We start from the raw sequence: 71023 nt of genomic DNA, 5'->3' as shown, positions 1-71023 counted from the left end.
TCCCTGGACTTGCAATACTGAGAATTTCTTGCTACTTTTCCTTTTGCCATACTGGGATTCTGTTAACTTCACAATCCTTTTGCTGCCAAAAAGGAAGCCACTCAGTCCATCCCTTAAACACAGCATAGGAATAATCGGTGTAGATACAGACAGGAGAAGTATTCTGTGCCTCACGTTGGAAAACACTCCAAACAGCTATCAGCTTGCCAACTTGGGCACTGCCTTCCCCCTCTGTGATAATTCCTTCACCTGAGGAAGTGTGGAGGGCTACAGCCTTATGTTTCCACACCTTTCCTTCTCGCTTGGCAGAAGCATCCGTAAGCCAAGAATTTGCTGACCGTTTGGGGGAAAAAGGAGGGGCTACTTTAATGACTGAGGCAGGTTTGTCCTGGCTGCTACCCAAGTCTTCAGTTTCTTGGATTGCCAGATTTTTTACAGCTCCTTCAGTTCTTGAGAAGACGCTACAATCATGTTCAATCTGAGCATACCACTTCCTTACTGAGGTCCTCTGGGCCACCCCGTCAGGTGGGGGTGGTGCCAGTAGAGACAGCCTTAATAACTTTGAAAGGGCCTCTCAAAACAATTGGTTGTTGTTGTGCAATCTTCTCCGCTTCTAGGAGAGCTAAGCTAACCACAAACAATCCTTTCTCCCAGGTAGTGTACCTTTTTTCAGCATCTTTAAAGCCACGGGAGTAAAAACCAAGAGGCTTCGTCGGACCCTCAGGACCCCGCTGCCATATGTGTACTGACAACCCTGAGGAGACCTGAAAAGCATCTGTGGGATGAATAGGGCCCAGGGCTTGGTGAGGCTGTTGCTTCAAAAACCAACAATTTCAGTGCTTCTTCTTGGGAAGCACTCCATTCCCATTTTGTCCCTTTTCTTAACAAGTTGTAAAGAGGTCTGGCAATTATGGAAAATCTGGGATGTGTTTTCTCCGGAGCACTAATACACATCCTAAAGCATGTTGGAGATCTTTTTTGGATTCAGGCATTTTAATCTGATCTGAAGAGGTTAGGGTATCAGGTGGGATACGTGTCATACCTCCTTTCCACCAAATTCCCAACAATTTCACTTCATGTGAAGGGGTTTGGGTTTTTTCTGAGGGAATTTGCAAATCAAGGCTTTCTAAGTGGGAGGTTATTTTCTGTTGGGTATCTCTCACTTCTTCTATTTCATCTCCTCCCACAAGGGTCTCATCAGTGTGTTGATGAACAGCTAGATTGTCCGCTTTGGGTACTTTTTCGAACTCTTGGGCTAAAGCGTGATGAGCCAGGGTAGGAGAATGTTTGTACCCTTGGCGAAGCCTAGTGAAAGTGTGTTGCTGTCCTTGCCATGCGAAAGCAAAACGGTCCATATCTTCTGGCTGTAAAGGTGTCGTAAAAAACATGTCTTTGACATCTATAGGTGGCATGATTGAATGAGCCTTTTCTTGAATCAATGTTATGAATTCTGCTAGATTTGGGACTGCTGCTGTAAGAGGGTCTGTGTTAGCATTTAGCCTACGAAAATCTATTGTCAGCCTCCACTTCCCATTAGGATTTTGCACTGGCCACACCGGAGAATTGAAAGGAGAATGGGTATTAAGTATTACTCCTTGTTGTGGTAGCTCCTGTATCACTGGCTTGATACCCTCTTTGGCACCCAGGGGAAGGAGGTATTGTTTCACATTAGTTACTTTGCTGAATGGTAGGGAGGCTGCAGCTTGGAGCAGTCTGATGTTAAAATGTGGTGTGCCAAAAGACCACAGAAGACCCTCTGAGTCCTCCCACTGCCTCCTAGCAAGGGCATTCAGCCCTAATACATTGGTTGGAATATCTCCAATCACCCCATGGATGGAGAGTTGGTTTTCCTCTCCAGGCAAAGGGAGCTTGACTAAGGCCCCATTCATAGATTCTGTTTAAGTGCCCAAGGCACTTAAAACACCATATCGGTTCTTTGTTGGAACAATTCCACACCTCTGGGCATCTTTCTTTGTCAGCGCAGAAATTTGTGCCCCAGTGTCAATCAGAAAAGTTACAGGTGCCCGTTTAGGACTTGTAATAGCTGTGATCGTTATATCTCCCGTTTTATTTTTAGTGAGCATTCTCAGGTAGACCTATGCTCCGTTTCTTTGCCCACTGACAAGAAACAGAGGGTCTAGTTTCCCTGGTTTTGAGGAAGAATCTGTTCTGGCTCATTGGCCGGACTTTGAGGGAGAAGTGGCTTTGACTCACTGCCCAGATTCTGAGGGAGGAGGGGTGCACTGGGTTGAAGTGACGGATTGGGTAGAAGGGGCTTTTGGCAGTGCCAGTTAGACACTACCTTACTCAACTGATCAAGGGCTAAGCCATCCATCGCATTTCTGGGGACCCCCTTTTTGATACCTAATAAGCACCACTGCTGACGGTTAGGGATCTCTGGTTACATTCTTTGGTTTTTCACTATGAGGAGCCCTAATGTACCTGACACCTTTTGTTTTTTCTGATTTTTCCTCTGGGATTTTTATCGGTCCATATTTCCTACTGTAATTAATCAGATCTTCTTCAACCTCACTCCATGTCCAAACTTTGCAATCACCGGCAGGTGAATTTGATTGTGAACCTGGCGGCTGAGAGGGGGTTGAATATGGAGTAAACCCAGGATCGGTAGATGCAGTTTGGTCGCTCGGGTTTCCAAGGAATCTGTCCAACCTCTCTACAGGACCTGCAGCAGCTATGGTGTTTTGAAGGACAGCTGCTGTAGATTGGAGTGATTCTGGAAGGCCTCGAATTAAAGGGGTCATCAGTTCAGGTTTCACAGGTAATTGCGTGGGGGATTCATATCCAGGAGTTAATTTCCTTTCATGGATCATTTGCAGACAGGCGGCTTTGTGGACGCTTTCTAGAAGTTGATCAGGGGTACCAACTGTAGCGAAAGGGTCTCCCCTTTCTAAAGGATTGAGTCCCCCGGCCCAGAAAGCTGCGCGCTGAGTCAGCGACCATGTGTTACGTTTGTCTCCTGTTGTTAAGAGAACTCCATGTCCCCAGTATCCACTGGCCTCCTGTTCAGTGAATTGAATTTGGTCTCCTCCGGTGAGAGACACTTGGAAGACATATTCCGTCTCAGCTTCGTGGGGAAGCCGCCCGTACTCCTTTTTTAACTTCGCCAACTCAGGAGCAGTGTATGGTATTTGTTTAGTGGTGATATGCGGTTCAAAATCTTCATCATTGATATAATTATATTCTGTTTTAATTAGAGGTCTCATAGGAGGGCAGCAGTTTTCCCCACAATTTTTCACTAGCACTGGTTCTTCCTGGGGGTATATTTGGTTAATGTGAGGAGTTTTCTTTTCCTCTTTCTCTTTTGGTGAGTCAGCATTCTTTGAATTCTTAAAATATTCCTCCCTCAAAGCAGCCCGCAGCAAATGATTTTCATTCCTTTCTTCATCTGATTGTTCCTGTAAAATTTCCACTAGGTTTTGAAGGGAATCTGTGATTGCTTTCTCTTCACTACATCGCTTAAAGCAGTGATCTATAGCTGCTGTAAGGCATGCTCCTGAAACAGATTTAGGAGCAGATTATGGTTTTATTTTGGCCAAATTTAAACTTTGTCTCATGTTGGAATGAACATCTTCTATCAGTCACACTCTCCAAATTAAACCAGTTATTTTGAGCCCATTCTTCCCCTCCCGGAGAGGGCCGGGCATTATGTTTTGCTAGCAGAGCATAAAATGCAGCTTTATGATTTGCACTAGGGTTTTCAGTCATTTTATAAAGGGATCAAAACCACTACAGGGAGGTAAAAACCTAATTACACATTGCCACACAAACAGCTTCTCCGTGTCGCCCTTCGCTTCCCTGGGTGGGTGAAGAGACCAAAATCTGCCTGGGAGATACTCCTTAAGTTACTTACAGTTGTCTCTTCACTACACCAAGCAGTCCAAATTCACACACGCCCACCAAAACAGTTCCCCCTTTTACACTAAGAGATCTTTTGGTGAAAAATCTGAAGACAGAGCCCTCAGTTGAGTATGGGGTGCTTTTCACCTAGGCGTGTGCAGTTTGCGGGAAATTCGAGTCGCCCCCCTTGCTTTCTAGACACCGCTCACCCTTTGCGGGGTGTCGGGCTAGGTGCGGCTGGAGTGAAACATCCTTCCCCTATTAGAGACTACACACAACCTTGCAACCCCTTCTGTCTGTCAGAAATCCTGTCCGTGATGCCAGTTTAATGTCACGATCTGCTAATAGAAGTGAGGGTCGTGATGGTTTGTTTACAGATCTCCGAGTGCAAAAGGACACAAGGGATTTCAGTTTTAATCACATTTTCACCTTTGTTAAGTACCCACAACATGGTAATGTGATAGAGGAGAGAAAGAGAGAGAGAGAGAGAAAGAAAAACAAAGTAAAAGAGTAGAGAGGAAGAAAGGGGGGGCAATGGCTACCAACAGATGAGACGAAGTCCTCGTGCTCTGCTGCCAATAGATTTGTCTTCTTTCCGTGGGGAGATCTCATCTCAGTTATTTCAGAAAGTCCCTTTATAGCCCTTTTTCGAAATGAGGGGCAACTGGCCAAGACCGTATCTATGTTTCGTAATAACAGTGCAGAACTAAAAGCTAGCCCTAACTATCCCAGGTACATACCAAGCATGCCTTTCTCCTATGTTAACTATGATTTACCAAAATATGAATATCGATCTAATATCGATATCCAACTGAGATGGACAAAAACTCTTAACAGTTTAGAGTTAGAAAGTGTATGTTTTATTTTTGCGTGGGATAGCTCCCTAAGTTGCAGGCCCTGATACAAGCAAACATGATACCTTTTATTTCCACGTATTATGAATATCCAAAATACAAAATGCGTATTCATGGTGTTGACACCTCCCATTCTCCGCTTTGTATGGAAATGAGCTTACATGTCATTAAGCATGCGTAGCGTGTGATCTGAATGGAGTCGGTGGTCTTGAATTGGGTCAGTGGTCCTAAGGAAGATGAAGTAACTCATCTTCCTCACTCTGACCTTTATGCCTTTCTGAGTTTTAACAATTCTAATTACTTTAGTGACCTCTAAGTTTCTTCTTGCGTGACTTTTGGATGGGCTCCCACAAAGGGAGGAAATTGGTAATTGTCTTTATTCTATACACCAACTTATCAATGTTTCTGCTCATTATTCTAAGCACAGCTAAACAAACATGCAAATGACAGATCATCAGTTCAGACTAAGGAAAATCCAAAACGTGGACAGCATCTCCCTACTGCTGGAAGCCTTCAAGTTCACCACTGCAGTCTGCAGCCTACACAGATCATCTGAGGATTGTAAAAGTTCTCCAAGGAAGAACAAGAACAAGGCTAATGCATGCACACAAACGCTGATCAAAAGCACTTGATGCTCTTGGACAAAAAGATGTAACCTTCACTTTTGGAAAGACAAGGTGTCTATGGTTGTCTCCACAGTACTCGTAGGAAAAAATCCCTGAAGTTTTGTAAAACCTCTTTTCAGGGCTTTGTGAACTTCATTTTTGTTAAGAATTGGGGAACACAGAGAGACCTGTCACTTTTTTTGCAGAATGCCATAGAAACTGCTACACTCACCTCAACAACAGTCCAAATAACCTTCTCTGCAAATACTGACCATATGCAGTTCTGGTTGATACAAACCCCCATTACCTAAGAAAAGGAACAACTCGGCAAGCAGTTTGCAAAGATGAACAACTTAGCACGACTGCGGCTGATGACATGCCCTGACTTTTTTTACCTTCAGCTGTGGGTGCCGTACCTTCCTACCCTCACACATGCCACTCAAAGCTGCTTGCGTGGAGCTCTCGCACCACCTATGCCAGCAACTGTGCCCAGCCGCCACTCTTCTTCAGCACCATCGCACCTACCACAAGGTAGCTGAATCAGAGGGAAAAGGAGGTCGCCAGTGGAGGGAAGTTGTTCCCCCTGACAGCTAAGCTCCAACTTTGGTGTCCCTTGTGTCCTCCCCAGGACTTGCGGGAAAACGCCTCGGCGGAGCGCAGCGCTGGGCGGGAGCGGCCGGCAGAGCACCGAGCGCGCTCCCCACTCCCTCCCGCCCGCGCCGCTGCGGAGACCCCGGCTTCGCCGGGATCGGCCACGTGCTGCACGGAGGGCAGCGCGGCAAAGGCGGTCGCCCCTCGTTACCCTAGGAAGGCCGGCCTCGGATCCCCGCTCTCTCCACCGGCACGGGCAGTGCCGGCAGACTGTCGCTGCGGCCGCCGCTGGCCGAAAGCCTCGCCGCGCACCGCCCGGCCGGCCCCGCCGCTCCGCGGGGTCACACGGCACCTGCCGTGGGCGGCAGCCGAGCGACAGCAAGCAGAAGCGCTCACCGCCGCGCCACTCGCCGCCCCGCCCGGGCGCTCCTCTCCTCGCGCTACCACCATGGCGCCGGCCCGCCCCGCCTTCCCCGTCGCCTGCGGCGCAACGCGGGTGCTCCGAGCCACGCAGCACGCGTGCGGCCGGGCCCTGCCGAGCCGCAGGCGGAGCCGGGGCACTGCCCGGGCGGGAGCGCTTCCGGCGAGGCTGGGCGGGCGGCGAGCGCGGCCGAGCGTGAACGCGCCAGGCGGGGTCGGCCGGCGGCGCGATGGGGAGCTAGATGGAGGCGGCAGCACCGCGCGGCATAAAAGAGCTGATCGTCCCGCAGCCGCCCGCTCCGCAGCCCCTCGGCTGCTGTCGAGAAGGGCCCCGGCCCTGGCCGCGCCGGTGGCGAGGTGGCTCCGCAGACCTCAGGCAGCCCTGGCGGGGCAGGGGAGCACTGCGAGCAGCCCCGGCGCCGCGCAGCCGTCTGTAACGCGCGGTGGGAGCCGCCGGCAACTATTTGACACCTCCCGGGGGGCTGGGGAGGAGCACGGAGACCACGCAGCAGGTCGCTGCCGTTAGGGAAAATTAATCCACCATGCCTGAGGTTGATGTCCGAAAAGGAGACAGAGGAGTCCTGCAACATTCTTCGACTACAGGGAGAGTCCATGGGGCTTTTCCCATGGGGTCTGTCAAACGGTTGCGGGATGCAGCCCCTTTTTTATGCCAAGTTCCCGGCCACAACGCCCTCTTCCTTTTCTCCACTGGCTGAGGTATTAGGGGGATACAGACTTCCGGAACTGCCTACTCTATGCCCTCCTCTAATATGCACCCCCCTTTTGGCATCGAAAAGAAAGAAAAAGAAACCATTCCTAATTCTATTAAGTCTTTGTTGCCTTGCTCTAGGTTCAGGAATTTAACACGGCCCTGATTAATCAACAGTCTCTGATGATTAGTAACAGTTCTAGAGAACTAATCGTTTCTTCTGTTACTTCACTCCGCATAAGTTCCTAGCCTTGTCTACAGGCCGATTCACACGGTCTGTTTGTAAAGACTCATCCATCTCATTCCTTTTAATCCCTCCTCTTTTTATTTGATCTGTATTTGTCTTTACAAACCTTAATTACCATTGATTTAATTTTTTCTTCTTGAGTCTTCTGGGCTTTTGCTATTATTTGCAGTGACACCCTTTTCTGTCATTTTGTAGTCGTTTCTGGATCAGGTAGGCATGGCTGCTACCTGCTGAAAGAGCTGCACCCAGCATGGTGTCACGTATGGTCAAAAGATTAGAGTTGCTATAGCATAGAAGAGGAGAAATGGCATTCATTTAGTGTTGGGGTCTCCCCCCCTGCCATGGAGCCCTGGGCGATGGGCCCTGGGGGGTAGACACGGGGTTTCCCTGCCCCTGGTCAGCTTCATTCCCCCTTGGTTGGTTTGTGTTCCCCGGTGTGGCCAAGGACGCTCGGGTCCCGTGACTGGGGGAGTTCCTGAGCAGAGCCCCGGCCATGGGGCTGGAGAAATAAAGACCTCTGAAACATCTACCACCAATCTGTCCATATCTACTTCTTTTCCACGGGATTCCTGGTTTGATATAGGCGTGTTACAGTAATCCCTGCTGTAACAATTTAGCCCATAGCTGGCCAGTTAGCCAGGAAAACATGTCCCATTACCATCCTTCCAACACTTGGACAGGTCCATGAGCTGAGGTTATTTCCTCTGTTATTTGTTTGACCATTTTCCGCTGTCATCTGCTTGCAAACAGCAGCTCGAGTCATTTAATTTCCCACAAACTCCTCCTTCTTCTGCTAACAGATCATCTAATACCATCCAATGTTGAAATACCGCTTTCCTCATTGAAGTGGGTTGCTCAGCAAGACGGTCAAGAGCTGTGGCTGGCTGGTTGGTAATTATTTCTGAGACAGCGTGTACCCTAATTATCTCATTCAAATGATAAATGGGTTGCCAGGCATCTGGGATTAATTCCTTAGGTTTCCAAGTGGCTGGTCCATCATGTTGCGTAACTTGTTCTGGTGGCCATTCATCTTTTCCCCGTTTTGGGGTGCTCCCTGCAGCCAAGGCTGCATCAGCTGACTGCTTTTCTCTAATTAAATCATCACAGATTTGGATTCCTAAGCGATTTCCCTGAATTTGTAGTAGCAAAAAGAACAATGGTCTAAGATATACACCATATCCCTGACCAGTTTGGAGGTAACCTGAGCTAAGCATGTTGGCCACAAATCCAATCATGTCCTTTCAAAGCCCGTGTTCCATTAGCAAAGGGGCCTTCCTACCCTTGGTCATCAATTGCTGGGTCAAAATACAGCAGGATTCCCTGGCCTAACGGTCCTCCAACAATAGCTGCCCCACCATAAGGGTCACAGCATTTGCATTTCCAAGCTCCCACACAGGGTTCCCATCTACATTTACATCTGCAAGTTGCTTGCTTGGATTTGGAGCAGAACTCACTAAAAGGCTTTGAGTTCCAATCCGCTGTTGCCATTCCCACTGATAATCACAAACAACATGTCTTCTACTTGTGGAATTTTTGTGGGGACAGCTTAAAAATAGGTGGTCCAAAAAACCCCTTGTCCCTCCCCATTGCTTTACAGGCTTCCAAATGTTTTTGGTAAGAACACCTTACGCAGCTACCATTAGTGAGCTGAACAGCTCTTTGATTGCAATTGTCTTGATATTTGGAACACTGGTAAGGAGGGCAATTGTGGGTCCAAACCCAATTGTTTAAAGCCAGAGGGAAAGTCAATTGACAAATGCCTTTTCCTACATAGACCCGCCCTGTCCTGTTTAGGCAATAAGTGCCTGTTGGAGAAGAATGAAGTGGCCATGGACTTCCTTCTTTGGCCCAAAATCCCATCCTATTGTGGCCCTCACATTGACCCACCATTTAGGTTCAGCTGGGCTAGCCAACCATGGCCACTCTTCAGATCCTCCTGGCCCTCCACAGAGCCAGCAATTGCTAAGGTGAAAAACTTTTGCTACTTCTTCTGCTAAGGCTGCAAATTGATTCTCCCACTCCTGGCCTAAACTTAGCTGACCATATAAAAGTAGAGTTATTAAGGAAAATGTTTTAATAGTGTGATCTAATTAGCTAGTCTAATTTTCCCGTTGTCTTCTGCAGCACCTGTGGCAATTGAAGACACAGAAACCACTTAACATAAAAGAATCCAGCAAGTATTAGCGCCCCAGTGAGTGGAGATTCTAGAGGAGGGATGCGCATAGAGACTATTTCAGCAGGTGGTCTGTGGGTAGGCACGCAGGGCTTCCTCTGATGTCGAAGCACTGGCTACTGCTCCGGCCCACTCCTGCAGAGTGTCAGTCACAGCCTCCCGGCCTTCTCCTCCAGCTGAGATGTGCAAATCTCTGAGGCTTCAGAGACCTTGACCCGAGAGTGACGGGTCCACCTGTGTCCAGCTGTCTTCATGGCTGTTTCTGTCGTCAGTGACACTTGGAATGGGCCACGCCATTTCAGAACCACTGGCGCTTCTTTCTGCTCCTTAACTAGGACTCAATCTCCTGGTTGGATGTTACAAGCAGCAAAGTCCAAAGGTGGGGCTTGTGCCAGCTGAGCTTCCTGTTGAAGGGGTTTCACAAGAAGCAGTATCCTGGCCACAGATGGTTTTAAATATACATCACTTACCTCTACTCCCCCACTAGGTTGAGACTTAGCCGGGTAATTCATAAGAACGACGGAAAGGGGGAGAACGGAATCCCTCTTCTGGGTCGGGCTCTCATTCTCACCAAAGCCAATGTCCAAAGCCCTAGCCATGGCATCTTGGTTTCTATTACCAGCTTCAAAAGGTGTTTATTTCTCTATTCATTGTTTTCTACCCGAGCCGAGCTCTGGGGGTGCCAGGGCCTATGGAGGTTCCATTGTGTTCCTAAAGAAGCCAAAACCCCTTGAAGGATCTTTCCTGTAAAATGAGTTCCCCTATCTGAGTCTATTGCTTCTACAATGCTGTATCTTGGAAAGATTTGTTCCAAAAATGCCTTAATACCTGATGCTGTCGTTGCTGAAGCAGTTGGAAATGCTTCTGGCCACCTTGCTAGCTGACATACCATTACCAGAAGACATGAAGCCTTCCCACTTGGGGCATCTCAGGAAAATCCACCTGGCATCTTTGGAAGGGACCTGCAGCCCAAGGCCTCCCTCCCCTGGCAAGTTCCTTTGTAACTTGGCTGTTTGCTTTAGCACAGATCAAGCAACCTTCAACAGCTCGTTCTGCCAGTCTAAAAAGACCCCCAGCAACATCCAGCATGAGGAAGGCTTCTGCCAATCCTCAGGAGGTGCAAGGACTCTCTTCACGGAGTTCTTTTAATATTGGTAGGGCCAAAGCTTCTGGTATCTCTTGTTTGCCATCCCTTGTAAACCAAGTATTGCCTTTTTTCTCTGCCACACGGCTTTTAACTGTATCTCGAACTCCTCTGGGAGAAAAGACAGCTTCCCGGCCAGTGATGGAGTCACTGGGAGCAAAGGGGGCATCTTGGAGAGTTCTGGCAGAAGTGTTGCTTTCTGACTTTCTTCATCCACCAAAAAGGAGACAGAGGAGGCCTGTAACATTCTTCAACTACAGGGAGAGGCCATGGGGCTTTTGCCATGGAGTCTCTCAACTGATTGCGGGACGCAGCCCCCTTTTGATGCGAAGTTCCTGGCAACAGCACCCTCGGAGGTACTCGGGAATTACAGACTTCCGGAACTGCCTACTCTAGGCTCCCCTCTAATATGCACCCCCCTCTTGGTATGGAAAAGGAAGAAAACGAAACTATTCCTAATGCTATTAAGTCTTTGCTGCCTTGCTCTAGGTTCAGCAATTTAACACGGCCTTGGCTGAGCAACAGTCTCTGTCGATTAGTAACAGTTTCTAGAACTAAGACTTTCTTCTGTTACGCCCCTACCAGTAAATTCCTAGCCTTGTCTAAGGACGGATTCACACGGTCTCTTTGTAAAGACACATCTATGTTACTCCTTTCACTCCCACACCTTCTTGGCGGTGGGATGGCTCCCCCCGGCACAGCACCTGGCACAAAACCCCCCTATGCACATGCACACACACCTGCACTTACCCTGCACTCCGCTGCACACACACACACACACACACACCTCCCGCACACTAACACCCCCCTCCACATCCCCGCCATGCTACTTGCAGTTGCCCCGCCCCTGCCATCCCAGCCGGCTGGCAGCACTCACTCCTCACATGCTTCCCCATGCCTTGCGTTTCCTTGCTGCCCTCTCTGTAGCCTTCCCTCAACCTGCCTTTTCTCCCCTGCCTTGCATTGACTTGCTCACCCATCCCCCACCTGACTTCCTTTCACATTCGTCTAGGTCTGGCCTCACCTTTCCTTTTCCTTCTAGGACCCTCATTGCCCTGCCTCGCCTCGCCAAGCAAGGCCACACAGAGCAGTTGGTCCTGGCCGCTTTTGTGTACCAGCAGTCCTCGAATGTACTTCTCACCTGCCTTGCCTATCCTTGCCTGGCCTTGGCAACACAACAGTTTCCTTGTCTTGCCCTGCTAGCTCTCTGGAGCCTTGCATTCCTTTGCACGTCCATGCCCCGCCCTTGACCTGCCTACTGCTTTCCTCCAGGGCCTTGGATTGCTGAGCCCTTCTTGTTTCTGCCTGGCCTTCCCATCAGTGGACTTCCCTTCCTACGGCCAGCCTTGCCTCTAACGTCTGGGCCTTCTCTTGCCTACCACTCCATTTGCTTTCCCCTCACTGCTCTGGCCTTGCTTACCTCTCCCTTGACTTGCCCACAATTGCCTGCACTTGCTTTGCAGCGCCTTGCCTGCATGGAAGGCGAGGGCAAGAGTAGTAGGCAGGGCAAAGCAAAGCCAGCAAGTTGTAGGTAGTGCAAGGCAAGGCAGCAGAGGCAAAGGAAGCAGAGCAAGGGTAGCTTAAGAAGAACTAGACAAGGTACTGAAGGCAAGGCAAGGCCAAGAGACTCGGAGTGCCTTTCCTTGCCAAGGCAAGGACATAGTGCCAGTGTTGCTGGAGCAGATGTTAAGGTAGCATGGGGAGGAATAGTCCAGCAAGACATTTCTCTTCTGGCCCCTGGGCGTGTAGGGGCAACTGTTGGATCTAATCTATACTGGAGGTGGATCAGTGGATGGATGTGTTGTATTTTGGAGGAGGGGATGCCGTTTCTTTGGAGATGGGCTTGTAGTTGCTCTCTTTGGCAAGGAAAGCAGGTTTGGATGTGCACATCAGGTGCTCTTAGGGATTTTAAAGGCTTTTCCCAAGAGGCAGAGCTCTCTCTGGCTTAGAGCTGTTGAGCTGTCCGTGGGAATGCAAAGGCCAAGCTTGTAGGCCTTTTGTCCTGGTGCCTTTAGTGTGTGAGCAGTCCGTGGTGCCGTTGTCTTGGGATGCTGACTCTGGGAGAGGGAAGGCTTAGGATGGTAGCTAGAGCTGAGAAGGAAAGTGCTGAGAACAGCGTGTGTGCTGCTAGTTTGAGGGGTGCAGGTGAAGTTGCAGGCAGCAAGATCTTCCTCAGCCCGCACTGTTTTGAGCTCTGTTTTTGCCAGATGGTTTCAAGTTGGTGGGCAGAATCTGCGAGAGGGCAAAGATTGGTTTGGGCCAAAGAGGTTTGTCTGCCTCTTGGAGTGCGGTAGAAAGAAGAGTCCGCTCTTGGAAGGGGAAGATGAGGGAAATCTTTTTGTCCTGATGTGCTGTTGATTTGAGTGCAGGGACGTTTGCAACTTGCCTCTGCCCTTGGGGTGCTTTCGAGCAGCGCCAGGCGCTTGGCCTTCTTTTGCAAGTTGTCAGCGCCATCGTGTGCTTGTTTCGAGGAGCGCTGACAGTGCCGGGGAAAAAGCCAAGCGCTTCGCTGGCGCCGCCCCAAGTCGTGTGCGAGCAGTTGCTGGAAGAGCTCCGCTGTGCATCCTGCCTCTTGGAGACACAAAAGAATGTGATCCTGCGCGTAGCGGGGAAGCAAGAGGAATCTTTTCATTGTTGGCTGTGCAGTTTCTAAGCGGCAAAAGTCAAGGCAGCTGCAGCACGGCCTCTTTCTTTCAGAACCTTTTCTGTGCCATCATGAACATGCTCAACATGCAACTCGCACCCACTGAACTGCATCAAAGGTCCTGGAGAGACGCACTTTCCTTCAAGCTCTAGCTACCATCCTACCCTCCACCTCTCGCCGATCCCAAAGCCCTTCCGAACATGCAGCAGCTGCACGCAGAGAACAAGTGCTAGAAGAAGGCGTTGGCCTTCAGAGTCCCTCTAAAGTCTGTAAACTAGGCGAAACATTGCAGTGACCAGCACTTTCCTTCGCAACTATCTATAGAGCGTCATCACATTCTCTCAGAGTGGCTAAGTCCACCCTTGCAGCACAGCAGCGTTTCCGGCCACAGTTCGGACTGAGAGATGGGCCAGGTGAGAAAGCATTTGTTGACTATCCCTCGTCTCTGGAAGACTTGATACTCGCAGCGCAATCACGTCCACACACCTTCAGCGTGGCCAAGTTCAAGCAGCTAGAGCTCACAGAGACGGGAGAGTCAGGAGAGAAGCCGTTCCAAAAGTACCGTGTACTTAGGGCAGCATTCAAACTGTGCACAGCACTCTACAACACTGTAGACCGTGGCTTCTCTGACAAGACGTGCCATCCCCATTGTTGGCTCTTGCAGCTCGCTTGCTAGCTGCTCTCCTGAAGAAAAGAACTAGGAGAAAAAGCCAATGCTGGGCTGCACCTTCCCCTTGCCTCACGTAAAGCCACTTCAACTCCCCGCTGCACTCTCTACTTCCCCTCTCCTTGGCATCGACCGCTGTGTTTTCTGCATCTCGGAGCCCAAAGGTAAGCGCCAGTGTTCCCAGGGATGCTTGGAAGAGGGAGAAGTAGTAGCACAAGTAGCTGCCGTTGAACTTCCTCCTTCTCAATGCTAACGTGAAGTCGGCAGGCAGGCGAGCGCCAGCCACGCTCCTTTCTCAGTTTGGACGCTGCGGACACGAGCCTGGTGCTCGGCGCCTTCGTTCGGCCTCTTTAGTAGCCATGTCGCGCTTTCATTCTGCCGGAGTCGAAGCGTCGTCTACTTGTGGCACAAAGAGCACCGTGCCGGCAGCCAAATGCTCCAGCCGATTGCTTCTGCCGACACACGCCTGGGCTATGCACTTTGCCTCTCAGCGACATACAGCTCTAAATGTAAAGGGAAAGATTCTCGGCTACGTCTGGCATAGAGAACAGCTTTAGTTCAACAGGCTTACCCAGAGCATGCCCCCGACGCGTGGCAACTTGTATTTGCACCACATTCCAGTCGCAGTCCTCTTTCCTTTACAGGCTGCACAACGCCGGCAGATGGCCCCTGCGCTCTGCACCTGCCTTCTCACTTCCAAGTAGCACCGCGCACATTCGAGCCTTGCAGGGAGAGAAGACGCGGCTAAGCGTCTCGCCCAGAAGAACGTGGCAGGGCGAAAAGATGTTCTTCTTTTGTCTTCCTCGTCGCCCAGAGTGTGGTGCTGTGTTGAAAATCTTGGCCAGCGAAAAGCTACACCAGCAAGTATTTCTCTCCTGATGCATTGCGCTGAGCGAGAGCTGAGGAAAATCCTTGCACAGCACACTGTGGATGCGTGCAGTACACACGCTGAAGAGCGGCACGGCTAAAAGTCATCTCTGGGCTTCACTTCTGTCCAGAGCACAGAAGGCGAAGAACAAAGCAGCTGGGCACCGGCTGCATGTACATAGTGGAGCGAATTTCACATGTCCAGCCAAGAGCTGCTTCACAAACAGATTCAGCTGAGAATGCTCTGGCTGCTTCACAAAGGAAGGTGCTGTGTTGCACTCCTGGACACTACCTGGCCAGAAGCAGGTTCTTACACCTTCAATGCTGCAGAGTCCATGCAGCTGGAGCACAGGCAGAAGGACGCGTCCAGCTAGAAGGCGTTCTTCAAGTACCCCCCTCTTCCAAGTAGCCTTGAAACTGAGCACAACACACTGCGGCTCGGCAGCTTCCTTCTCAGATAGACGTGCCGTCACACTATTCACTCTCGCAGCTCCGTTGCCCACTTGCAGCAGCTGCTCCCAAAGATAAAAACTCCAGAAGTAAAAGCCACTGCTGGACTGCCCTTTCCCCTTGCCTCACGTCAAGCACCAGAAACTGTCCGCTGCACTCTCGATTTCCATTCTCCGTCGCATCTACCACTGTAATGTCTGCATCTCGAAGCATAAACTTGGGCACAATTCTTTCCAGGGAAAGCTGGAAGAGAAATAGGTAGCAGCACATGTAGCTGCAAGTTTCCGACTGCTAACATGAATCCGAAAACAAGCACTCGAGGCAGCCACGCTTCCTCTTGCAGCCTGTGCGATGCCCACAGCAGCTCCGTGCTCTGCCTTCGTTCTTACGCTCGTCGTAGCAGGTCGCGCTTTCGTTTTGCTGGAGACGACCCGTCGTCTACATCTCGCGCAGAGGGCACGGTGCCGGCAGCGAAATGCTGCAGGCTGCTGCTTCTGCCGAAACACGCCTGGGCTATGCAATTTCTCTCTAGCGCTAGGTAGCACAACATTCTGTCTGCGTTGTGGTCTTTATCTTAAGGGAAAGATTCTCGGCTACGGCTCGCCCAGAGAACTGTTCCGGGACAATACATGTGTTTTATTACCCCTTCTCGCAAGAAGACTGTGGTGCTGCGTTGGAACTGTTGGCCAGTGAAAGGCTAATCCACCATGTGCTTCCCTCCTAATGCATTTTGCTGAGCGAGAGCTGAGGAAAATCCGTGCACTGCGCACTGTGGATGCGTGCAGTATACACGCAGAAGAGCGGCAAAGCTCCTAGTCATCGCACACACCAGCCCAGTGGCCTGGGGCTGCGTTCTTCTCCCTTACCGGCGCTGGACAGAACTGAAGCATTCAGCTTTGGCTCTCTTCAGTGTGTGTACTGCACGCGTCCACAGTGCGCAGTGCACGGATTTTCCTCAGCGCTACGTGCAAGTACAGCCTTTCTGCTTCGCAGAGCCCAACTGGCCGCACAAGCTCTCGCTCAGAGAAATGTGTCAGGAGAGAAGCACTTGCTGCATTAGCCTTCCGCTGGCCAACAGTTGCAACGCAGCACATAGTCTTACTGCGAGAAGGGGTAATAAAACGCACGCTTTCAGCACAGCAGCACAATCTGGGCGACGAGGAGGACAAAAGAAGAACACCTTTTCGTCTTTGCACGATTTTCTCTGCCACACATCTATCCACGTCTTTGCTCCCTGCAAGGCTCGAATGTGCGCGGTGCTACTTGGAAGTGAGAAGGCAGGTGCAGAGAAGCACTGCCATCTGCCGGCGCTGTGCAGGCTGTAAAGGAAAGAAAGACTACCCCTGGAATGTGGTGCAAATACAAGTTCCCACGCGTCGGGGTAAGCGCCGGGTAAACCCGTTGAACTAGAGCTGTTCTCGGCGCCAGACGTAGCTGAGACTCTTTCCCTTTACATTCAGGCTACAAAGCAAAGAGAATGTGGTGCTACCAAGGGCAGCGAAGGAAAGTGCACAGCCCAGGGGTGTTTCGGAAGAGACAGCAACCTGGAGCGTTTCTCTGGAGGGTTTCTCTGCCGGCGTGCCCTCTGTGCGACAAGATGACGACGGTTCGACGCCGGCAGAATGAAAAGAACGAAATGGTACGAAGAGCATAAGAATGAAGGCAGAAGCACGGAGCTGGTGTGTGCATAGCACAGGCTGCAAGAGGAAGCGTGGCTGCCACTCGCTTGTTTTCAGATTCGAATTAGCAGTTGAAAACAGAAAGTTCAACTTGCAGCTACATGTGCTGCTACCTATTTCTCTTCCAGCTTTCCCAGGAAAGAATTGTGCCGGGGTTTATGCTTCGAGATGCAGACATTACAGTGGTAGATGCGACGGAGAATGGGAATAGAGAGTGCAGCGGACAGTTTCAGGTGCTTGACGTGAGGCAAGGGGAAAGGGCAGTCCAGCAGTGGCTTTTCCTTCTGGAGTTTTTATCTTTGGGAGCAGCTGCTGCAAGTGGGCAACGGAGCTGCAAGAGTGAATAGTGTGAGAGAAGAAAGCTGCCGAGCCGCAGTGTGTTGTGCTCAGTTTCAAGGCTACTTGGAAGAGGGGGGTACTTGAAGAACGCCTTCCAGCTGGACGAGTCCTTCTGGGGGTGCTCGAGCTGCATGGACTCTGCAGCATTGAAGGTGTAAGAACCTGCTTCTGACCAGGTAGTGTCCAGGAGTGCAACACAGCACCTTCCTTTGTGAAGCAGCCAGAGCATTCTCAGCTGAATCTGCTTGTGAAGCAGCTCTTGGCTGGACATGTGAAATTCGCTCCACTGAGTACATGCAGCCGGTGCCCAGCTGCTTCGTTCTTCGCCTTCTGCGGTCTGGACAGAACTGAAGCCCAGCGATGCCTTTGAGCTTTGCCGCTCTTCAGCGCGAACACTGCACGCGGCCATAGTGCGCTCTGCACGGATTTTCCTCAGCTCGACGTGCAATCATTTCCTTGCTGTTTCACAGGGTCCAAATTGTCCGCGTAGCTCTCGCTCAGCGAAATGCGTCAGGAGAGAAACACTTGCTGGTGTAGCTTTTCGCTGGCCAAGACTTTCAACACAGCAGCACAATTCGGGCAAGAAGAAAGAGAAAGGAAGAATATATTTTCCCCCTGCCACGTTCTTCTGTGCGAGACGCCTATCCGCGTCTTCTCTCCCTGCAAGGCTCTGATGTGCGCGGTGCTACTTGGAAGTGAGAAGGCAGGTGCAGAGAGCACCGCGATCTGCCGGCGCTGTGCAGCCTGTAAAGGAAAGAGGACTGCGACTGGAATGTGGTGCAAATACAAGTTGCCACGCGTTGGGGACAAGCTCCGGTTAAGCCCGTTAAAATAAAGCTGTTCTCTGTGCCAGACGTAGCCGAGAATCTTTCCGTAAAGATGCTGGCTACAAAGCAAACAGAATGTGGTGTTACTTCAGCGCTAGAGAGAAATTGCATAGCCCAGGCGTGTTTCGGCAGAAGCAGCAGCCTGCAGCATCTGGCTGCCGGCACCATGCTCTCTGGGCGAGAAGTAGACGACGGTTCGTCTCCAGCAAAACGAAAGCGCGACCTGCTACGAAGGGCGTAAGAACGAAGGCAGAGCACGGAGCTGGTGTGTGCATCGCACAGGCTGCAAGAGGAAGCGTGGCTGCCTCGAGTGCTTGTTTTCGGATTCACGTTAGCAGCTCGAAACTTAAAGTTCAACTTGCAGCTACTTGTGCTGCTACCTATTTCTCTTCCAGCTTTGCCCTGGAAACAATTGCGGTTAGGTTTATGCTTCGCCATACGGCGGAGAAAGGAGAGTGCAGCGGACAGTTTCAGGTGCTTCACGTGAGGCAAGGGGAAAGGGCAGCCCAGCAGTGGCTTTTCCTTCTGGAGCTTTTATCTTTGGGAGCAGCTGCTGCAAGTGGGCAACGGAGCTGCGAGAGTGCATAGTGTGACGGCACGTCTATCTGAGAAGGAAGCTGCCGAGCCGCAGTGTGTTGTGCTCAGTTTCAAGGCTACTTGGAAGTGGGGGGTACTTGAAGAACGCCTTCTAGCTGGACGCGTCCTTCTGGGTGAGCTCCAGCTGCATGGACTCTGCAGCATTGAAGGTGTAAGAACCTGCTACTGGCCAGGTAGTGTCCAGGAGTGCAACACAGCACCTTCCTTTGTGAAGCAGCCAGAGCATTCTCAGCTGAATCTGCTTGTGAAGCAGCTCTTGGCTGGACATGTGAAATTCGCTCCACTGAGTACATGCAGCCGGTGCCCAGCTGCTTCGTTCTTCGCCTTCTGCGCTCTGGACAGAACTGAAGCCCAGCGATGCCTTTGAGCTTTGCCGCTCTTCAGCGTGTGTACTGCACGCATCCACAGTGTGCTGTGCAAGGATTTTCCTCAGCTCTCGCTCAGCGCAATGCATCAGGAGAGAAACACTTGCTGGTGTAGCTTTTCGCTGGCCAAGACTTTCAACACAGCAGCACACTCTGGCCGACGAGGAAGACAAAAGAAGAACACCTTTTCGCCCTGCCACGTTCTTCTGTGCGAGACGCCTAGCCGCGTCTTCTCTCCCTGCAAGGCTCGAATGTGCGCGGTGCTACTTGGAAGTGAGAAGGCAGGTGCAGAGCGCAGGGGCCATCTGCCGGCGTTGTGCAGCCTGTAAAGGAAAGAGGACTGCGACTGGAATGTGGTGCAAATACAAGTTGCCACGCGTCGGGGCAAGCTCCGGCTAAGCCGGTTAAAATAAAGCTGTTCCCTGTGCCAGACGTAGCCGAGAATCTTTCCGTAAAGATGCTGGCTACAAAGCAAAGAGAATGTTTCACTACTTCAGCGCTAGAGAGAAATTGCATAGCCCAAGGTGTGTTTCGGCAGAAGCAGCAGCCTGCAGCATTTGGCTGCCGGCACCGTGCTCTCTGCGCGAGAAGTAGACGACGGTTCGTCTCCAGCAAAACGAAAGCGCGACCTGCTACGAAGGGCGTAAGAATGAAGGCAGAGCACGGAGCTGGTGTGTGCATCGCACAGGCTGCAAGAGGAAGCGTGGCTGCCTCGAGTGCTTGTTTTCGGATTCACGTTAGCAGCTCGAAACTTAAAGTTCAACTTGCAGCTACTTGTGCTGCTACCTATTTCTCTTCCAGCTTTGCCCGGGAAACAATTGCGGTTAGGTTTATGCTTCGCCATACGGCGGAGAAAGGAGAGTGCAGCGGACAGTTTCAGGTGCTTCACGTGAGGCAAGGGGAAAGGGCAGCCCAGCAGTGGCTTTTCCTTCTGGAGCTTTTATCTTTGGGAGCAGCTGCTGCAAGTGGGCAACGGAGCTGCGAGAGTGCATAGTGTGACGGCACGTCTATCTGAGAAGGAAGCTGCCGAGCCGCAGTGTGTTGTGCTCAGTTTCAAGGCTACTTGGAAGTGGGGGGTACTTGAAGAACGCCTTCTAGCTGGACGCGTCCTTCTGGGTGAGCTCCAGCTGCATGGACTCTGCAGCATTGAAGGTGTAAGAACCTGCTACTGGCCAGGTAGTGTCCAGGAGTGCAACACAGCACCTACCTTTGTGAAGCAGCCAGAGCATTCTCAGCTGAATCTGCTTGTGAAGCAGCTCTTGGCTGGACATGTGAAATTCGCTCCACTATGTACATGCAGCCGGTGCTCAGCTGCTTCGTTCTTCTCCTTCTGCTGTCTGGTCAGAACTGAAGCCCAGCGATGACTTTTAGCCGTGCCGCTCTTCAGCGTGTGTACTGCACGCATCCACAGTGTGCTGTGCAAGGATTTTCCTCAGCTCTCGCTCAGCGCAATGCATCAGGAGAGAAACACTTGCTGGTGTAGCTTTTCGCTGGCCAAGACTTTCAACACAGCACCACACTCTGGGCGAAGAGGAAGACAAAAGAAGAACACCTTTTCGCCCTGCCACGTTCTTCTGTGCGAGACGCCTATCCGCGTCTTCTCTCCCTGCAAGGCTCGAATGTGCGCGGTGCTACTTGGAAGTGAGAAGGCAGGTGCAGAGCGCACGGCCATCTGCCGGCGTTGTGCAGCCTGTAAAGGAAAGAGGACTGCGACTGGAATGTGGTGCAAATACAAGTTGCCACGCGTCGGGGGCAAGCTCCAGCTAAGCCCGTTAAAATAAAGCTGTTCTCTGTGCCAGACTAGCCGTGAATCTTTCCGTAAAGATGCTGGCTACAAAGCAAACAGAATGTGGTACTACTTCAGCGCTAGAGAGAAATTGCATAGCCCAGGCGTGTTTCGGCAGAAGCAGCAGCCTGCAGCATTTGGCCGCCGGCACCGTGCTCTCTGCGCGAGAAGTAGACGACGGTTCGTCTCAAGCAAAACGAAAGCGCGACCTGCTACGACGAGCGTAAGAATGAAGGCAGAGCACGGAGCTGCTGTGGGCATCGCACAGGCTGCAAGAGGAAGCGTGGCTGCCTCGAGTGCTTGTTTTCGGATTCACGTTAGCAGTCGGAAACTTAATGTCCAACTTGCAGTTACTTGTGCTGCTACCTATTTCTCTAGCAGCTTTCCCTGGAAAGAACTGCGATTACGTTAATGTTTCGCCATACGGCGGAGAAAGGAAATCGAGAGTGCAGCGGACAGTTTCAGGTGCTTGACGTGAGGCAAGGGGAAAGGGCAGCCCAGCAGTTGCTTTTCCTTCTGGAGCCTTTTTCTTTGGGAGCAGCTGCTGCAAGTGGGCAACGGAGCTGCGAGAGTGCATAGTGTGACGGCACGTCTATCTGAGAAGGAAGCTGCCGAGCCGCAGTGTGTTGTGCTCAGTTTCAAGGCTACTTGGAAGAGGGGGGTACTTGAAGAACGCCTTCTAGCTGGACGCATCCTTCTGGGGGTGCTCCAGCTGCATGGACTCTGTAGCATTGAAGGTGTAAGAAACTGCTTCTTGCCGGGTAGTGTCCAGGAGTGCAACACAACGCCTTCCTTTGTGAAGCAGCCAGAGCATTCTCAGCTGAATCTGCTTGTGAAGCAGCTCTTGGCTGGACATTTGAAATTCGCTCCACTGAGTACATGCAGCCGGTGCCCAGCTGCTTCGTTCTTCGCCTTCTGTGCTCTGGACAGAAGTGAAGCCCAGAGATGACTTTCAGCCGTGCCGCTCTTCAGCGTGTGTACTGCACGCATCCACAGTGTGCTGTGCAAGGATTTTCCTCAGCTCTCGCTCAGCGCAATGCATCAGGAGAGAAACACTTGCTGGTGTAGCTTTTCGCTGGCCAAGACTTTCAACACAGCAGCACACTCTGGCCGACGAGGAAGACAAAAGAAGAACATCTTTTCGCCCTGCCACGTTCTTCTGGGCGAGACGCCTAGCCGCGTCTTCTCTCCCTGCAAGGCTCGAATGTGCGCGGTGCTACTTGGAAGTGAGAAGGCAGGTGCAGAGCGCACGGGCGATCTGCCGGCGCTGTGCAGCCTGTAAAGGAAAGAGGACTGCGACTGGAATGTGGTGCAAATACAGGTTTCCACGCGTCCGGGGGCATGCTCTGGGTAAGCCCGTTGAACTAAAGCTGTTCTCTGTGCCAGACGTAGCCGAGAATCTTTCCCTTTACATTTAGAGCGAATGTGCTGCTGTATGTCGCTGAGAGGCAAAGTGCATAGCCCAGGCGTGTGTCGGCAGAAGCAGTCGGCTGGAGCATTTGGCTGCCGGCACCGTGCTCTCTGTGCCACAAGTAGACGGCGCTTCGACTCCGGCAGAATGAAAGCGCCACATGGCTACTAAAGAGGCCGAACGAAGGCGCCGAGCACCGGGCTCGTGTCCGCAGCGTCCAAACTGAGAAAGGAGCGTGGCTGGCGCTCGCCTGCCTGCCGACTTCACGTTAGCATTGAGAAGGAGGAAGTTCAACGGCAGCTACTTGTGCTACTACTTCTCCCTCTTCCAAGCATCCCTGGGAACACTGGCGCTTACCTTTGGGCTCCGAGATGCAGAAAACACAGCGGTCGATGCCAAGGAGAGGGGAAGTAGAGAGTGCAGCGGGGAGTTGAAGTGGCTTTACGTGAGGCAAGGGGAAGGTGCAGCCCAGCATTGGCTTTTTCTCCTAGTTCTTTTCTTCAGGAGAGCAGCTAGCAAGCGAGCTGCAAGAGCCAACAATGGGGATGGCACGTCTTGTCAGAGAAGCCACGGTCTACAGTGCTGTAGAGTGCTGTGCACAGTTTGAATGCTGCTGTAAGTACACGGTACTTTTGGAACGGCTTCTCTCCTGACTTTCCCGTCTCTGTGAGCTCTAGCTGCTTGAACTTGGCCACGCTGAAGGTGTGTGGACGTGATTGCGCTGCGAGTATCAAGTCTTCCAGAGACGAGGGATAGTCAACAAATGCTTTCTCACCTGGCCCATCTCTCAGTCCGAACTGTGGCCGGAAACGCTGCTGTGCTGCAAGGGTGGACTTAGCCACTCTGAGAGAATGTGATGACGCTCTATAGATAGTTGCGAAGGAAAGTGCTGGTCACTGCAATGTTTCGCCTAGTTTACAGACTTTAGAGGGACTCTGAAGGCCAACGCCTTCTTCTAGCACTTGTTCTCTGCGTGCAGCTGCTGCATGTTCGGAAGGGCTTTGGGATCGGCGAGAGGTGGAGGGTAGGATGGTAGCTAGAGCTTGAAGGAAAGTGCGTCTCTCCAGGACCTTTGATGCAGTTCAGTGGGTGCGAGTTGCATGTTGAGCATGTTCATGATGGCACAGAAAAGGTTCTGAAAGATAGAGGCCGTGCTGCAGCTGCCTTGACTTTTGCCGCTTAGAAACTGCACAGCCAACAATGAAAAGATTCCTCTTGCTTCCCCGCTACGCGCAGGATCACATTCTTTTGTGTCTCCAAGAGGCAGGATGCACAGCGGAGCTCTTCCAGCAACTGCTCGCACACGACTGGGGCCGCGACGGCGAAGCGCTTGGCTTTTTCCCCGGCACTGTCAGCGCTCCTCGAAACAAGCACACGATGGCGCTGACGACTTGCAAAAGAAGGCCAAGCGCCTGGCGCGGCTCGAAAGCACCCCAAGGGCAGAGGCAAGTTGCAAACGTCCCTGCACTCAAATCAACAGCACCTCAGGACAAAAAGATTTCCCTCATCTTCCCCTTCCAAGAGCGGACTCTTCTTTCTACCGCACTCCAAGAGGCAGACAAACCTCTTTGGCCCAAACCAATCTTTGCCCTCTCGCAGATTCTGCCCACCAACTTGAAACCATCTGGCAAAAACAGAGCTCAAAACAGTGCGGGCTGAGGAAGATCTTGCTGCCTGCAACTTCAACTGCACCCCTCAAACTAGCAGCACACACGCTGTTCTCAGCACTTTCCTTCTCAGCTCTAGCTACCATCCTAAGCCTTCCCTCTCCCAGAGTCAGCATCCCAAGACAACGGCACCACGGACTGCTCACACACTAAAGGCACCAGGACAAAAGGCTCACAAGCTTGGCCTTTGCATTCCCACGGACAGCTCAACAGCTCTAAGCCAGAGAGAGCTCTGCCTCTTGGGAAAAGCCTTTAAAATCCCTAAGAGCACCTGATGTGCACATCCAAACCTGCTTTCCTTGCCAAAGAGAGCAACTACAAGCCCATCTCCAAAGAAACGGCATCCCCTCCTCCAAAATACAACACATCCATCCACTGATCCACCTCCAGTATAGAATAGATCCAACAATTGCCCCTACACTCCCAGGGGCCAGAAGAGAAATGTCTTGCTGGACTATTCCTCCCCATGCTACCTTAACATCTGCTCCAGCAACACTGGCACTATGTCCTTGCCTTGGCAAGGAAAGGCACTCCGAGTCTCTTGGCCTTGCCTTGCCTTCAGTACCTTGTCTAGTTCTTCTTAAGCTACCCTTGCTCTGCTTCCTTTGCCTCTGCTGCCTTGCCTTGCACTACCTACAACTTGCTGGCTTTGCTTTGCCCTGCCTACCACTCTTGCCCTCGCCTTCCATGCAGGCAAGGCGCTGCAAAGCAAGTGCAGGCAATTGTGGGCAAGTCAAGGGAGAGGTAAGCAAGGCCAGAGCAGTGAGGGGAAAGCAAATGGAGTGGTAGGCAAGAGAAGGCCCAGACGTTAGAGGCAAGGCTGGCCGTAGGAAGGAAAGTCCACTGATGGGAAGGCCAGGCAGAAACAGGAAGTGCTTGGCAAGTCAAGGCCTTGGAGGAAAGCGGTAGGCAGGTCAAGGGCGGGGCATGGACATGCAAAGGAATGCAAGGCTCCAGTGGGCTCCAGAGGGCTAGCAGGGCAAGACAAGGAAAGTGTTGTGTTGCCAAGGCAAGGCCAGGCAAGGCAGGTGAGAAGTACATTCGAGGACTGCTGGTACACAAAAGTGGCCAGGACCAAGTGCTTTGTGTGGCCTTGATCCCGCGTGGGTCATGTCTCCTCTGCACCTCAAAGACTTGAGCTACCTGCTTTCCTTTGTAGGCAAAAGAACTCTCATTCTGGTCCCCGAGCTCAAGGGCAAAATGTGAATTGCCCTTGCAAGATTCAAGACATGCAAGGATTGCTCCCAGACCAAGGCTGCCCATAGAGATGAGTGTGGCAACACGCGTCCTCCCCTGGTCTTCCTCTCCTGTGATCCTGAAACACGGGAGATGCTTGAGAGCTTTGAGATTCCTAGGAGGAGCAGAAAGGGCAGGGCAAGGCCATGAAATGTCATCGAAAAGGGGTCTTGAATTCCAGGTGGGGGAGGGGTGAGCAAGGTCATGCAAGGCAAGGGAGGGCTTCAAGGGCAGGGCAAGGCAAGTGGTGGCTTGGCGAGGCGAGGCGAGGCAAGGCAATGAGGGTCCTAGAAGGAAAAGGAAAGGTGAGGCCAGAGCTAGACGAATGTGAAAGGAAGTCAGGTGGGGGATGGGTGAGCAAGTCAATGCAAGGCAGGGGAGAAAAGGCAGGTTGAGGGAAGGCTACAGAGGGGGCAGCAAGGAAACGCAAGGCATGTGAGGAGTGAGTGCTGCAGCCGGCCGGGATGGCAGGGGCGGGGCCACTGCAAGTAGCATGGCGGGGATGTGGAGGGGGGTGTTAGTGTGCGGGAGGTGGGTGTGTGTGTGTGCAGCGGAGTGCAGGGTAAGTGCAGGTGTGTGTGCATGTGCATAGGGGGGTTTTGTGCCAGGTGCTGTGCCGGGGGGAGCCATCCCACCGCCAAGAAGGTGTGGGAGTGAAAGGAGTAACATAGATGTGTCTTTACAAAGAGACCGTGTGAATCCGTCCTTAGACAAGGCTAGGAATTTACTGGTAGGGGCGTAACAGAAGAAAGTCTTAGTTCTAGAAACTGTTACTAATCGACAGAGACTGTTGCTCAGCCAAGGCCGTGTTAAATTGCTGAACCTAGAGCAAGGCAGCAAAGACTTCATAGCATTAGGAATAGTTTCGTTTTCTTCCTTTTCCATACCAAGAGGGGGGTGCATATTAGAGGGGAGCCTAGAGTAGGCAGTTCCGGAAGTCTGTAATTCCCGAGTACCTCCGAGGGTGCTGTTGCCAGGAACTTCGCATCAAAAGGGGGCTGCGTCCCGCAATCAGTTGAGAGACTCCATGGCAAAAGCCCCATGGCCTCTCCCTGTAGTTGAAGAATGTTACAGGCCTCCTCTGTCTTCTTTTTGGTGGATGAAGAAAGTCAGAAAGCAACACTTCTGCCAGAACTCTCCAAGATGCCCCCTTTGCTCCCAGTGACTCCATCACTGGCCGGGAAGCTGTCTTTTCTCCCAGAGGAATTCGAGATACAGTTAAAAGCCGTGTGGCAGAGAAAAAAGGCAATACTTGGTTTACAAGGGATGGCAAACAAGAGATACCAGAAGCTTTGGCCCTACCAATATTAAAAGAACTCCGTGAAGAGAGTCCTTGCACCTCCTGAGGATTGGCAGAAGCCTTCCTCATGCTGGATGTTGCTGGGGGTCTTTTTAGACTGGCAGAACGAGCTGTTGAAGGTTGCTTGATCTGTGCTAAAGCAAACAGCCAAGTTACAAAGGAACTTGCCAGGGGAGGGAGGCCTTGGGCTGCAGGTCCCTTCCAAAGATGCCAGGTGGATTTTCCTGAGATGCCCCAAGTGGGAAGGCTTCATGTCTTCTGGTAATGGTATGTCAGCTAGCAAGGTGGCCAGAAGCATTTCCAACTGCTTCAGCAACGACAGCATCAGGTATTAAGGCATTTTTGGAACAAATCATTCCAAGATACAGCATTGTAGAAGCAATAGACTCAGATAGGGAAACTCATTTGACAGGAAAGATCCTTCAAGGGGTTTTGGCTTCTTTAGGAACACAATGGCACCTCCATAGGCCCTGGCACCCCCAGAGCTCGGCTCGGGTAGAAAACAATGAATAGAGAAATAAACACCTTTTGAAGCTGGTAATAGAAACCAAGATGCCATGGCTAGGGCTTTGGACATTGGCTTTGGCGAGAATGAGAGCCCGAGCCAGAAGAGAGATTCCGTTCTCCCCCTTTCCGTCGTTGTTATGAATTACCCGGCTAAGTCTCAACCTAGTGGGGGAGTAGAGGTAAGTGATGTATATTTAAAACCATCTGTGGCCAGGATACTGCTTCTTGTGAAACCCCTTCAACAGGAAGCTCAGCTGGCACAAGCCCCACCTTTGGACTTTGCTGCTTGTAACATCCAACCAGGAGATTGAGTCCTAGTTAAGGAGCAGAAAGAAGCGCCAGTGGTTCTGAAATGGCGTGGCCCATTCCAAGTGTCACTGACGACAGAAACAGCCATGAAGACAGCTGGACACAGGTGGACCCGTCACTCTCGGGTCAAGGTCTCTGAAGCCTCAGAGATTTGCACATCTCAGCTGGAGGAGAAGGCCGGGAGGCTGTGACTGACACTCTGCAGGAGTGGGCCGGAGCAGTAGCCAGTGCTTCGACATCAGAGGAAGCCCTGCGTGCCTACCCACAGACCACCTGCTGAAATAGTCTCTATGCGCATCCCTCCTCTAGAATCTCCACTCACTGGGGCGCTAATACTTGCAGCCATTGTTTCACGTTAACTAGTTTCTGTGTCTTCAATTGCCACAGGTGCTGCAGAAGACAATGGGAAAATTAGACTAGCTAATTAGATCACACTATTAAAACATTTTCCTTAATAACTCTACTTTTATATGGTCAGCTAAGTTTAGGCCAGGAGTGGGAGAATCAATTTGCAGCCTTAGCAGAAGAAGTAGCAAAAGTTTTTCACCTTAGCAATTGCTGGCTCTGTGGAGGGCCAGGAGGATCTGAAGAGTGGCCATGGTTGGCTAGCCCAGCTGAACCTAAATGGTGGGTCAATGTGAGGGCCACAATAGGATGGGATTTTGGGCCAAAGAAGGAAGTCCATGGCCACTTCATTCTTCTCCAACAGGCACTTATTGCCTAAACAGGACAGGGTGGGTCTATGTAGGAAAAGGCGTTTGTCAATTGACTTTCCCTCTGGCTTTAAACAATTGGGTTTGAACCCACAATTGCCCTCCTTACAATTGTTCCAAATATCAAGACAATTGCAATCAAAGAGCTGTTCAGCTCACTAATGGTAGCTGCGTAAGGTGTTCTTACCAAAAACATTTGGAAGCCTGTAAAGCAATGGGGAGGGACAAGGGGTTTTTTGGACCACCTATTTTTAAGCTGTCCCCACAAAAATCCCACAAGTAGAAGACATGTTGTTTGTGATTATCAGTGGGAATGGCAACAGCGGATTGGAACTCAAAGCCTTTTAGTGAGTTTTGCTCCAAATCCAAGCAAGCAACTTGCAGATGTAAATGTAGATGGGAACCCTGTGTGGGAGCTTGGAAATGCAAATGCTGTGACCCTTATGGTGGGGCAGCTATTGTTGGAGGACCGTTAGGCCAGGGAAACCCGCAGTATTTTGACCTACCAATTGATGACTAAGGGTAGGAAGGCCCCTTTGCTAATGGAACACGGGCTTTGAAAGGACATGATTGGATTTGTGGCCAACATGCTTAGCTCAGGTTACCTCCAAACTGGTCAGGGATATGGTGTATATCTTAGACCATTGTTCTTTTTGCTACTACAAATTCAGGGAAATCGCTTAGGAATCCAAATCTGTGATGATTTAATTAGAGAAAAGCAGTCAGCTGATGCAGCCTTGGCTGCAGGGAGCACCCCAAAACGGGGAAAAGATGAATGGCCACCAGAACAAGTTACGCAACATGATGGACCAGCCACTTGGAAACCTAAGGAATTCATCCCAGATGCCTGGGAACCCATTTATCATTTGAATGAGATAATTAGGGTACACGCTGTCTCAGAAATAATTACCAACCAGCCAGCCACAGCTCTTGACCGTCTTGCTGAGCAACCCACTTCAATGAGGAAAGTGGCATTTTCAACATTGGATGGTATTAGATTATCTGTTAGCAGAAGAAGGAGGAGTTTGTGGGAAATTAAATGACTTGAGCTGCTGTTTGCAAGCAGATGACAGCGGAAAAGTGGTCAAATAACAGAGGAAATAACCTCAGCTCATGGACCTGTCCAAGTGTTGAAAAGATGGTAATGGGACATGTTTTCATGGTTAACTGGCCAGCTATGGGCTAAATGAATACCATTTCTCCTCTTCTATGCTATAGCAACTCTAATCTTTTGACCATATGTGACACCATGCTGGGTGCAGCTCTTTCAGCAGGTGGTCAAGGGGATGCTGCTAGCAGCCATGCCTACCTGATCCAGAAATGACTACAAAAGGACAGAAGAGGATGTCACTGCAAATAATAGCAAAAGCCCAGAAGACTCAAGAAGAAAAAATTAAATCAATGGTAATTAAGGTTTGTAAAGACAACTACAGATTAAATAAAAAAAGGAGGGATTAAAAGGAATGAGATGGATGAGTCTTTACAAACAGACCGTGTGAATTGGCCTGTAGACAAGGCTAGGAACTTATGGGAAGTGAAGTAACAGAAGAAAGTATTAGTTCTCTAGAACTGTTACTAATCATCAGAGACTGTTGATTAATCAAGGCCGTGTTAAATTCCTGAACCTAGAGCAAGGCAACAAAGACTTAATAGCATTAGAAATGTTTTTTTTTCTTCCTTTTCGATGCCAAAAGGGGGGTGCATATTAGAGGGGGACATAGAGTAGGCAGTTCTGGAAGTCTGTATCTCCCGAATACCTCAGCCAGTGGGGAAAAGGAAGAGGGTGCTGTGGCTGGGAACTTGACATCAAAAGGGGGCTGCATCCCGCAACCGTTTGACAGACCCCATGGGAAAAGCCCCATGGACTCTCCCTGTAGTCGAAGAATGTTGCAGGACTCCTCTGTCTCCTTTTCGGACATCAACCTCAGGCATGGTGGATTAATTTTCCCTAACGGCAGCGACCTGCTGCGTGGTCTCCGTGCTCCTCCCCAGCCCCCCGGGAGGTGTCAAATAGTTGCCGGCGGCTCCCACCGCGCGTTACAGACGGCTGCGCGGCGCCGGGGCTGCTCGCAGTGCTCCCCTGCCCCGCCAGGGCTGCCTGAGGTCTGCGGAGCCACCTCGCCACCGGCGCGGCCAGGGCCGGGGCCCTTCTCGACAGCAGCCGAGGGGCTGCGGAGCGGGCGGCTGCGGGACGATCAGCTCTTTTATGCCGCGCGGTGCTGCCGCCTCCATCTAGCTCCCCATCGCGCCGCCGGCCGACCCCGCCTGGCGCGTTCACGCTCGGCCGCGCTCGCCGCCCGCCCAGCCTCGCCGGAAGCTCTCCCGCGCGGGCCGTGCCCCGGCTCCGCCTGCGGCTCGGCAGGGCCCGGCCGCACGCGTGCTGCGTGGCTCGGAGCACCCGCGTTGCGCCGCAGGCGACGGGGAAGGCGGGGCGGGCCGGCGCCATGGTGGTAGCGCGAGGAGAGGAGCGCCCGGGCGGGGCGGCGAGTGGCGCGGCCGTGAGCGCTTCTGCTTGCTGTCGCTCGGCTGCCGCCCACGGCAGGTGCCGTGTGACCCCGCGGAGCGGCGGGGCCGGCCGGGCGGTGCGCGGCGAGGCTTTCGGCCAGCGGCGGCCGCAGCGACAGTCTGCTGGCACTGCCCGTGCCGGTGGAGAGAGCGGGGATCCGAGGCCGGCCTTCCTAGGGTAACGAGGGGCGACCGCCTTTGCCGCGCTGCCCTCCGTGCAGCACGTGGCCGATTCCGGCGAAGCCGGGGTCTCCGCAGCGGCGCGGGCGGGAGGGAGTGGGGAGCGCGCTCGGTGCTCTGCCGGCCGCTCCCGCCCAGCGCTGCGCTCCGCCGAGGCGTTTTCCTGCCTATCCTGGGAAGGACATAAGGGACACCAAAGTTGGAGCTTAGCTGTCAGGGGGAACAACTTCCCTCCATTGGCGACCTTCTTTTCCCTCTGATTCAGCTACCTTGTGGTAGGTGCGATGGTGCTGAAGAAGGGTGGCGGCTTGGCACAGTTGCTGGCATAGGTGGTGCGAGAGCTCCACGCAAGCAGCTTGGAGTGGCATGTGTGAGGGTAGGAAGGTACGGCACCCACAGCTGAAGGTAAAAAAAGTCAGGGCATGTCATCAGCCGCAATCGTGCTAAGTTGTTCATCTTTGCAAAGTGCTTGCCGAGTTGTTCCTTTTCTTAGGTAATGGGGGTTTGTATCAACCAGAACTGCATATGGTCAGTATTTGCAGAGAAGGTTACGTGAACTGTTGTTGAAGTGAGTGTAGCAGTTTCTATGGCATTCTGCAAAAAAAGTGACAGGTCTCTCTGTGTTCCCCAATTCTTAACAAAAATGAAGTTCACAAAGCCCTGAAAAGAGGTTTTACAAAACTTCAGGGATTTTTTCCTACGAGTACTGTGGAGACAACCATAGTCACCTTGTCTTTCCAAAAGTGAAGGTTACATCTTTTTGTCCAAGAGCATCAAGTGCTTTTGATCAGCGTTTGTGTGCATGCATTAGCCTTGTTCTTGTTCTTCCTTGGAGAACTTTTACAATCCTCAGATGATCTGTGTAGGCTGCAGACTGCAGTGGTGAACTTGAAGGCTTCCAGCAGAAGGGAGATGCTGTCCACGTTTTGGATTTTCCTTAGTCTGAACCTTCAATGTCCAAGGCTTCACTTTTCAAGCAGTTGGAAGAGCTCCAAATGAAGATATGAACAGGTCTTAATTGACCTTGTCACCGCCTCAGTTGGTCAGGTAATGCTGCGCACTGGATTTAATTGCCTAGTGCAAGATGTGCTAAAAATATGTAAGAGTATCTCCTCGATTACCCTCCCAGAAGGGTTTGAATGGAGAACAAGGAGTTCCGAAGACAGGTATTTGGTGTACGAGAAGTAGAACTTAGTGGATTGCAGGGCACTGCATGCACAAATGTCTAAGGAGGATCCATCTTTTTATGCCCCATCTATGCTTGTTCTCATTTGAACTCCTGAACATTCTGGAGGTTGGTTTTGTTAGGGTTGTGGCTGGGGAAGGGGTGGTGGTGGGGGAGGGGTGGGTGTTGTTTCTGATCTTTTTAATTTCCAGGATAGTGTACAAAGAACTTGTGCCCACAACCAGCAGTATGAAGCAATGCAGGTATAAAAGAAGGTCACCGAAATGTCGGATAATATGAATCTGAAAGCGCTTCAGTATTTTACCCAGGAGTTTCACTGCAACAAGGTGATTGTCCTTGACAGAAATGTAGTGGCAGGCTTATGCCATGCTAGAAGTGATGACCTTTCTCTGCCCCAAATTGACCAGCAAGATCTTTTGGCTCTTGATTGAAACCCCTGAGCCAGCTGTGTTTCAGGCTGCAGAAGCTGCAGGTGTTGTGGCAGACGCGGGGTGCAGCCCTGCCTGCCGGTCCCGACCTGGCGCACGCCGGTGGCAGCCGTCAGCGCCTGGGGTCCCCTGGAAGGGGGATTTAATCATTTCTTCTCTAGCATTTGCTTGTGTTTTGTCAAGATTCTTTAATTCACTAAATAGTAAATTTAAAAAATTAGCTGAATGATAATAATTTTGAAGTCTTCTGAGGCAGAACTGGGAAGGTTAGAACATATTTGTATGATTTCAAATATGTATAAATTCTTAAATGACAAACGTTAACAAACTGTCAATGCAAGCAATTATGGTGACACTTTACATTTCATTGGTTTTCATGCAGCTCCATCCCATGTGTTGGTAGGTTCTTAAAAAGTGAAAATTTGGCCCACTAGACCGATTATTAAAAAGAAGTACAACTCCTTGGGGCTAACACAAAGGGACAGCGTCCACGTGAGTAAATGGTTATCACATTTAGATGTGATTCTGCTGCTTGCACTTTCTCTGCCCTCAAACTGCTTTCTTTATCGTCAATGCAGGGATGTTTGACATTCTTAGAAAAGAGAAAAGAAACAGATTTCCTCAAAAAAAAAAAAAAAAAAAAAAAAAGCCAGGTGAAATTAATGCAATGTTAATTGCATTAATTTATTCAGGTGGAGTTTTAGTTTTTATTCTATGAAGTGCTTGTTGCACCACTTTTGTTGTTTCCCACAGATTTGGAGTGGGATTTCCTCCAGTTGATTGTTCAGCAGAGGGAGTGAGACTGCCTTCAAAAGTTTTGCAGGAGTTGCATCTGTGAATCGGGCACGTGAGTTGCCTTTTTTTTTCCCCCCAGATTTTCGTAGGCTTCTGTTTTTCACCGTGGATCAGTTCACCTTGGATCAGTTTGCTCTTTTTGTTCCAGTGATTTTTTCTTTTGGACATGTGTCACGATCCGTTAATACAAGTAAGGGTCGTGATGGTTTGTTTACAGATCTCCGAGTGCAAAAGGACACAAGGGATTTCAGTTTTAATCAAAACAGTGCACCTTTGTTAAGTACCCACAACACAGTAATGCGATAGAGGAGAGAAAGAGAGAGAGAGAGAAAGAAAAACAAAGTAAAAGAGTAGAGAGGAAGAAAGGGGGGGTAATGGCTACCAACGGATGAGATGAAGTCCTCGTGCTCTGCTGCCAATAGATTTGTCTTCTTTCCGTGGGGAGATCTCATCTCAGTTATTTCAGAAAGTCCCTTTATAGGCCTTTTTTGAAACGAGGGGCAACTGGCCAAGACCATATCTGTGTTTCGTAATAACATTGCAAAACTAAAAGCTAGCCCTAACTATCCCAGGTACATACCAAGCATGCCTTTCTCCTATGCTAACTATACTGCCTGCTATGGTTTGCGGCCTAGCAGCGTTAGCGCGTCTACTTCTGGCATGAGTTTAGCAGTGCTCTCGCTTCTGCTTTCTAGCTGTATCCCCACATCTCGCCCTTTTCCCCAAGAGGTGGGGCAAATCTACAGCCGTTGTTATGAGGCCCGTTGCTTCGGGAAACAGGTACAGGACAGGTGTAGAGGACAGGTCATTCCTTTCCGCTTCAGCGCAGTCCTTCCCGCCTGGGCAGCAAGAACGGCGCAGTCCACTGTGACCTGCACAAATTTCCTCAGGAATGCGTACCAGTTCCCAGCGAGCACACCTGCAGGCAACAGTTGGCAGACATCCCACCTTAGGCAGGTCGGAACTCCTGTGTTTAGCCTCTGTTCTCGGCGATGATCGTGAGGCAGATGAGGGATCTTCAGACCGTCTCTTACACCACCCCATGACTCACGATTGTCATCAGGAGAGCTCCATCAGCACGATTTCGTAGTGTTGTTGCGAAGTCTTCAGGACTCGTTAATGTTGGTAGCATATCCCAGAAAAGGGTAGAGAAAATAAGAAAAGAGAAAGAAAAGGAAAAAGAAGGAATAAGTAATTTTTAATCAAAATACACATGTAATTTTTAATCATGTCTTATCTTATTTTAATACTCATGTAGTTCATCTTGTGTCAATAACCTTAGGGGTGTCCACAGTGGATGGGATAGTGTCCAAATTGTGCACATCTATTACAGATGTCAACCGTTTCATCATTCTGCAATTCATGATGTGTAAGATTGCTGATAAAACAAACCCAATCAAAACTAAAATCAAGAGAACAAGGATGGGATGACACAATTTGTTCAGGACACCTGTAGCAGTAGGTGAGCACCCAAAAGGAGTATCCCACCAGCTGTGTCCAGCATCTTTCTTTCCTCTGTCTAGAAAACAATGTGTTTCTTTCCCATTGTGATCAACAGTTACCAAGGTTTTCTGTCTGTTTTTCTTGATCTTTTCCAAAATTCCAATGAAATCCTGGTGAAGCAACAAGTGCTTTACCTAAGTAAGGTTCATCCCAGTGGGGGTAGGCAATAATTGGTGGATCACTGTGTAATTGGACTGTAAAATACAATAAGAAGTAAGTGGGGCTAAATAAGAGAAATCACATCCTGTGCTTTTAGTCAAGTTACAAACACAAGAATTTGAATGAGTTTTAGTATCTACAACTAAATTTTCTAGAAATACCTTATCACATGCAGTTCTTAAGCATGCACATCCATTGCCTATATACACAAGCAGTGTTTCAGGAATCTTGTTAGGATGAATTTCAAAAGGACAGCTATTTTGTTCTGTGTCCAAACAAATGTCTTGAGGTCTAATTGCACTGCTTTCACAGATAAACCCTTGTTGTTCTCGGACAATACAAGTGTCCAAATTAACAGTTTGCCACTTCTTACCAGTTTGACGGGCCCATTCTCTGTGCTGGAAAGGGTAGAGAATAGCTGCATCATGGTTCAGCCCTAATGCAATGATAGGGACTATCCAATGCACTGAAGCATTACGTATGGTTAGTACAAAGGCTGTGGCTGTGTTTGTGATGGGATTGTAGGTAAAATTCACTAAATTCCACCAGGATTGGAATTCTCTTTCAAAATCAGTGGCACCGTCCCAGATTATTTTCCGAATTTCAGTAGGAAAAGTGCCTTCTTTGCCTTCTCTTGAAGTTGAGGCAGCAACGGACTGCATCCACAATTGAGCCTGGACGCAGCTGAGAGCCAAAGAAATGTTGTTTTGCGTAGCACGGAGCATGCCAATTATCAATTTGTGGTCATTCACATTTACCTTTTCTCAATTTGGTAATATGTTTGATAACAACCGCTGATGGCTTGTTGTATTTTAGTCAAATCTGTAGTTGTGGCAGCCAATTTATTCATTAGCACTTCTGAATCAATACTATTTAAGATTCCCAATCCTGTTCCCACAATGCCGGTTATGTCTCCTTGCGTCCGTTTCTTAGAAGGGTTCCGCTTTTGCAACCCGGTTGTCTGCCCCTTGAAGGAAGTCTGCAGAAAAGGTGAACAAGCTGGCTGAATTTCTGAGACATTGTTTTGCACCAGCAACTTGACTTGTTTAAGGGACCATGCCGGATTGAGCAATAGTTGTTGTTGGCCTGTTTTTGTGATTATACGTGGTCCAATTTCAAAAATTCTCGGGCTTAGCATGACCGGTGGTTGGGTGGTAGGTATTGCAACATCGACTTTGAGTTCCCCCCAGTATTTTGTATTGTTTTTACCACACGTGACTTTATGGGGAAATTGTACAGCAATTAAGGTTTAGCCAACAATCTTGATTTTGAATTTCACCAAACAAAACACGGCCATGAGGTCCAATGCTATAACTGTGTACAGGTTCGGTAAAAAATTCAGCAATTAATCCACATCGTATTGTAACATCGTCACCTCGGGTTACCATAAAGGGTGGAGAAACTTTATTCTTGTCATCTAACACAAGGGGAGTACTTATACCGTGGTATGTGATTACTGCACTCAGTATGGGCTTTGCTGCGGCGTTTATTTTGAATTTATAAGTTAAACCTGTCAGACTTGGCTGATCTGCCGGGTTATTTTGCCAATTGCATGTTGCATAGGTTGGTTTGGTTAGAGGAAAGTTATACCAGCAGTCAGTTAGTTTGTTTCTGCGAAGCTTTGTGATTTCCACATTGTTGGTACTGGGGCCTAAGGTGTAGTTACCGACATTCTTCTGACAACCACACAGGATGAAGGGGGTTTGTTTGTCACACACCCACTCCGTTGTAGGGCAGAGTTTGGCCGTAATGTTGGGGTGCAAATCACTTTTCCCATCTGGTTTTAGAAAATTTCCAGCGATTGCAATGGTGGAAGCTTTCTTGTAAAGAGATCCTTCTACTTTTCTGCATCCTACCTTAATTTGTTCACCTCTTGTTCCTTTTAAGATTCTAGTCCAATCCTTCAAGTCCCATCCCCATTCACTTGGATGGTATACCCCAGAGTCGTGCAGTGCTACAGTGGCTAGGTTTGGGCAACGATCTCTGGGATAGGATCCTAGAGCACTAGTGTACCTAATGGTAGCTTCAGACCATGGCCACTCAGCTGGTTTTTGGCCCTGGTGTTGTGGTAGGATGCAGAAAAGTATCACTAGTCTTATCATGGTTTATGTGCTCTTCTTCATGTCCCTCGGAGTTCTTCTGTGAAAAGTGAACACAACAGAGTCTGCCACCAAAAGGCAGAAAATTAGAATGATGGAATTATGCAGCGTGTATGTATCCGATGCTCTCTCCCTAGGGCATCAGAGGCTAGCCATGCATATTTATTCAGAGGGCGTTTTAGCACTAGTGGTACTTCTCCTACGGTAGGGAGATCTACCGAAACAGGTTGTCCAGGGTAGTGTGCAGGATTCTTAGGATCATTTGGTCCCTGCAGTGAGAGAATTATGCTTGGAGCTGTTGGGAAAAAGACAGTGATTTTGGGACACCCGTTTACCCCCCATCTATCATTCACACCTTTCACAGCTTCCCATAGCCGAACATCCCAATTTCCCTCCTGTGGTTTCAAAAGTCCTTTCAAGAGACCATTGGTCCTTTCTACAATGCCGTTAGCTTGAGGGTAGTAAGGAGTGTGAAAAGTCCGTTTAATCCCTTCACCTTTTGCCCAGTCCTGTACAACTTTGGCAGTAAAGTGAGACCCGTGATCAGATTGAATTTCTTGTGGTTTTGGGAAAGTTCCAAACCATGCCTGCAATGCTTGAACAGTATGATCTCCTGTAGCTCTTTTAAAAGCATTGGCCTGGACTAACCCAGATATCATCTCTACTCCTACCAGCCCAAAGTGTTTACTTCCTGACTTTTTAAAGGGGCCGATATAATCTACCTGCCACGCTTCCCGTAAGCCTTTACCCTTTCTTAAATGCAGAGGGTCATCTTCCAAAGGGTGTCTTTCTAGCCGTCTGCGACGTTGTTCACAGGCTGACATGCATGTTTTACACATTTCTCTGGTAACAGACCAACCGCAAGCAAGGGCTTCTTTGTACAAATCTTTTGCACCTGTGCGTTGTCTTTTTACATGCAACCATTCTAAGAAGTGCTCCCAGTCCTCTGTAATTTGATCTTTTTTCACAGGACTTAGTCTTGCTAATTCGTCAGCTCTAGTGTTCCACTCTCCTGCTGGATTTCCATCTGTCTGGTGAGAGGCTACCCACTCCACGGCAAAATTCCCTGGACTTGCAATACTGAGAATTTCTTGCTACTTTTCCTTTTGCCATACTGGGATTCTGTTAACTTCACAATCCTTTTGCTGCCAAAAAGGAAGCCACTCAGTCCATCCCTTAAACACAGCATAGGAATAATCGGTGTAGATACAGACAGGAGAAGTATTCTGTGCCTCACGTTGGAAAACACTCCAAACAGCTATCAGCTTGCCAACTTGGGCACTGCCTTCCCCCTCTGTGATAATTCCTTCACCTGAGGAAGTGTGGAGGGCTACAGCCTTATGTTTCCACACCTTTCCTTCTCGCTTGGCAGAAGCATCCGTAAGCCAAGAATTTGCTGACCGTTTGGGGGAAAAAGGAGGGGCTACTTTAATGACTGAGGCAGGTTTGTCCTGGCTGCTACCCAAGTCTTCAGTTTCTTGGATTGCCAGATTTTTTACAGCTCCTTCAGTTCTTGAGAAGACGCTACAATCATGTTCAATCTGAGCATACCACTTCCTTACTGAGGTCCTCTGGGCCACCCCGTCAGGTGGGGGTGGTGCCAGTAGAGACAGCCTTAATAACTTTGAAAGGGCCTCTCAAAACAATTGGTTGTTGTTGTGCAATCTTCTCCGCTTCTAGGAGAGCTAAGCTAACCACAAACAATCCTTTCTCCCAGGTAGTGTACCTTTTTTCAGCATCTTTAAAGCCACGGGAGTAAAAACCAAGAGGCTTCGTCGGACCCTCAGGACCCCGCTGCCATATGTGTACTGACAACCCTGAGGAGACCTGAAAAGCATCTGTGGGATGAATAGGGCCCAGGGCTTGGTGAGGCTGTTGCTTCAAAAACCAACAATTGCCGTGCTTCTTCTTGGGAAGCACTCCATTCCCATTTTGTCCCTTTTCTTAACAAGTTGTAAAGAGGTCTGGCAATTATGGAAAATCTGGGATGTGTTTTCTCCGGAGCACTAATACACATCCTAAAGCATGTTGGAGATCTTTTTTGGATTCAGGCATTTTAATCTGATCTGAAGAGGTTAGGGTATCAGGTGGGATACGTGTCATACCTCCTTTCCACCAAATTCCCAACAATTTCACTTCATGTGAAGGGGTTTGGGTTTTTTCTGAGGGAATTTGCAAATCAAGGCTTTCTAAGTGGGAGGTTATTTTCTGTTGGGTATCTCTCACTTCTTCTATTTCATCTCCTCCCACAAGGGTCTCATCAGTGTGTTGATGAACAGCTAGATTGTCCGCTTTGGGTACTTTTTCGAACTCTTGGGCTAAAGCGTGATGAGCCAGGGTAGGAGAATGTTTGTACCCTTGGCGAAGCCTAGTGAAAGTGTGTTGCTGTCCTTGCCATGCGAAAGCAAAACGGTCCATATCTTCTGGCTGTAAAGGTGTCGTAAAAAACATGTCTTTGACATCTATAGGTGGCATGATTGAATGAGCCTTTTCTTGAATCAATGTTATGAATTCTGCTAGATTTGGGACTGCTGCTGTAAGAGGGTCTGTGTTAGCATTTAGCCTACGAAAATCTATTGTCAGCCTCCACTTCCCATTAGGATTTTGCACTGGCCACACCGGAGAATTGAAAGAAGAATGGGTATTAAGTATTACTCCTTGTTGTGGTAGCTCCTGTATCACTGGCTTGATACCCTCTTTGGCACCCAGGGGAAGGAGGTATTGTTTCACATTAGTTACTTTGCTGAATGGTAGGGAGGCTGCAGCTTGGAGCAGGCTGATGTTAAAATGTGGTGTGCCAAAAGACCACAGAAGACCCTCTGAGTCCTCCCACTGCCTCCTAGCAAGGGCATTCAGCCCTAATACATTGGTTGGAATATCTCCAATCACCCCATGGATGGAGAGTTGGTTTTCCTCTCCAGGCAAAGGGAGCTTGACTAAGGCCCCATTCATAGATTCTGTTGTTGTGCCCAAGGCACTTAAAACACCATATCGGTTCTTTGTTGGAACAATTCCACACCTCTGGGCATCTTTCTTTGTCAGCGCAGAAATTTGTGCCCCAGTGTCAATCAGAAAAGTTACAGGTGCCCGTTTAGGACTTGTAATAGCTGTGATCGTTATATCTCCCGTTTTATTTTTAGTGAGCATTCTCAGGTAGACCTATGCTCCGTTTCTTTGCCCACTGACAAGAAACAGAGGGTCTAGTTTCCCTGGTTTTGAGGAAGAATCTGTTCTGGCTCATTGGCCGGACTTTGAGGGAGAAGTGGCTTTGACTCACTGCCCAGATTCTGAGGGAGGAGGGGTGCACTGGGTTGAAGTGACGGATTGGGTAGAAGGGGCTTTTGGCAGTGCCAGTTAGACACTACCTTACTCAACTGATCAAGGGCTAAGCCATCCATCGCATTTCTGGGGACCCCCTTTTTGATACCTAATAAGCACCACTGCTGACGGTTAGGGATCTCTGGTTACATTCTTTGGTTTTTCACTATGAGGAGCCCTAATGTGCCTGACACCTTTTGTTTTTTCTGATTTTTCCTCTGGGATTTTTATCGGTCCATATTTCCTACTGTAATTAATCAGATCTTCTTCAACCTCACTCCATGTCCAAACTTTGCAATCACCGGCAGGTGAATTTGATTGTGAACCTGGCGGCTGAGAGGGGGTTGAATATGGAGTAAACCCAGGATCGGTAGACGCAGTTTGGTCGCTCGGGTTTCCAAGGAATCTGTCCAACCTCTCTACAGGACCTGCAGCAGCTATGGTGTTTTGAAGGACAGCTGCTGTAGATTGGAGTGATTCTGGAAGGCCTCGAATTAAAGGGGTCATCAGTTCAGGTTTCACAGGTAATTGCGTGGGGGATTCATATCCAGGAGTTAATTTCCTTTCATGGATCATTTGCAGACAGGCGGCTTTGTGGACGCTTTCTAGAAGTTGATCAGGGGTACCAACTGTAGCGAAAGGGTCTCCCCTTTCTAAAGGATTGAGTCCCCCGGCCCAGAAAGCTGCGCGCTGAGTCAGCGACCATGTGTTACGTTTGTCTCCTGTTGTTAAGAGAACTCCATGTCCCCAGTATCCACTGGCCTCCTGTTCAGTGAATTGAATTTGGTCTCCTCCGGTGAGAGACACTTGGAAGACATATTCCGTCTCAGCTTCGTGGGGAAGCCGCCCGTACTCCTTTTTTAACTTCGCCAACTCAGGAGCAGTGTATGGTATTTGTTTAGTGGTGATATGCGGTTCAAAATCTTCATCATTGATATAATTATATTCTGTTTTAATTAGAGGTCTCATAGGAGGGCAGCAGTTTTCCCCACAATTTTTCACTAGCACTGGTTCTTCCTGGGGGTATATTTGGTTAATGTGAGGAGTTTTCTTTTCCTCTTTCTCTTTTGGTGAGTCAGCATTCTTTGAATTCTTAAAATATTCCTCCCTCAAAGCAGCCCGCAGCAAATGATTTTCATTCCTTTCTTCATCTGATTGTTCCTGTAAAATTTCCACTAGGTTTTGAAGGGAATCTGTGATTGCTTTCTCTTCACTACATCGCTTAAAGCAGTGATCTATAGCTGCTGTAAGGCATGCTCCTGAAACAGATTTAGGAGCAGATTATGGTTTTATTTTGTCCAAATTTAAACTTTGTCTCATGTTGGAATGAACATCTTCTATCAGTCACACTCTCCAAATTAAACCAGTTATTTTGAGCCCATTCTTCCCCTCCCGGAGAGGGCCGGGCATTATGTTTTGCTAGCAGAGCATAAAATGCAGCTTTATGATTTGCACTAGGGTTTTCAGTCATTTTATAAAGGGATCAAAACCACTACAGGGAGGTAAAAACCTAATTACACATTGCCACACAAACAGCTTCTCCGTGTCGCCCTTCGCTTCCCTGGGTGGGTGAAGAGACCAAAATCTGCCTGGGAGATACTCCTTAAGTTACTTACAGTTGTCTCTTCACTACACCAAGCAGTCCAAATTCACACACGCCCACCAAAACAGTTCCCCCTTTTACACTAAGAGATCTTTTTGTGAAAAATCTGAAGACAGAGCCCTCAGTTGAGTATGGGGTGCTTTTCACCTAGGCGTGTGCAGTTTGCGGGAAATTCGAGTCGCCCCCCTTGCTTTCTAGACACCGCTCACCCTTTGCGGGGTGTCGGGCTAGGTGCGGCTGGAGTGAAACGTCCTTCCCCTATTAGAGACTACACACAACCTTGCAACCCCTTCTGTCTGTCAGAAATCCTGTCCGTGATGCCAGTTTAATGTCACGATCTGCTAATAGAAGTGAGGGTCGTGATGGTTTGTTTACAGATCTCCGAGTGCAAAAGGACACAAGGGATTTCAGTTTTAATCACATTTTCACCTTTGTTAAGTACCCACAACATGGTAATGTGATAGAGGAGAGAAAGAGAGAGAGAGAGAGAAAGAAAAACAAAGTAAAAGAGTAGAGAGGAAGAAAGGGGGGGCAATGGCTACCAACAGATGAGACGAAGTCCTCGTGCTCTGCTGCCAATAGATTTGTCTTCTTTCCGTGGGGAGATCTCATCTCAGTTATTTCAGAAAGTCCCTTTATAGCCCTTTTTCGAAACGAGGGGCAACTGGCCAAGACCGTATCTATGTTTCGTAATAACAGTGCAGAACTAAAAGCTAGCCCTAACTATCCCAGGTACATACCAAGCATGCCTTTCTCCTATGTTAACTATGATTTACCAAAATATGAATATCGATCTAATATCGATATCCAACTGAGATGGACAAAAACTCTTAACAGTTTAGAGTTAGAAAGTGTATGTTTTATTTTTGCGTGGGATAGCTCCCTAAGTTGCAGGCCCTGATACAAGCAAACATGATACCTTTTATTTCCACGTATTATGAATATCCAAAATACAAAATGCGTATTCATGGTGTTGACACCTCCCATTCTCCGCTTTGTATGGAAATGAGCTTACATGTCATTAAGCATGCGTAGCGTGTGATCTGAATGGAGTCGGTGGTCTTGAATTGGGTCAGTGGTCCTAAGGAAGATGAAGTAACTCATCTTCCTCACTCTGACCTTTATGCCTTTCTGAGTTTTAACAATTCTAATTACTTTAGTGACCTCTAAGTTTCTTCTTGCGTGACTTTTGGATGGGCTCCCACAAAGGGAGGAAATTGGTAATTGTCTTTATTCTATTCACCAACTTATCAATGTTTCTGCTCATTATTCTAAGCACAGCTAAACAAACATGCAAATGACAGATCATCAGTTCAGACTAAGGAAAATCCAAAACGTGGACAGCATCTCCCTACTGCTGGAAGCCTTCAAGTTCACCACTGCAGTCTGCAGCCTACACAGATCATCTGAGGATTGTAAAAGTTCTCCAAGGAAGAACAAGAACAAGGCTAATGCATGCACACAAACGCTGATCAAAAGCACTTGATGCTCTTGGACAAAAAGATGTAACCTTCACTTTTGGAAAGACAAGGTGTCTATGGTTGTCTCCACAGTACTCGTAGGAAAAAATCCCTGAAGTTTTGTAAAACCTCTTTTCAGGGCTTTGTGAACTTCATTTTTGTTAAGAATTGGGGAACACAGAGAGACCTGTCACTTTTTTTGCAGAATGCCATAGAAACTGCTACACTCACCTCAACAACAGTCCAAATAACCTTCTCTGCAAATACTGACCATATGCAGTTCTGGTTGATACAAACCCCCATTACCTAAGAAAAGGAACAACTCGGCAAGCAGTTTGCAAAGATGAACAACTTAGCACGACTGCGGCTGATGACATGCCCTGACTTTTTTTACCTTCAGCTGTGGGTGCCGTACCTTCCTACCCTCACACATGCCACTCCAAGCTGCTTGCGTGGAGCTCTCGCACCACCTATGCCAGCAACTGTGCCCAGCCGCCACTCTTCTTCAGCACCATCGCACCTACCACAAGGTAGCTGAATCAGAGGGAAAAGGAGGTCGCCAGTGGAGGGAAGTTGTTTCCCCTGACAGCTAAGCTCCAACTTTGGTGTCCCTTGTGTCCTCCCCAGGACTTGCGGGAAAACGCCTCGGCGGAGCGCAGCGCTGGGCGGGAGCGGCCGGCAGAGCACCGAGCGCGCTCCCCACTCCCTCCCGCCCGCGCCGCTGCGGAGACCCCGGCTTCGCCGGAATCGGCCACGTGCTGCACGGAGGGCAGCGCGGCAAAGGCGGTCGCCCCTCGTTACCCTAGGAAGGCCGGCCTCGGATCCCCGCTCTCTCCACCGGCACGGGCAGTGCCAGCAGACTGTCGCTGCGGCCGCCGCTGGCCGAAAGCCTCGCCGCGCACCGCCCGGCCGGCCCCGCCGCTCCGCGGGGTCACACGGCACCTGCCGTGGGCGGCAGCCGAGCGACAGCAAGCAGAAGCGCTCACGGCCGCGCCACTCGCCGCCCCGCCCGGGCGCTCCTCTCCTCGCGCTACCACCATGGCGCCGGCCCGCCCCGCCTTCCCCGTCGCCTGCGGCGCAACGCGGGTGCTCCGAGCCACGCAGCACGCGTGCGGCCGGGCCCTGCCGAGCCGCAGGCGGAGCCGGGGCACGGCCCGCGCGGGAGAGCTTCCGGCGAGGCTGGGCGGGCGGCGAGCGCGGCCGAGCGTGAACGCGCCAGGCGGGGTCGGCCGGCGGCGCGATGGGGAGCTAGATGGAGGCGGCAGCACCGCGCGGCATAAAAGAGCTGATCGTCCCGCAGCCGCCCGCTCCGCAGCCCCTCGGCTGCTGTCGAGAAGGGCCCCGGCCCTGGCCGCGCCGGTGGCGAGGTGGCTCCGCAGACCTCAGGCAGCCCTGGCGGGGCAGGGGAGCACTGCGAGCAGCCCCGGCGCCGCGCAGCCGTCTGTAACGCGCGGTGGGAGCCGCCGGCAACTATTTGACACCTCCCGGGGGGCTGGGGAGGAGCACGGAGACCACGCAGCAGGTCGCTGCCGTTAGGGAAAATTAATCCACCATGCCTGAGGTTGATGTCCGAAAAGGAGACAGAGGAGTCCTGCAACATTCTTCGACTACAGGGAGAGTCCATGGGGCTTTTCCCATGGGGTCTGTCAAACGGTTGCGGGATGCAGCCCCTTTTTTATGCCAAGTTCCCGGCCACAACGCCCTCTTCCTTTTCTCCACTGGCTGAGGTATTAGGGGGATACAGACTTCCGGAACTGCCTACTCTATGCCCTCCTCTAATATGCACCCCCCTTTTGGCATCGAAAAGAAAGAAAAAGAAACCATTCCTAATTCTATTAAGTCTTTGTTGCCTTGCTCTAGGTTCAGGAATTTAACACGGCCCTGATTAATCAACAGTCTCTGATGATTAGTAACAGTTCTAGAGAACTAATCGTTTCTTCTGTTACTTCACTCCCCATAAGTTCCTAGCCTTGTCTACAGGCCGATTCACACGGTCTGTTTGTAAAGACTCATCCATCTCATTCCTTTTAATCCCTCCTCTTTTTATTTGATCTGTATTTGTCTTTACAAACCTTAATTACCATTGATTTAATTTTTTCTTCTTGAGTCTTCTGGCTTTTGCTATTATTTGCAGTGACATCCTTTTCTGTCATTTTGTAGTCGTTTCTGGATCAGGTAGGCATGGCTGCTACCTGCTGAAAGAGCTGCACCCAGCATGGTGTCACGTATGGTCAAAAGATTAGAGTTGCTATAGCATAGAAGAGGAGAAATGGCATTCATTTAGTGTTGGGGTCTCCCCCCCTGCCATGGAGCCCTGGGCGATGGGCCCTGGGGGGTAGACACGGGGTTTCCCTGCCCCTGGTCAGCTTCATTCCCCCTTGGTTGGTTTGTGTTCCCCGGTGTGGCCAAGGACCCTCGGGTCCCGTGACTGGGGGAGTTCCTGAGCAGAGCCCCGGCCATGGGGCTGGAGAAATAAAGACCTCTGAAACATCTACCACCAATCTGTCCATATCTACTTCTTTTCCACGGGATTCCTGGTTTGATATAGGCGTGTTACAGTAATCCCTGCTGTAACAATTTAGCCCATAGCTGGCCAGTTAGCCAGGAAAACATGTCCCATTACCATCCTTCCAACACTTGGACAGGTCCATGAGCTGAGGTTATTTCCTCTGTTATTTGTTTGACCATTTTCCGCTGTCATCTGCTTGCAAACAGCAGCTCGAGTCATTTAATTTCCCACAAACTCCTCCTTCTTCTGCTAACAGATCATCTAATACCATCCAATGTTGAAATACCGCTTTCCTCATTGAAGTGGGTTGCTCAGCAAGACGGTCAAGAGCTGTGGCTGGCTGGTTGGTAATTATTTCTGAGACAGCTTGTACCCTAATTATCTCATTCAAATGATAAATGGGTTGCCAGGCATCTGGGATGAATTCCTTAGGTTTCCAAGTGGCTGGTCCATCATGTTGCGTAACTTGTTCTGGTGGCCATTCATCTTTTCCCCGTTTTGGGGTGCTCCCTGCAGCCAAGGCTGCATCAGCTGACTGCTTTTCTCTAATTAAATCATCACAGATTTGGATTCCTAAGCGATTTCCCTGAATTTGTAGTAGCAAAAAGAACAATGGTCTAAGATATACACCATATCCCTGACCAGTTTGGAGGTAACCTGAGCTAAGCATGTTGGCCACAAATCCAATCATGTCCTTTCAAAGCCCGTGTTCCATTAGCAAAGGGGCCTTCCTACCCTTGGTCATCAATTGGTGGGTCAAAATACAGCAGGATTCCCGGGCCTAACGGTCCTCCAACAATAGCTGCCCCACCATAAGGGTCACAGCATTTGCATTTCCAAGCTCCCACACAGGGTTCCCATCTACATTTACATCTGCAAGTTGCTTGCTTGGATTTGGAGCAGAACTCACTAAAAGGCTTTGAGTTCCAATCCGCTGTTGCCATTCCCACTGATAATCACAAACAACATGTCTTCTACTTGTGGAATTTTTGTGGGGACAGCTTAAAAATAGGTGGTCCAAAAAACCCCTTGTCCCTCCCCATTGCTTTACAGGCTTCCAAATGTTTTTGGTAAGAACACCTTACGCAGCTACCATTAGTGAGCTGAACAGCTCTTTGATTGCAATTGTCTTGATATTTGGAACACTGGTAAGGAGGGCAATTGTGGGTCCAAACCCAATTGTTTAAAGCCAGAGGGAAAGTCAATTGACAAACGCCTTTTCCTACATAGACCCGCCCTGTCCTGTTTAGGCAATAAGTGCCTGTTGGAGAAGAATGAAGTGGCCATGGACTTCCTTCTTTGGCCCAAAATCCCATCCTATTGTGGCCCTCACATTGACCCACCATTTAGGTTCAGCTGGGCTAGCCAACCATGGCCACTCTTCAGATCCTCCTGGCCCTCCACAGAGCCAGCAATTGCTAAGGTGAAAAACTTTTGCTACTTCTTCTGCTAAGGCTGCAAATTGATTCTCCCACTCCTGGCCTAAACTTAGCTGACCATATAAAAGTAGAGTTATTAAGGAAAATGTTTTAATAGTGTGATCTAATTAGCTAGTCTAATTTTCCCGTTGTCTTCTGCAGCACCTGTGGCAATTGAAGACACAGAAACCACTTAACATAAAAGAATCCAGCAAGTATTAGCGCCCCAGTGAGTGGAGATTCTAGAGGAGGGATGCGCATAGAGACTATTTCAGCAGGTGGTCTGTGGGTAGGCACGCAGGGCTTCCTCTGATGTCGAAGCACTGGCTACTGCTCCGGCCCACTCCTGCAGAGTGTCAGTCACAGCCTCCCGGCCTTCTCCTCCAGCTGAGATGTGCAAATCTCTGAGGCTTCAGAGACCTTGACCCGAGAGTGACGGGTCCACCTGTGTCCAGCTGTCTTCATGGCTGTTTCTGTCGTCAGTGACACTTGGAATGGGCCACGCCATTTCAGAACCACTGGCGCTTCTTTCTGCTCCTTAACTAGGACTCAATCTCCTGGTTGGATGTTACAAGCAGCAAAGTCCAAAGGTGGGGCTTGTGCCAGCTGAGCTTCCTGTTGAAGGGGTTTCACAAGAAGCAGTATCCTGGCCACAGATGGTTTTAAATATACATCACTTACCTCTACTCCCCCACTAGGTTGAGACTTAGCCGGGTAATTCATAACAACGACGGAAAGGGGGAGAATGGAATCTCTCTTCTGGCTCGGGCTCTCATTCTCGCCAAAGCCAATGTCCAAAGCCCTAGCCATGGCATCTTGGTTTCTATTACCAGCTTCAAAAGGTGTTTATTTCTCTAGTCATTGTTTTCTACCCGAGCCGAGCTCTGGGGGTGCCAGGGCCTATGGAGGTTCCATTGTGTTCCTAAAGAAGCCAAAACCCCTTGAAGGATCTTTCCTGTAAAATGAGTTCCCCTATCTGAGTCTATTGCTTCTACAATGCTGTATCTTGGAATGATTTGTTCCAAAAATGCCTTAATACCTGATGCTGTCGTTGCTGAAGCAGTTGGAAATGCTTCTGGCCACCTTGCTAGCTGACATACCATTACCAGAAGAGATGAAGCCTTCCCACTTGGGGCATCTCAGGAAAATCCACCTGGCATCTTTGGAAGGGACCTGCAGCCCAAGGCCTCCCTCCCCTGGCAAGTTCCTTTGTAACTTGGCTGTTTGCTTTAGCACAGATCAAGCAACCTTCAACAGCTCGTTCTGCCAGTCTAAAAAGACCCCCAGCAACATCCAGCATGAGGAAGGCTTCTGCCAATCCTCAGGAGGTGCAAGGACTCTCTTCACGGAGTTCTTTTAATATTGGTAGGGCCAAAGCTTCTGGTATCTCTTGTTTGCCATCCCTTGTAAACCAAGTATTGCCTTTTTTCTCTGCCACACGGCTTTTAACTGTATCTCGAACTCCTCTGGGAGAAAAGACAGCTTCCCGGCCAGTGATGGAGTCACTGGGAGCAAAGGGGGCATCTTGGAGAGTTCTGGCAGAAGTGTTGCTTTCTGACTTTCTTCATCCACCAAAAAGGAGACAGAGGAGGCCTGTAACATTCTTCAACTACAGGGAGAGGCCATGGGGCTTTTGCCATGGAGTCTCTCAACTGATTGCGGGACGCAGCCCCCTTTTGATGCAAAGTTCCTGGCAACAGCACCCTCGGAGGTACTCGGGAATTACAGACTTCCGGAACTGCCTACTCTAGGCTCCCCTCTAATATGCACCCCCCTCTTGGTATGGAAAAGGAAGAAAACGAAACTATTCCTAATGCTATGAAGTCTTTGCTGCCTTGCTCTAGGTTCAGCAATTTAACACGGCCTTGGCTGAGCAACAGTCTCTGTCGATTAGTAACAGTTTCTAGAACTAAGACTTTCTTCTGTTACGCCCCTACCAGTAAATTCCTAGCCTTGTCTAAGGACGGATTCACACGGTCTCTTTGTAAAGACACATCTATGTTACTCCTTTCACTCCCACACCTTCTTGGCGGTGCGATGGCTCCCCCCGGCACAGCACCTGGCACAAAACCCCCCTATGCACATGCACACACACCTGCACTTACCCTGCACTCCGCTGCACACACACACACACACCTCCCGCACACTAACACCCCCCTCCACATCCCCGCCATGCTACTTGCAGTTGCCCCGCCCCTGCCATCCCAGCCGGCTGGCAGCACTCACTCCTCACATGCTTCCCCATGCCTTGCGTTTCCTTGCTGCCCTCTCTGTAGCCTTCCCTCAACCTGCCTTTTCTCCCCTGCCTTGCATTGACTTGCTCACCCATCCCCCACCTGACTTCCTTTCACATTCGTCTAGGTCTGGCCTCACCTTTCCTTTTCCTTCTAGGACCCTCATTGCCCTGCCTCGCCTCGCCAAGCAAGGCCACACAGAGCAGTTGGTCCTGGCCGCTTTTGTGTACCAGCAGTCCTCGAATGTACTTCTCACCTGCCTTGCCTATCCTTGCCTGGCCTTGGCAACACAACAGTTTCCTTGTCTTGCCCTGCTAGCTCTCTGGAGCCTTGCATTCCTTTGCACGTCCATGCCCCGCCCTTGACCTGCCTACTGCTTTCCTCCAGGGCCTTGGATTGCTGAGCCCTTCTTGTTTCTGCCTGGCCTTCCCATCAGTGGACTTCCCTTCCTACGGCCAGCCTTGCCTCTAATGTCTGGGCCTTCTCTTGCCTACCACTCCATTTGCTTTCCCCTCACTGCTCTGGCCTTGCTTACCTCTCCCTTGACTTGCCCACAATTGCCTGCACTTGCTTTGCAGCGCCTTGCCTGCATGGAAGGCGAGGGCAAGAGTAGTAGGCAGGGCAAAGCAAAGCCAGCAAGTTGTAGGTAGTGCAAGGCAAGGCAGCAGAGGCAAAGGAAGCAGAGCAAGGGTAGCTTAAGAAGAACTAGACAAGGTACTGAAGGCAAGGCAAGGCCAAGAGACTCGGAGTGCCTTTCCTTGCCAAGGCAAGGACATAGTGCCAGTGTTGCTGGAGCAGATGTTAAGGTAGCATGGGGAGGAATAGTCCAGCAAGACATTTCTCTTCTGGCCCCTGGGCGTGTAGGGGCAACTGTTGGATCTATTCTATACTGGAGGTGGATCAGTGGATGGATGTGTTGTATTTTGGAGGAGGGGATGCCGTTTCTTTGGAGATGGGCTTGTAGTTGCTCTCTTTGGCAAGGAAAGCAGGTTTGGATGTGCACATCAGGTGCTCTTAGGGATTTTAAAGGCTTTTCCCAAGAGGCAGAGCTCTCTCTGGCTTAGAGCTGTTGAGCTGTCCGTGGGAATGCAAAGGCCAAGCTTGTAGGCCTTTTGTCCTGGTGCCTTTAGTGTGTGAGCAGTCCGTGGTGCCGTTGTCTTGGGATGCTGACTCTGGGAGAGGGAAGGCTTAGGATGGTAGCTAGAGCTGAGAAGGAAAGTGCTGAGAACAGCGTGTGTGCTGCTAGTTTGAGGGGTGCAGTTGAAGTTGCAGGCAGCAAGATCTTCCTCAGCCCGCACTGTTTTGAGCTCTGTTTTTGCCAGATGGTTTCAAGTTGGTGGGCAGAATCTGCGAGAGGGCAAAGATTGGTTTGGGCCAAAGAGGTTTGTCTGCCTCTTGGAGTGCGGTAGAAAGAAGAGTCCGCTCTTGGAAGGGGAAGATGAGGGAAATCTTTTTGTCCTGAGGTGCTGTTGATTTGAGTGCAGGGACGTTTGCAACTTGCCTCTGCCCTTGGGGTGCTTTCGAGCAGCGCCAGGCGCTTGGCCTTCTTTTGCAAGTTGTCAGCGCCATCGTGTGCTTGTTTCGAGGAGCGCTGACAGTGCCGGGGAAAAAGCCAAGCGCTTCGCTGGCGCCGCCCCAAGTCGTGTGCGAGCAGTTGCTGGAAGAGCTCCGCTGTGCATCCTGCCTCTTGGAGACACAAAAGAATGTGATCCTGCGCGTAGCGGGGAAGCAAGAGGAATCTTTTCATTGTTGGCTGTGCAGTTTCTAAGCGGCAAAAGTCAAGGCAGCTGCAGCACGGCCTCTTTCTTTCAGAACCTTTTCTGTGCCATCATGAACATGCTCAACATGCAACTCGCACCCACTGAACTGCATCAAAGGTCCTGGAGAGACGCACTTTCCTTCAAGCTCTAGCTACCATCCTACCCTCCACCTCTCGCCGATCCCAAAGCCCTTCCGAACATGCAGCAGCTGCACGCAGAGAACAAGTGCTAGAAGAAGGCGTTGGCCTTCAGAGTCCCTCTAAAGTCTGTAAACTAGGCGAAACATTGCAGTGACCAGCACTTTCCTTCGCAACTATCTATAGAGCGTCATCACATTCTCTCAGAGTGGCTAAGTCCACCCTTGCAGCACAGCAGCGTTTCCGGCCACAGTTCGGACTGAGAGATGGGCCAGGTGAGAAAGCATTTGTTGACTATCCCTCGTCTCTGGAAGACTTGATACTCGCAGCGCAATCACGTCCACACACCTTCAGCGTGGCCAAGTTCAAGCAGCTAGAGCTCACAGAGACGGGAAAGTCAGGAGAGAAGCCGTTCCAAAAGTACCGTGTACTTAGGGCAGCATTCAAACTGTGCACAGCACTCTACAACACTGTAGACCGTGGCTTCTCTGACAAGACGTGCCATCCCCATTGTTGGCTCCTGCAGCTCGCTTGCTAGCTGCTCTCCTGAAGAAAAGAACTAGGAGAAAAAGCCAATGCTGGGCTGCACCTTCCCCTTGCCTCACGTAAAGCCACTTCAACTCCCCGCTGCACTCTCTACTTCCCCTCTCCTTGGCATCGACCGCTGTGTTTTCTGCATCTCGGAGCCCAAAGGTAAGCGCCAGTGTTCCCAGGGATGCTTGGAAGAGGGAGAAGTAGTAGCACAAGTAGCTGCCGTTGAACTTCCTCCTTCTCAATGCTAACGTGAAGTCGGCAGGCAGGCGAGCGCCAGCCACGCTCCTTTCTCAGTTTGGACGCTGCGGACACGAGCCTGGTGCTCGGCGCCTTCGTTCGGCCTCTTTAGTAGCCATGTCGCGCTTTCATTCTGCCGGAGTCGAAGCGTCGTCTACTTGTGGCACAAAGAGCACCGTGCCGGCAGCCAAATGCTCCAGCCGATTGCTTCTGCCGACACACGCCTGGGCTATGCACTTTGCCTCTCAGCGACATACAGCTCTAAATGTAAAGGGAAAGATTCTCGGCTACGTCTGGCATAGAGAACAGCTTTAGTTCAACAGGCTTACCCAGAGCATGCCCCCGACGCGTGGCAACTTGTATTTGCACCACATTCCAGTCGCAGTCCTCTTTCCTTTACAGGCTGCACAACGCCGGCAGATGGCCCCTGCGCTCTGCACCTGCCTTCTCACTTCCAAGTAGCACCGCGCACATTCGAGCCTTGCAGGGAGAGAAGACGCGGCTAAGCGTCTCGCACAGAAGAACGTGGCAGGGCGAAAAGATGTTCTTCTTTTGTCTTCCTCGTCGCCCAGAGTGTGCTGCTGTGTTGAAAGTCTTGGCCAGCGAAAAGCTACACCAGCAAGTGTTTCTCTCCTGATGCATTGCGCTGAGCGAGAGCTGAGGAAAATCCTTGCACAGCACACTGTGGATGCGTGCAGTACACACGCTGAAGAGCGGCACGGCTAAAAGTCATCTCTGGGCTTCACTTCTGTCCAGAGCACAGAAGGCGAAGAACAAAGCAGCTGGGCACCGGCTGCATGTACATAGTGGAGCGAATTTCACATGTCCAGCCAAGAGCTGCTTCACAAACAGATTCAGCTGAGAATGCTCTGGCTGCTTCACAAAGGAAGGTGCTGTGTTGCACTCCTGGACACTACCTGGCCAGAAGCAGGTTCTTACACCTTCAATGCTGCAGAGTCCATGCAGCTGGAGCACAGGCAGAAGGACGCGTCCAGCTAGAAGGCGTTCTTCAAGTACCCCCCTCTTCCAAGTAGCCTTGAAACTGAGCACAACACACTGCGGCTCGGCAGCTTCCTTCTCAGATAGACGTGCCGTCACACTATTCACTCTCGCAGCTCCGTTGCCCACTTGCAGCAGCTGCTCCCAAAGATAAAAACTCCAGAAGTAAAAGCCACTGCTGGACTGCCCTTTCCCCTTGCCTCACGTCAAGCACCAGAAACTGTCCGCTGCACTCTCGATTTCCATTCTCCGTCGCATCTACCACTGTAATGTCTGCATCTCGAAGCATAAACCCCGGCACAATTCTTTCCAGGGAAAGCTGGAAGAGAAATAGGTAGCAGCACAGGTAGCTGCAAGTTTCCGACTGCTAACATGAATCCGAAAACAAGCACTCGAGGCAGCCACGCTTCCTCTTGCAGCCTGTGCGATGCCCACAGCAGCTCCGTGCTCTGCCTTCGTTCTTACGCTCGTCGTAGCAGGTCGCGCTTTCGTTTTGCTGGAGACGAACCGTCGTCTACATCTCGCGCAGAGGGCACGGTGCCGGCAGCGAAATGCTGCAGGCTGCTGCTTCTGCCGAAACACGCCTGGGCTATGCAATTTCTCTCTAGCGCTAGGTAGCACAACATTCTGTCTGCGTTGTGGTCTTTATCTTTGCGGAAAGCTTCTCGGCTACGGCTCGCCCAGAGAACTGTTCCGGGACAATACATGTGTTTTATTACCCCTTCTCGCAAGAAGACTGTGGTGCTGCGTTGGAACTGTTGGCCAGTGAAAGGCTAATCCACCATGTGCTTCCCTCCTGATGCATTTTGCTGAGCGAGAGCTGAGGAAAATCCGTGCACTGCGCACTGTGGATGCGTGCAGTATACACGCAGAAGAGCGGCAAAGCTCCTAGTCATCGCACACACCAGCCCAGTGGCCTGGGGCTGCGTTCTTCTCCCTTACCGGCGCTGGACAGAACTGAAGCATTCAGCTTTGGCTCTCTTCAGTGTGTGTACTGCACGCGTCCACAGTGCGCAGTGCACGGATTTTCCTCAGCGCTACGTGCAAGTACAGCCTTTCTGCTTCGCAGAGCCCAACTGGCCGCACAAGCTCTCGCTCAGAGAAATGTGTCAGGAGAGAAGCACTTGCTGCATTAGCCTTCCGCTGGCCAACAGTTGCAACGCAGCACATAGTCTTACTGCGAGAAGGGGTAATAAAACGCACGCTTTCAGCACAGCAGCACAATCTGGGCGACGAGGAGGACAAAAGAAGAACACCTTTTCGTCTTTGCACGATTTTCTCTGCCACACATCTATCCACGTCTTTGCTCCCTGCAAGGCTCGAATGTGCGCGGTGCTACTTGGAAGTGAGAAGGCAGGTGCAGAGAAGCACTGCCATCTGCCGGCGCTGTGCAGGCTGTAAAGGAAAGAAAGACTACCCCTGGAATGTGGTGCAAATACAAGTTGCCACGCGTCGGGGTAAGCGCCGGGTAAACCCGTTGAACTAGAGCTGTTCTCGGCGCCAGACGTAGCTGAGACTCTTTCCCTTTACATTCAGGCTACAAAGCAAAGAGAATGTGGTGCTACCAAGGGCAGCGAAGGAAAGTGCACAGCCCAGGGGTGTTTCGGAAGAGACAGCAACCTGGAGCGTTTCTCTGGAGGGTTTCTCTGCCGGCGTGCCCTCTGTGCGACAAGATGACGACGGTTCGACGCCGGCAGAATGAAAAGAACGAAATGGTACGAAGAGCATAAGAATGAAGGCAGAAGCACGGAGCTGGTGTGTGCATAGCACAGGCTGCAAGAGGAAGCGTGGCTGCCACTCGCTTGTTTTCAGATTCGAATTAGCAGTTGAAAACAGAAAGTTCAACTTGCAGCTACATGTGCTGCTACCTATTTCTCTTCCAGCTTTCCCAGGAAAGAATTGTGCCGGGGTTTATGCTTCGAGATGCAGACATTACAGTGGTAGATGCGACGGAGAATGGGAATAGAGAGTGCAGCGGACAGTTTCTGGTGCTTGACGTGAGGCAAGGGGAAAGGGCAGTCCAGCAGTGGCTTTTCCTTCTGGAGTTTTTATCTTTGGGAGCAGCTGCTGCAAGTGGGCAACGGAGCTGCAAGAGTGAATAGTGTGAGAGAAGAAAGCGGCCGAGCCGCAGTGTGTTGTGCTCAGTTTCAAGGCTACTTGGAAGAGGGGGGTACTTGAAGAACGCCTTCCAGCTGGACGAGTCCTTCTGGGGGTGCTCGAGCTGCATGGACTCTGCAGCATTGAAGGTGTAAGAACCTGCTTCTGACCAGGTAGTGTCCAGGAGTGCAACACAGCACCTTCCTTTGTGAAGCAGCCAGAGCATTCTCAGCTGAATCTGCTTGTGAAGCAGCTCTTGGCTGGACATGTGAAATTCGCTCCACTGAGTACATGCAGCCGGTGCCCAGCTGCTTCGTTCTTCGCCTTCTGCGCTCTGGACAGAACTGAAGCCCAGCGATGACTTTTAGCCGTGCCGCTCTTCAGCGTGTGTACTGCACGCATCCACAGTGTGCTGTGCAAGGATTTTCCTCAGCTCTCGCTCAGCGCAATGCATCAGGAGAGAAACACTTGCTGGTGTAGCTTTTCGCTGGCCAAGACTTTCAACACAGCAGCACACTCTGGCCGACGAGGAAGACAAAAGAAGAACACCTTTTCGCCCTGCCACGTTCTTCTGGGCGAGACGCCTAGCCGCGTCTTCTCTCCCTGCAAGGCTCGAATGTGCGCGGTGCTACTTGGAAGTGAGAAGGCAGGTGCAGAGAAGCACTGCCATCTGCCGGCGTTGTGCAGCCTGTAAAGGAAAGAGGACTGCCACTGGAATGTGGTGCAAATACAAGTTGCCACGCGTCGGGGGCAAGCTCCAGCTAAGCCCGTTAAAATAAAGCTGTTCCCTGTGCCAGACGTAGCCGAGAATCTTTCCGTAAAGATGCTGGCTACAAAGCAAAGAGAATGTTTCACTACTTCAGCGCTAGAGAGAAATTGCATAGCCCAAGGTGTGTTTCGGCAGAAGCAGCAGCCTGCAGCATTTGGCTGCCGGCACCGTGCTCTCTGCGCGAGAAGTAGACGACGGTTCGTCTCCAGCAAAACGAAAGCGCGACCTGCTACGAAGGGCGTAAGAATGAAGGCAGAGCACGGAGCTGGTGTGTGCATCGCACAGGCTGCAAGAGGAAGCGTGGCTGCCTCGAGTGCTTGTTTTCGGATTCACGTTAGCAGCTCGAAACTTAAAGTTCAACTTGCAGCTACTTGTGCTGCTACCTATTCCTCTTCCAGCTTTGCCCTGGAAACAATTGCGGTTAGGTTTATGCTTCGCCATACGGCGGAGAAAGGAGAGTGCAGCGGACAGTTTCAGGTGCTTCACGTGAGGCAAGGGGAAAGGGCAGCCCAGCAGTGGCTTTTCCTTCTGGAGCTTTTATCTTTGGGAGCAGCTGCTGCAAGTGGGCAACGGAGCTGCGAGAGTGCATAGTGTGACGGCACGTCTATCTGAGAAGGAAGCTGCCGAGCCGCAGTGTGTTGTGCTCAGTTTCAAGGCTACTTGGAAGTGGGGGGTACTTGAAGAACGCCTTCTAGCTGGACGCGTCCTTCTGGGTGAGCTCCAGCTGCATGGACTCTGCAGCATTGAAGGTGTAAGAACCTGCTACTGGCCAGGTAGTGTCCAGGAGTGCAACACAGCACCTACCTTTGTGAAGCAGCCAGAGCATTCTCAGCTGAATCTGCTTGTGAAGCAGCTCTTGGCTGGACATGTGAAATTCGCTCCACTATGTACATGCAGCCGGTGCTCAGCTGCTTCGTTCTTCTCCTTCTGCTGTCTGGTCAGAACTGAAGCCCAGCGATGACTTTTAGCCGTGCCGCTCTTCAGCGTGTGTACTGCACGCATCCACAGTGTGCTGTGCAAGGATTTTCCTCAGCTCTCGCTCAGCGCAATGCATCAGGAGAGAAACACTTGCTGGTGTAGCTTTTCGCTGGCCAAGACTTTCAACACAGCACCACACTCTGGGCGAAGAGGAAGACAAAAGAAGAACAGCTTTTCGCCCTGCCACGTTCTTCTGTGCGAGACGCCTAGCCGCGTCTTCTCTCCCTGCAAGGCTCGAATGTGCGCGGTGCTACTTGGAAGTGAGAAGGCAGGTGCAGAGCGCACGGCCATCTGCCGGCGTTGTGCAGCCTGTAAAGGAAAGAGGACTGCGACTGGAATGTGGTGCAAATACAAGTTGCCACGCGTCGGGGGCAAGCTCCAGCTAAGCCCGTTAAAATAAAGCTGTTCTCTGTGCCAGACTAGCCGTGAATCTTTCCGTAAAGATGCTGGCTACAAAGCAAACAGAATGTGGTACTACTTCAGCGCTAGAGAGAAATTGCATAGCCCAGGCGTGTTTCGGCAGAAGCAGCAGCCTGCAGCATTTGGCTGCCGGCACCGTGCTCTCTGCGCGAGAAGTAGACGACGGATCGTCTCCAGCAAAACGAAAGCGCGACCTGCTACGAAGGGCGTAAGAATGAAGGCAGAGCACGGAGCTGCTGTGGGCATCGCACAGGCTGCAAGAGGAAGCGTGGCTGCCTCGAGTGCTTGTTTTCGGATTCACGTTAGCAGTCGGAAACTTAATGTCCAACTTGCAGTTACTTGTGCTGCTACCTATTTCTCTTGCAGCTTTCCCTGGAAAGAACTGCGATTACGTTAATGTTTCGCCATACGGCGGAGAAAGGAAATCGAGAGTGCAGCGGACAGTTTCAGGTGCTTGACGTGAGGCAAGGGGAAAGGGCAGCCCAGCAGTTGCTTTTCCTTCTGGAGCCTTTTTCTTTGGGAGCAGCTGCTGCAAGTGGGCAACGGAGCTGCGAGAGTGAATAGTGTGACGGCACGTCTATCTGAGAAGGAAGCTGCCGAGCCGCAGTGTGTTGTGCTCAGTTTCAAGGCTACTTGGAAGAGGGGGGTACTTGAAGAACGCCTTCTAGCTGGACGCATCCTTCTGGGGGTGCTCCAGCTGCATGGACTCTGTAGCATTGAAGGTGTAAGAAACTGCTTCTTGCCGGGTAGTGTCCAGGAGTGCAACACAACGCCTTCCTTTGTGAAGCAGCCAGAGCATTCTCAGCTGAATCTGCTTGTGAAGCAGCTCTTGGCTGGACATTTGAAATTCGCTCCACTGAGTACATGCAGCCGGTGCCCAGCTGCTTCGTTCTTCGCCTTCTGTGCTCTGGACAGAAGTGAAGCCCAGAGATGACTTTCAGCCGTGCCGCTCTTCAGCGTGTGTACTGCACGCATCCACAGTGTGCTGTGCAAGGATTTTCCTCAGCTCTCGCTCAGCGCAATGCATCAGGAGAGAAACACTTGCTGGTGTAGCTTTTCGCTGGCCAAGACTTTCAACACAGCACCACACTCTGGCCGACGAGGAAGACAAAAGAAGAACATCTTTTCGCCCTGCCACGTTCTTCTGGGCGAGACGCCTAGCCGCGTCTTCTCTCCCTGCAAGGCTCGAATGTGCGCGGTGCTACTTGGAAGTGAGAAGGCAGGTGCAGAGCGCACGGGCGATCTGCCGGCGCTGTGCAGCCTGTAAAGGAAAGAGGACTGCGACTGGAATGTGGTGCAAATACAGGTTTCCACGCGTCCGGGGGCATGCTCTGGGTAAGCCCGTTGAACTAAAGCTGTTCTCTGTGCCAGACGTAGCCGAGAATCTTTCCCTTTACATTTAGAGCGAATGTGCTGCTGTATGTCGCTGAGAGGCAAAGTGCATAGCCCAGGCGTGTGTCGGCAGAAGCAGTCGGCTGGAGCATTTGGCTGCCGGCACCGTGCTCTCTGTGCCACAAGTAGACGGCGCTTCGACTCCGGCAGAATGAAAGCGCGACATGGCTACTAAAGAGGCCGAACGAAGGCGCCGAGCACCGGGCTCGTGTCCGCAGCGTCCAAACTGAGAAAGGAGCGTGGCTGGCGCTCGCCTGCCTGCCGACTTCACGTTAGCATTGAGAAGGAGGAAGTTCAACGGCAGCTACTTGTGCTACTACTTCTCCCTCTTCCAAGCATCCCTGGGAACACTGGCGCTTACCTTTGGGCTCCGAGATGCAGAAAACACAGCGGTCGATGCCAAGGAGAGGGGAAGTAGAGAGTGCAGCGGGGAGTTGAAGTGGCTTTACGTGAGGCAAGGGGAAGGTGCAGCCCAGCATTGGCTTTTTCTCCTAGTTCTTTTCTTCAGGAGAGCAGCTAGCAAGCGAGCTGCAAGAGCCAACAATGGGGATGGCACGTCTTGTCAGAGAAGCCACGGTCTACAGTGCTGTAGAGTGCTGTGCACAGTTTGAATGCTGCTGTAAGTACACGGTACTTTTGGAACGGCTTCTCTCCTGACTTTCCCGTCTCTGTGAGCTCTAGCTGCTTGAACTTGGCCACGCTGAAGGTGTGTGGACGTGATTGTGCTGCGAGTATCAAGTCTTCCAGAGACGAGGGATAGTCAACAAATGCTTTCTCACCTGGCCCATCTCTCAGTCCGAACTGTGGCCGGAAACGCTGCTATGCTGCAAGGGTGGACTTAGCCACTCTGAGAGAATGTGATGACGCTCTGTAGATAGTTGCGAAGGAAAGTGCTGGTCACTGCAATGTTTCGCCTAGTTTACAGACTTTAGAGGGACTCTGAAGGCCAACGCCTTCTTCTAGCACTTGTTCTCTGCGTGCAGCTGCTGCATGTTCGGAAGGGCTTTGGGATCGGCGAGAGGTGGAGGGTAGGATGGTAGCTAGAGCTTGAAGGAAAGTGCGTCTCTCCAGGACCTTTGATGCAGTTCAGTGGGTGCGAGTTGCATGTTGAGCATGTTCATGATGGCACAGAAAAGGTTCTGAAAGATAGAGGCCGTGCTGCAGCTGCCTTGACTTTTGCCGCTTAGAAACTGCACAGCCAACAATGAAAAGATTCCTCTTGCTTCCCCGCTACGCGCAGGATCACATTCTTTTGTGTCTCCAAGAGGCAGGATGCACAGCGGAGCTCTTCCAGCAACTGCTCGCACACGACTGGGGCCGCGACGGCGAAGCGCTTGGCTTTTTCCCCGGCACTGTCAGCGCTCCTCGAAACAAGCACACGATGGCGCTGACGACTTGCAAAAGAAGGCCAAGCGCCTGGCGCGGCTCGAAAGCACCCCAAGGGCAGAGGCAAGTTGCAAACGTCCCTGCACTCAAATCAACAGCACCTCAGGACAAAAAGATTTCCCTCATCTTCCCCTTCCAAGAGCGGACTCTTCTTTCTACCGCACTCCAAGAGGCAGACAAACCTCTTTGGCCCAAACCAATCTTTGCCCTCTCGCAGATTCTGCCCACCAACTTGAAACCATCTGGCAAAAACAGAGCTCAAAACAGTGCGGGCTGAGGAAGATCTTGCTGCCTGCAACTTCAACTGCACCCCTCAAACTAGCAGCACACACGCTGTTCTCAGCACTTTCCTTCTCAGCTCTAGCTACCATCCTAAGCCTTCCCTCTCCCAGAGTCAGCATCCCAAGACAACGGCACCACGGACTGCTCACACACTAAAGGCACCAGGACAAAAGGCTCACAAGCTTGGCCTTTGCATTCCCACGGACAGCTCAACAGCTCTAAGCCAGAGAGAGCTCTGCCTCTTGGGAAAAGCCTTTAAAATCCCTAAGAGCACCTGATGTGCACATCCAAACCTGCTTTCCTTGCCAAAGAGAGCAACTACAAGCCCATCTCCAAAGAAACGGCATCCCCTCCTCCAAAATACAACACATCCATCCACTGATCCACCTCCAGTATTGAATAGATCCAACAATTGCCCCTACACGCCCAGGGGCCAGAAGAGAAATGTCTTGCTGGACTATTCCTCCCCATGCTACCTTAACATCTGCTCCAGCAACACTGGCACTATGTCCTTGCCTTGGCAAGGAAAGGCACTCCGAGTCTCTTGGCCTTGCCTTGCCTTCAGTACCTTGTCTAGTTCTTCTTAAGCTACCCTTGCTCTGCTTCCTTTGCCTCTGCTGCCTTGCCTTGCACTACCTACAACTTGCTGGCTTTGCTTTGCCCTGCCTACCACTCTTGCCCTCGCCTTCCATGCAGGCAAGGCGCTGCAAAGCAAGTGCAGGCAATTGTGGGCAAGTCAAGGGAGAGGTAAGCAAGGCCAGAGCAGTGAGGGGAAAGCAAATGGAGTGGTAGGCAAGAGAAGGCCCAGACGTTAGAGGCAAGGCTGGCCGTAGGAAGGAAAGTCCACTGATGGGAAGGCCAGGCAGAAACAGGAAGTGCTTGGCAAGTCAAGGCCTTGGAGGAAAGCGGTAGGCAGGTCAAGGGCGGGGCATGGACATGCAAAGGAATGCAAGGCTCCAGTGGGCTCCAGAGGGCTAGCAGGGCAAGACAAGGAAAGTGTTGTGTTGCCAAGGCAAGGCCAGGCAAGGCAGGTGAGAAGTACATTCGAGGACTGCTGGTACACAAAAGTGGCCAGGACCAAGTGCTTTGTGTGGCCTTGATCCCGCGTGGGTCATGTCTCCTCTGCACCTCAAAGACTTGAGCTACCTGCTTTCCTTTGTAGGCAAAAGAACTCTCATTCTGGTCCCCGAGCTCAAGGGCAAAATGTGAATTGCCCTTGCAAGATTCAAGACATGCAAGGATTGCTCCCAGACCAAGGCTGCCCATAGAGATGAGGGTGGCAACACGCGTCCTCCCCTGGTCTTCCTCTCCTGTGATCCTGAAACACGGGAGATGCTTGAGAGCTTTGAGATTCCTAGGAGGAGCAGAAAGGGCAGGGCAAGGCCATGAAATGTCATCGAAAAGGGGTCTTGAATTCCAGGTGGGGGAGGGGTGAGCAAGGTCATGCAAGGCAAGGGAGGGCTTCAAGGGCAGGGCAAGGCAAGTGGTGGCTTGGCGAGGCGAGGCGAGGCAAGGCAATGAGGGTCCTAGAAGGAAAAGGAAAGGTGAGGCCAGACCTAGACGAATGTGAAAGGAAGTCAGGTGGGGGATGGGTGAGCAAGTCAATGCAAGGCAGGGGAGAAAAGGCAGGTTGAGGGAAGGCTACAGAGGGGGCAGCAAGGAAACGCAAGGCATGTGAGGAGTGAGTGCTGCCAGCCGGCCGGGATGGCAGGGGCGGGGCCACTGCAAGTAGCATGGCGGGGATGTGGAGGGGGGTGTTAGTGTGCGGGAGGTGGGTGTGTGTGTGTGCAGCGGAGTGCAGGGTAAGTGCAGGTGTGTGTGCATGTGCATAGGGGGGTTTTGTGCCAGGTGCTGTGCCGGGGGGAGCCATCGCACCGCCAAGAAGGTGTGGGAGTGAAAGGAGTAACATAGATGTGTCTTTACAAAGAGACCGTGTGAATCCGTCCTTAGACAAGGCTAGGAATTTACTGGTAGGGGCGTAACAGAAGAAAGTCTTAGTTCTAGAAACTGTTACTAATCGACAGAGACTGTTGCTCAGCCAAGGCCGTGTTAAATTGCTGAACCTAGAGCAAGGCAGCAAAGACTTCATAGCATTAGGAATAGTTTCGTTTTCTTCCTTTTCCATACCAAGAGGGGGGTGCATATTAGAGGGGAGCCTAGAGTAGGCAGTTCCGGAAGTCTGTAATTCCCGAGTACCTCCGAGGGTGCTGTTGCCAGGAACTTCGCATCAAAAGGGGGCTGCGTCCCGCAATCAGTTGAGAGACTCCATGGCAAAAGCCCCATGGCCTCTCCCTGTAGTTGAAGAATGTTACAGGCCTCCTCTGTCTTCTTTTTGGTGGATGAAGAAAGTCAGAAAGCAACACTTCTGCCAGAACTCTCCAAGATGCCCCCTTTGCTCCCAGTGACTCCATCACTGGCCGGGAAGCTGTCTTTTCTCCCAGAGGAATTCGAGATACAGTTAAAAGCCGTGTGGCAGAGAAAAAAGGCAATACTTGGTTTACAAGGGATGGCAAACAAGAGATACCAGAAGCTTTGGCCCTACCAATATTAAAAGAACTCCGTGAAGAGAGTCCTTGCACCTCCTGAGGATTGGCAGAAGCCTTCCTCATGCTGGATGTTGCTGGGGGTCTTTTTAGACTGGCAGAACGAGCTGTTGAAGGTTGCTTGATCTGTGCTAAAGCAAACAGCCAAGTTACAAAGGAACTTGCCAGGGGAGGGAGGCCTTGGGCTGCAGGTCCCTTCCAAAGATGCCAGGTGGATTTTCCTGAGATGCCCCAAGTGGGAAGGCTTCATGTCTTCTGGTAATGGTATGTCAGCTAGCAAGGTGGCCAGAAGCATTTCCAACTGCTTCAGCAACGACAGGATCAGGTATTAAGGCATTTTTGGAACAAATCATTCCAAGATACAGCATTGTAGAAGCAATAGACTCAGATAGGGAAACTCATTTGACAGGAAAGATCCTTCAAGGGGTTTTGGCTTCTTTAGGAACACAATGGCACCTCCATAGGCCCTGGCACCCCCAGAGCTCGGCTCGGGTAGAAAACAATGAATAGAGAAATAAACACCTTTTGAAGCTGGTAATAGAAACCAAGATGCCATGGCTAGGGCTTTGGACATTGGCTTTGGCGAGAATGAGAGCCCGAGCCAGAAGAGAGATTCCGTTCTCCCCCTTTCCGTCGTTGTTATGAATTACCCGGCTAAGTCTCAACCTAGTGGGGGAGTAGAGGTAAGTGATGTATATTTAAAACCATCTGTGGCCAGGATACTGCTTCTTGTGAAACCCCTTCAACAGGAAGCTCAGCTGGCACAAGCCCCACCTTTGGACTTTGCTGCTTGTAACATCCAACCAGGAGATTGAGTCCTAGTTAAGGAGCAGAAAGAAGCGCCAGTGGTTCTGAAATGGCGTGGCCCATTCCAAGTGTCACTGACGACAGAAACAGCCATGAAGACAGCTGGACACAGGTGGACCCGTCACTCTCGGGTCAAGGTCTCTGAAGCCTCAGAGATTTGCACATCTCAGCTGGAGGAGAAGGCCGGGAGGCTGTGACTGACACTCTGCAGGAGTGGGCCGGAGCAGTAGCCAGTGCTTCGACATCAGAGGAAGCCCTGCGTGCCTACCCACAGACCACCTGCTGAAATAGTCTCTATGCGCATCCCTCCTCTAGAATCTCCACTCACTGGGGCGCTAATACTTGCAGCCATTGTTTCACGTTAACTAGTTTCTGTGTCTTCAATTGCCACAGGTGCTGCAGAAGACAATGGGAAAATTAGACTAGCTAATTAGATCACACTATTAAAACATTTTCCTTAATAACTCTACTTTTATATGGTCAGCTAAGTTTAGGCCAGGAGTGGGAGAATCAATTTGCAGCCTTAGCAGAAGAAGTAGCAAAAGTTTTTCACCTTAGCAATTGCTGGCTCTGTGGAGGGCCAGGAGGATCTGAAGAGTGGCCATGGTTGGCTAGCCCAGCTGAACCTAAATGGTGGGTCAATGTGAGGGCCACAATAGGATGGGATTTTGGGCCAAAGAAGGAAGTCCATGGCCACTTCATTCTTCTCCAACAGGCACTTATTGCCTAAACAGGACAGGGTGGGTCTATGTAGGAAAAGGCGTTTGTCAATTGACTTTCCCTCTGGCTTTAAACAATTGGGTTTGAACCCACAATTGCCCTCCTTACAATTGTTCCAAATATCAAGACAATTGCAATCAAAGAGCTGTTCAGCTCACTAATGGTAGCTGCGTAAGGTGTTCTTACCAAAAACATTTGGAAGCCTGTAAAGCAATGGGGAGGGACAAGGGGTTTTTTGGACCACCTATTTTTAAGCTGTCCCCACAAAAATCCCACAAGTAGAAGACATGTTGTTTGTGATTATCAGTGGGAATGGCAACAGCGGATTGGAACTCAAAGCCTTTTAGTGAGTTTTGCTCCAAATCCAAGCAAGCAACTTGCAGATGTAAATGTAGATGGGAACCCTGTGTGGGAGCTTGGAAATGCAAATGCTGTGACCCTTATGGTGGGGCAGCTATTGTTGGAGGACCGTTAGGCCAGGGAAACCCGCAGTATTTTGACCCACCAATTGATGACCAAGGGTAGGAAGGCCCCTTTGCTAATGGAACACGGGCTTTGAAAGGACATGATTGGATTTGTGGCCAACATGCTTAGCTCAGGTTACCTCCAAACTGGTCAGGGATATGGTGTATATCTTAGACCATTGTTCTTTTTGCTACTACAAATTCAGGGAAATCGCTTAGGAATCCAAATCTGTGATGATTTAATTAGAGAAAAGCAGTCAGCTGATGCAGCCTTGGCTGCAGGGAGCACCCCAAAACGGGGAAAAGATGAATGGCCACCAGAACAAGTTATGCAACATGATGGACCAGCCACTTGGAAACCTAAGGAATTCATCCCAGATGCCTGGGAACCCATTTATCATTTGAATGAGATAATTAGGGTACACGCTGTCTCAGAAATAATTACCAACCAGCCAGCCACAGCTCTTGACCGTCTTGCTGAGCAACCCACTTCAATGAGGAAAGTGGCATTTTCAACATTGGATGGTATTAGATGATCTGTTAGCAGAAGAAGGAGGAGTTTGTGGGAAATTAAATGACTTGAGCTGCTGTTTGCAAGCAGATGACAGCGGAAAAGTGGTCAAATAACAGAGGAAATAACCTCAGCTCATGGACCTGTCCAAGTGTTGAAAAGATGGTAATGGGACATGTTTTCATGGTTAACTGGCCAGCTCTGGGCTAAATGAATACCATTTCTCCTCTTCTATGCTATAGCAACTCTAATCTTTTGACCATGCGTGACACCATGCTGGGTGCAGCTCTTTCAGCAGGTGGTCAAGGGGATGCTGCTAGCAGCCATGCCTACCTGATCCAGAAATGACTACAAAAGGACAGAAGAGGATGTCACTGCAAATAATAGCAAAAGCCCAGAAGACTCAAGAAGAAAAAATTAAATCAATGGTAATTAAGGTTTGTAAAGACAACTACAGATTAAATAAAAAAAGGAGGGATTAAAAGGAATGAGATGGATGAGTCTTTACAAACAGACCGTGTGAATTGGCCTGTAGACAAGGCTAGGAACTTACGGGAAGTGAAGTAACAGAAGAAAGTATTAGTTCTCTAGAACTGTTACTAATCATCAGAGACTGTTGATTAATCAAGGCCGTGTTAAATTCCTGAACCTAGAGCAAGGCAACAAAGACTTAATAGCATTAGAAATGTTTTTTTTTCTTCCTTTTCGATGCCAAAAGGGGGGTGCATATTAGAGGAGGGCATAGAGTAGGCAGTTCTGGAAGTCTGTATCTCCCGAATACCTCAGCCAGTGGGGAAAAGGAAGAGGGTGCTGTGGCTGGGAACTTGACATCAAAAGGGGGCTGCATCCCGCAACCGTTTGACAGACCCCATGGGAAAAGCCCCATGGACTCTCCCTGTAGTCGAAGAATGTTGCAGGACTCCTCTGTCTCCTTTTCGGACATCAACCTCAGGCATGGTGGATTAATTTTCCCTAACGGCAGCGACCTGCTGCGTGGTCTCCGTGCTCCTCCCCAGCCCCCCGGGAGGTGTCAAATAGTTGCCGGCGGCTCCCACCGCGCGTTACAGACGGCTGCGCGGCGCCGGGGCTGCTCGCAGTGCTCCCCTGCCCCGCCAGGGCTGCCTGAGGTCTGCGGAGCCACCTCGCCACCGGCGCGGCCAGGGCCGGGGCCCTTCTCGACAGCAGCCGAGGGGCTGCGGAGCGGGCGGCTGCGGGACGATCAGCTCTTTTATGCCGCGCGGTGCTGCCGCCTCCATCTAGCTCCCCATCGCGCCGCCGGCCGACCCCGCCTGGCGCGTTCACGCTCGGCCGCGCTCGCCGCCCGCCCAGCCTCGCCGGAAGCTCTCCCGCGCGGGCCGTGCCCCGGCTCCGCCTGCGGCTCGGCAGGGCCCGGCCGCACGCGTGCTGCGTGGCTCGGAGCACCCGCGTTGCGCCGCAGGCGACGGGGAAGGCGGGGCGGGCCGGCGCCATGGTGGTAGCGCGAGGAGAGGAGCGCCCGGGCGGGGCGGCGAGTGGCGCGGCCGTGAGCGCTTCTGCTTGCTGTCGCTCGGCTGCCGCCCACGGCAGGTGCCGTGTGACCCCGCGGAGCGGCGGGGCCGGCCGGGCGGTGCGCGGCGAGGCTTTCGGCCAGCGGCGGCCGCAGCGACAGTCTGCTGGCACTGCCCGTGCCGGTGGAGAGAGCGGGGATCCGAGGCCGGCCTTCCTAGGGTAACGAGGGGCGACCGCCTTTGCCGCGCTGCCCTCCGTGCAGCACGTGGCCGATTCCGGCGAACCCGGGGTCTCCGCAGCGGCGCGGGCGGGAGGGAGTGGGGAGCGCGCTCGGTGCTCTGCCGGCCGCTCCCGCCCAGCGCTGCGCTCCGCCGAGGCGTTTTCCTGCCTATCCTGGGAAGGACATAAGGGACACCAAAGTTGGAGCTTAGCTGTCAGGGGGAACAACTTCCCTCCATTGGCGACCTTCTTTTCCCTCTGATTCAGCTACCTTGTGGTAGGTGCGATGGTGCTGAAGAAGAGTGGCGGCTGGGCACAGTTGCTGGCATAGGTGGTGCGAGAGCTCCACGCAAGCAGCTTGGAGTGGCATGTGTGAGGGTAGGAAGGTACGGCACCCACAGCTGAAGGTAAAAAAAGTCAGGGCATGTCATCAGCCGCAATCGTGCTAAGTTGTTCATCTTTGCAAACTGCTTGCCGAGTTGTTCCTTTTCTTAGGTAATGGGGGTTTGTATCAACCAGAACTGCATATGGTCAGTATTTGCAGAGAAGGTTACGTGAACTGTTGTTGAAGTGAGTGTAGCAGTTTCTATGGCATTCTGCAAAAAAAGTGACAGGTCTCTCTGTGTTCCCCAATTCTTAACAAAAATGAAGTTCACAAAGCCCTGAAAAGAGGTTTTACAAAACTTCAGGGATTTTTTCCTACGAGTACTGTGGAGACAACCATAGTCACCTTGTCTTTCCAAAAGTGAAGGTTACATCTTTTTGTCCAAGAGCATCAAGTGCTTTTGATCAGCGTTTGTGTGCATGCATTAGCCTTGTTCTTGTTCTTCCTTGGAGAACTTTTACAATCCTCAGATGATCTGTGTAGGCTGCAGACTGCAGTGGTGAACTTGAAGGCTTCCAGCAGAAGGGAGATGCTGTCCACGTTTTGGATTTTCCTTAGTCTGAACCTTCAATGTCCAAGGCTTCACTTTTCAAGCAGTTGGAAGAGCTCCAAATGAAGATATGAACAGGTCTTAATTGACCTTGTCACCGCCTCAGTTCGTCAGGTAATGCTGCGCACTGGATTTAATTGCCTAGTGCAAGATGTGCTAAAAATATGTAAGAGTATCTCCTCGATTAGCCTCCCAGAAGGGTTTGAATGGAGAACAAGGAGTTCCGAAGACAGGTATTTGGTGTACGAGAAGTAGAACTTAGTGGATTGCAGGGCACTGCATGCACAAACGTCTAAGGAGGATCCATCTTTTTATGCCCCATCTATGCTTGTTCTCATTTGAACTCCTGAACATTCTGGAGGTTGGTTTTGTTAGGGTTGTGGCTGGGGAAGGGGTGGTGGTGGGGGAGGGGTGGGTGTTGTTTCTGATCTTTTTAATTTCCAGGATAGTGTACAAAGAACTTGTGCCCACAACCAGCAGTATGAAGCAATGCAGGTATAAAAGAAGGTCACCGAAATGTCGGATAATATGAATCTGAAAGCGCTTCAGTATTTTACCCAGGAGTTTCACTGCAACAAGGTGATTGTCCTTGACAGAAATGTAGTGGCAGGCTTATGCCATGCTAGAAGTGATGACCTTTCTCTGCCCCAAATTGACCAGCAAGATCTTTTGGCTCTTGATTGAAACCCCTGAGCCAGCTGTGTTTCAGGCTGCAGAAGCTGCAGGTGTTGTGGCAGACGCGGGGTGCAGCCCTGCCTGCCGGTCCCGACCTGGCGCACGCCGGTGGCAGCCGTCAGCGCCTGGGGTCCCCTGGAAGGGGGATTTAATCATTTCTTCTCTAGCATTTGCTTGTGTTTTGTCAAGATTCTTTAATTCACTAAATAGTAAATTTAAAAAATTAGCTGAATGATAATAATTTTGAAGTCTTCTGAGGCAGAACTGGGAAGGTTAGAACATATTTGTATGATTTCAAATATGTATAAATTCTTAAATGACAAACGTTAACAAACTGTCAATGCAAGCAATTATGGTGACACTTTACATTTCATTGGTTTTCATGCAGCTCCATCCCATGTGTTGGTAGGTTCTTAAAAAGTGAAAATTTGGCCCACTAGACCGATTATTAAAAAGAAGTACAACTCCTTGGGGCTAACACAAAGGGACAGCGTCCACGTGAGTAAATGGTTATCACATTTAGATGTGATTCTGCTGCTTGCACTTTCTCTGCCCTCAAACTGCTTTCTTTATCGTCAATGCAGGGATGTTTGACATTCTTAGAAAAGAGAAAAGAAACAGATTTCCTCAAAAAAAAAAAAAAAAAAAAAAAAAGCCAGGTGAAATTAATGCAATGTTAATTGCATTAATTTATTCAGGTGGAGTTTTAGTTTTTATTCTATGAAGTGCTTGTTGCACCACTTTTGTTGTTTCCCACAGATTTGGAGTGGGATTTCCTCCAGTTGATTGTTCAGCAGAGGGAGTGAGACTGCCTTCAAAAGTTTTGCAGGAGTTGCATCTGTGAATCGGGCACGTGAGTTGCCTTTTTTTTTCCCCCCAGATTTTCGTAGGCTTCTGTTTTTCACCGTGGATCAGTTCACCTTGGATCAGTTTGCTCTTTTTGTTCCAGTGATTTTTTCTTTTGGACATGTGTCACGATCCGTTAATACAAGTAAGGGTCGTGATGGTTTGTTTACAGATCTCCGAGTGCAAAAGGACACAAGGGATTTCAGTTTTAATCAAAACAGTGCACCTTTGTTAAGTACCCACAACACAGTAATGCGATAGAGGAGAGAAAGAGAGAGAGAGAGAAAGAAAAACAAAGTAAAAGAGTAGAGAGGAAGAAAGGGGGGGTAATGGCTACCAACGGATGAGATGAAGTCCTCGTGCTCTGCTGCCAATAGATTTGTCTTCTTTCCGTGGGGAGATCTCATCTCAGTTATTTCAGAAAGTCCCTTTATAGGCCTTTTTTGAAACGAGGGGCAACTGGCCAAGACCATATCTGTGTTTCGTAATAACATTGCAAAACTGAAAGCTAGCCCTAACTATCCCAGGTACATACCAAGCATGCCTTTCTCCTATGCTAACTATACTGCCTGCTATGGTTTGCGGCCTAGCAGCGTTAGCGCGTCTACTTCTGGCATGAGTTTAGCAGTGCTCTCGCTTCTGCTTTCTAGCTGTATCCCCACATCTCGCCCTTTTCCCCAAGAGGTGGGGCAAATCTACAGCCGTTGTTATGAGGCCCGTTGCTTCGGGAAACAGGTACAGGACAGGTGTAGAGGACAGGTCATTCCTTTCCGCTTCAGCGCAGTCCTTCCCGCCTGGGCAGCAAGAACGGCGCAGTCCACTGTGACCTGCACAAATTTCCTCAGGAATGCGTACCAGTTCCCAGCGAGCACACCTGCAGGCAACAGTTGGCAGACATCCCACCTTAGGCAGGTCGGAACTCCTGTGTTTAGCCTCTGTTCTCGGCGATGATCGTGAGGCAGATGAGGGATCTTCAGACCGTCTCTTACACCACCCCATGACTCACGATTGTCATCAGGAGAGCTCCATCAGCACGATTTCGTAGTGTTGTTGCGAAGTCTTCAGGACTCGTTAATGTTGGTAGCATATCCCAGAAAAGGGTAGAGAAAATAAGAAAAGAGAAAGAAAAGGAAAAAGAAGGAATAAGTAATTTTTAATCAAAATACACATGTAATTTTTAATCATGTCTTATCTTATTTTAATACTCATGTAGTTCATCTTGTGTCAATAACCTTAGGGGTGTCCACAGTGGATGGGATAGTGTCCAAATTGTGCACATCTATTACAGATGTCAACCGTTTCATCATTCTGCAATTCATGATGTGTAAGATTGCTGATAAAACAAACCCAATCAAAACTAAAATCAAGAGAACAAGGATGGGATGACACAATTTGTTCAGGACACCTGTAGCAGTAGGTGAGCACCCAAAAGGAGTATCCCACCAGCTGTGTCCAGCATCTT

The sequence above is a fragment of the Coloeus monedula genome, assembly GCF_965178545.1.
Source record: "Coloeus monedula genome assembly, contig: HAP1_SCAFFOLD_94, whole genome shotgun sequence".
Classification (NCBI taxonomy): Eukaryota; Metazoa; Chordata; class Aves; order Passeriformes; family Corvidae; genus Coloeus; species Coloeus monedula.
Note: the sequence above shows the minus strand (reverse complement) of the source record.